The sequence below is a fragment of the Balaenoptera acutorostrata genome, chromosome 8, assembly GCF_949987535.1.
Source record: "Balaenoptera acutorostrata chromosome 8, mBalAcu1.1, whole genome shotgun sequence".
NCBI lineage: Eukaryota > Metazoa > Chordata > Mammalia > Artiodactyla > Balaenopteridae > Balaenoptera > Balaenoptera acutorostrata.
The window spans coordinates 32,028,934-32,085,787 of NC_080071.1; the positions used below are offsets into that span (position 1 = coordinate 32,028,934).

General features: G+C 40.5%; 1 protein-coding gene across 1 annotated transcript; it reads left to right on the forward strand.

Moving 5' to 3' along the window:
* The first annotated feature begins 19,248 nt into the window (after nt 1-19,248).
* Nucleotides 19,249-48,964, forward strand: GORASP2 (golgi reassembly stacking protein 2). Its single transcript, XM_057551309.1, has 10 exons — nt 19,249-19,441; nt 32,204-32,284; nt 33,865-34,068; nt 34,770-34,856; nt 35,638-35,768; nt 39,037-39,169; nt 40,868-40,991; nt 45,089-45,175; nt 46,190-46,300; nt 47,913-48,964. The coding sequence occupies exons 1-10, from the start codon at nt 19,379-19,381 to the stop codon at nt 48,251-48,253; spliced, it is 1,362 nt and encodes a 453-aa protein (XP_057407292.1). The 5' UTR covers nt 19,249-19,378; the 3' UTR covers nt 48,254-48,964.
* The last annotated feature ends 7,890 nt before the right edge of the window (nt 48,965-56,854 follow it).

Consider the following 56,854-nt stretch of genomic DNA (forward strand, 5'->3'; position numbering starts at 1 on the left):
GCCAAAATAAATAAATACACAACAGAAATATTGTTACATATATAACTATTTGGTTTTTGTTTCTTCAAAAAGATTTGATTTTCAGCATTCAGGAGACTAGGGGTATTTCATTTGAAATTGTTAGAACACATAATCAGAACACTAAAGGGCATAGGATCTGAATGGATGGAAATGGACTCCTCTGAATGATACATTGTTTTTATAGAACCATGTGATTAGACAGGACCTGGAGATGACATGCCTTAAATGGTTTCCTTGGAGCGGGAAGAAGTGATATTACCTTATTCCCAGCCAACTCACCAGAGGGGAATATGCTTTCACAAAAGACAAACTTATCAAGAGTTTGTGCTGGGTAGTGATGGAAATAGTACTAACAGTGGTAATGGAACATCTATCCGTTTTTACAGTGATGTGTGTTATAACTTTTTAATGTGAAAATCTCCAGACTGCTGACATGAGAGAAATGGAAACTTCCGGATGTTCCCTGTGGCAGTTGTCTAGTAATTCACTACGGCTGACTCAGATTTCAAAATCAGTAGAGTTCAGCCCCTCTTCCTTGCCTGCCCCCAAATATCTGGCACAATCCAAAATCAATAATTCAGTTATGTGGATTATCTCAAAGGTATGAAGTAGTACAATAAGTAAGTCCCTCATTTTGTGTGTCTCTGTATTTGTAAGGCAAGTTTCACATTTCACTCCGGGCATATCACTTGCCTGGCCAGATTTTCCTTTCTGTGTGTTTTGTTCCATAGGACCAGCGGCTAAATACCACAGCTTGCAGGAGGTGGGTGGAGGTGGGAAGCAGATTTTTCAGTATCTGTAGCAATCTTCCAAATAAATAATAGCCATTCAGGAACATAGACCTTTGTTTCATCAGTTCAGGAGAATTCATTCTCAGTGGAGAAAACTCATTTGCTGGTGGCAGTGATTCAAGCTGCTAACTTCACAGAGAATATTGCAGGAGCCAAATTCTTTCTCAGTTATGGAGGTCAGAGGTGAGGCAACCGTGCTTACAGGGCAAAGCTCTTTTATGGATTCCCTTAAAAGAAGCTTTCTGCTTTCTTCTTTACAGCTGATTAACACCCAATGGCCATTTCCTTAAAAAAGAAAAATTCAATTCCTCAGTTTAATTAACTTTCCTAATGCAGTATTCACCACAGCCGGCCAGAATTCAGATGATAACTTGAGAGACTTCATAATACTTGATTTCAGTTCAAGGTTGTTGCTGTAGTTCACTAAATTCCAAATATTGTCTCAGGGCTGTGTGGTCAAGATCAGGCCTGGACTTAACTTGTGGCTGGCCCATGTGAGGACTCCTGCGTAGTGCATCCATTGTAGGTGATTTTTGGAGAGCCTGAAACTTTTTGTTTTGGTCTGACATTTTGCCTTGACTTCATGGTCAAAGCTTTTTTTTCTTTAATATTTATTTATTTGTTTGTTTGTTTGGTGGGTCTTAGTTGCAGCACATGGGATCTTCGTTGCCATGTGCAGGATCTTTAGTTGCAGCATGTGGGGTCTTAGTTGCGGCATGTGGGATCTAGTTCCCTGACCAGGGATTGAACCCGGGCCCCCTGCATTGGGAGCTCAGAGCCTTAACCACTGGACCACCAGGGAAGTCCCCAAAGCTTTAAGATCAGTCTTCCAACCCTCTCAAACGCATTCGCTGCCAGCATGGGTTTTGTTATTGTTCATTTTAAAACACTCATTCTTTGAACTATCAATAAACAAATGTTTATTGAGAATCCAGGGAGCATGGTTTACTTTGTACATTTACTGAGTAGCTGTGTATTTAGACAATCATATGCATTTTTATTCTTTTATTATAGCTCTTCAGTATTATATGGTAGAGGCAATAAAGTATAATGGCTAGGTGCATGAATGCTAAGTCAAATTGCCTGCGTTCAAATGTAGCTCTGACATTTCACAGGTATGTGATCCTGGGCAAGTTAATTGATGGCTCTGTGCCTCAGTTTCCTCATATGTAAAATAGGGATAATAACAGGATCTACCTTGGTGTTGTTAAGTAGTAAATTAGTTGATAAATATAAAGCAGTTAGAACAGTGCTCTGACTTATAGTATGTCTTCATAATGCTCACTCATAGTGAGCATTTATTAAAGAATATCACTACTGAAAGATTATTTCATTGAGAAGGGAAATTGTAAATTGTCTACAACTAATTGTCCTGTCAACTATCATTCGTCTATTACCTGTTTTGTGCAAGGCATGAAGCCACAGAGGTGAATCCTGCATAAATTCTACCCTCAAGTTGGCTGGGAATCTTGCATGTACATCACAATTGTGTAATGAGTTGCTGCGTGAAGAAGTCGCTCCATCGCACCAGCTGGGCTATGACTGAGTCAGGACCCTGTACATCACACGATAATATGAAGTGTCACAGGGCTGTGATATCTAACTCATTATTTCCTTTAAGGCTTTCTAAATTACCTTACCTTTGTTGGTGATCTCTGCTCTTGCGGAAAAAAAGCCTGGGGCACAAGAAGAGAAACAATTCCTAGTAACCTTTAAAAAGGTGTTATTGTATGTCACTGATTCTAAGGCACACATTTTTTTCACCTTTTTCACCTCTGAAATTGGATGCAGCTAGAAAGCTTTGCCATTGCCTTCTCATGATCAACCGTGATCAAAGGAGCTCAGCTGTCACTTCAGTTCAGTTAGGTACATTGTCAGTGCCATAAGACTTGAAATTTATCGTCGTTAAAATGTCTTCAAAAAGATTACACTATGATTTAGATCAAAAGTTACTGTACAGGGACTTCCCTGGTGGTCTAGTGGTTAAGAATCCGCCTTCCAATGCAGCGGATGAGGGTTCGATCCCTGGTCAGGGAACTAAGATGCCACGGGGCAACTAAGCCCACGCTCGGCAACTACTGAGCCTGCGCTCTAGAGCCCACATGCCACAACTAGAGAGCCCACATGCCGCAACAAAGATGCAATGCAGCCAGATAAATAAATAAGTAAATAAATATTTTTTAAAAGTTACTGTACAAATGGGAAGGCACAGAAACAGAGTACTGCGGTATATGATACAAAAAAATTGTACCTAGTGCGAATGAAAGAGAGCTTTCATTGAATACAAAACAAAATTCTAAGTGCTAAGAAAGCATGGGCCATAGTTCAGTTAGCAGCATTCTCTGTTTCTTCATGGTATATTATATAATGGTTCATTGTACAATTAGAAGCTTCTTAGATTTGATGAAATGTAGTACATTTCAAAGCCCTAGAAATAATTAGAAGCTCCTAAAATAGTTACCTTGAAATTTTCCCCAACATTCCAAATTTTCAATTTGGGACAGAACCAAAATTCCACCTATATTACTATTTAATTAATTTTTAAACTCATCTCATTTTTTAAACCTGAATACATTATTTTGAAAAAAAATATTATTCTTATAAATATGAAATGAAGGTTTTGATGTGCTAGTCAAATGGTTTAAATATGAATTACAATAAATGCATAAACATTAAAATGAAAATGACACATTTGACTTTTTACCACCTAAAATCATCTTAAAATAGAATGCAGGATCCCTTGGGGGAAACCCCACATTTAGATGAGATTCCACCTGCTCAGATTCGTCACTTCCTCCCAGCCACTGAGCCATTTCCAGACTTCATTTGCATTGGCTTCCAAGAACTCCACACTGAAAAATCATGCCCAATCTGAACTCACAGAGAGAGGCTGCCAATTTAGTGTTTGTCTCCTCAGTACCCATAATTCCCATGTTTATTTTTGTTACCAAGGGACAGAAAGTCGATGCCCTACTTTGGGCCATCAACTGTAATGACCGACTCTCTAAGGTTGCCTGAGACTTTGCCATGAATTGTTACCAACGTTTTGACACATTAATTTTGCTACTTTGGGGGAGGGGTCTGATTTTAGCCTAGGGATATCATTCTCAAGATTGGTACTTGTTCTTCAATTTACTTCCAATTTGTAAACCCAGTCATACATCTTCTTTGACTCAATAGAGCATCACTTTCACATATGGGCAGGATTCTTGTATCTACAGGATGAGGAAATTCTATTTATCAGCAAGTGACACTTTCCCCACTTCACACTTCCTACTAATTATGGCTGTTAAGTTTTCAGCATCCTATCACAAAGAGCAGCTCATTAACTTTAATTATGTTTGAAATCCGTTGGCTCCAGTACAGTGAAGCTGGCAGGTGCCAGAGGGTTAGAGTTGCAGAAATTAATTAACAAAGAATGAAAGCTCTTATTAGCTGATGTTTTTTGCTATCTTCCTTTTTCTCATTTAACCAGTTTAGAGTGGATCTAAGACCCTTCAATCTGGAGGTAGAGAAAAGTTAAGAACTGAATGTTCAAGACCCAAGAAACCCAAGTCTCAGGCCTCGGCCAGGAACAGAGTAGAGTACTTGGCTTGTCTTTTACCATTTTCCAACTAGTGTATCACTATCAGGTCTGGATTTAGAAAATCCACAGGTCAGTTGGGTTCCAAATCACCTCTAGCTAGTGTCAATGTTTAGTTGATTCCAGATAGAAGTTAACCCTTGAAAGCATGACTGGAATCCCTCTGCATGGCAACCTGTTAAAACTAGATTTCAATGGCCCATGGAAGTCCTCTTCTCTGTGAAGATGTGGCACTTTGCTGTTATTCTTTAAACAGCAAACTAGTTAGAATCGATTGTGGTAAATTCCACTATTAAGTTCATGTCTGTTCTAATTTCTCATTTTAAAAGTAATTTCCTGATGTGGCAAAGTAGTACTCTCCAACACTGCTAGAGGCAGTGTAAATTGGTACGATCTTCTTTCTTCCTTTTTGTACAATCTTTCTTGAAAGCAAGATAGCCAAAGGCATAAGATGCCATCAAATGCAAATGCAACTTGATCAAGCTTCCGACAAGTATTTTGTCCAAGGAAATAATAAGAAATGTGAGCAAAGACTTATCAACAAGGAAGTTCATCGCAACATTAATTATAGAGTGAAATATTAGAAAAACCTAAACATCCCAGCCACCTGAATATTATACAGCCTGCAGAAGTGATGTCATAGAATATATGACACAGGAAAATGTTTACCTTACGTTGTGAAGTGAAAGAACTATGTCACAGAACTACATAGTGTTATTCTAATTTTAAAGATTTCTATACATTTGTAGCACTTATGAGGGGTAGAGTTACCATATATTTAAATTTTCATCTCCATATGTTTCTATATTTTTCAAACTTTCTACATTGAACAACTACCACTCTTGTAATCAGAAAAGAAACATTAAAGGCTTTAAAGAAGAAATAAAAGAAAGCAAGCACCTCCTCGAGGCAGAGCACAATTGTTGTAATTCAAAGTTTATCAAAGTCAAGTCCTTATTCTTCCTGAAAGTTCAGGAGGGAGGAAACTATGATTGGCCATGTTCTTGGCACTGTGCTAGGACATTTTGCCTATTATCCCACTTAATCATCACGATAGTCTTGAAATGTAGACACTGTTATCTTTATCCTTATGGGTGAGGATGCAAAGTCTGAGAGAACTTAAGTAGCTTAACTTACCTCAGTTGGCTCTCAGTTGGTTGAGAGCCAATAGCACAAAGGCACCATATTGTTTACATTTTAAAAACTTTGTATAGATAGTGTCATCCTATACATTTCCTTGCTTTTTTTTTTTTAATTTTTATTTATTTATGGCTGTGTTGGGTCTTCGTTTCTGTGCGAGGGCTTTCTCTAGTTGTGGCAAGTGGGGGCCACTCTTCATCGCAGTGCGCGGGCCTCTCACTATCGCGGCCTCTCTTGTTGCGGAGCATGGGCTCCAGACGCGCAGGCTCAGCAATTGTGGCGCACGGGCTCAGCTACTCCATGGCATGTGGAATCTTCCCAGACCAGGGCCCGAACCCGTGTCCCCTGCATTGGCAGGCAGATTCTTAACCACTGCGCCACCAGGGAAGCCCTTCCTTGCTTTTTTGTTTAACTTTATACTTTTGAGATCTGACAGTCAGAATTCAGAGTCAGGTCTCATTCATTTTCATTCATTGATTTATTCATATATATGTCTGTGTGTGTATATATACACACACAGACATATATATAAACACACATATGTAATTATGAGGATGGCTAAAATAGTTCTGGCATATGAAAAAATAGAGAATCATATAACAAACATAGAGAATAATTTAAAATATCCATATATTCACTTCCCAGCTTACGAAGTTAAATATTTTAGATACAGAAGATGATGCTTATGTACTTATCCCTAACTCCATTCTGTTCTTTTCTATCCAGAGGGAGCCGTTATCTTGAACATGGAGTTTATCATTCCCATGCAAGTTATTGTTCCTTTGCTACATATGTGATTATCCATAAACTATACTGAATCAGTCACTGTCCAGTCAGGAAAACAGAAACTATGTAGTAGACACAAGGGAGATTTAATACTGAGAATTGGTTATAGAAGTATAGAAAGGGCTGGAGATGTAAACGGGATGAGGAGGCTATGATCAGTTTCATCCACTTGCCCCTCCAGGTCAATTCTGCACCTTTCTTTGAACTCAGAAAGCTGAGCTGTACACACTGCCCCACTGGACTCTTGACCTGATTTCCGGTCAGTTTTGGACAGTGGAAAGTGCTGGCCAGAAGTAGAGGGGAAGAGAAAAATGAGATCAGAGTATCTACTTACCTGCATTCTTCCCTGTTGGGGTGCTACAGGTTGGCACTGCCACTGCTAAAATAGCCACCGATACTAATGAAATGCTCACTTTCAGTCACCTCCTACTATTGCTGCTGCCACGTGTGCTGGAAGCACTGCCAGGAATGGAAAGGAAAATGGCATCTCCCTTTCTTTGGTTTTGCCTGGCACTGGCAAAACCTAACTAGAAGCCAGGTGACAAGGGAACCTGCAACATGTAGTTCACAGGTTTCCAGCCCTTTGCAATACAGAATGGTGCACAGAAAGGGCTGGAGTGGGGTTGAGAGCCAACAGCACAAGTGCACAATATTGTTTACATTTTAAAAACTTTATATAGAGAGTGTTATGCTATTCATATTCTTGCTTTTTTGTTTAACCTTATACTTTTGAGATCTATCCATGTTGATATATGTGGCTCTAGTTTATTCATTTCAACTGCAATATTGCATTCAATAATGGTATTTCTGCAAGGGAACAAGTGACGATAGAAACATGGCATTGGAAGAAAAGAGGTATAAAGATAATAAATGGCTAACTACCAATACTAGGTAAAATTAGATGAAAGGAAAATGTTTCCCAAAGCTGTGATTCCTTCATTCAACACAGATTCATTGAGCTTCTGCCATGTCCTAGGCATTGTGCTTGACACAAAGAACAGAAAATTGAATATGACCTGGTCCCTGCTCTCCACTTGCTGATGCATACACAATTAGATATACAATTTTCATCATGGTAATAAGTACTATGTAGAGGCATGACTAGTGTGCTATAGAGGCACAGCTTGATAAGTAGAGAAAAGAAAACTACAGAGCAATTTCAGTTATAGGTATAGATTTTAAATTTCTAAATAAATAAAATACAGTATTACCAATGGAATGCAGCAGCATAGTGAAAAAATAATACCGTATCCAAAAAAGACTTATTTCAAGAATGTAAAATGCTTCAACATTTTAAAAAACCTATAAACATAACAAGTTAAATGAGAAAAATCATGGATTAAGTGGAATTACATCCAAAGGCATTTGACATAAGCTGAAATTCAGCAGCTTTTCCTAATAAAAACTTGAAATAAAGTAGGCTTAGCAGGATTCCATCTTAACATGATAAAGATTAGTTAGCAAAAACTGAGAGCAAACATCATATTAAATAATAAATTGTTAAATACATTTCCATTTAAACCAGGAGTAAGATACCATTAGTAATCACTTCCTTTTGGAAGTCTTAAATAATACAGCAAGTTTTTTGGGGGTTTTTTAATCATTTTTTATTGAAGTATAGTTAATTTGCAATGTTGTGTTAGTTTCAGGTATACAGCAAAGTGGCTCAGTTATATATATACATATATATACATACACACACATATGTATATTCTTTTTCAGATTCTTGTCCATTATAGGTTATTACAAGATACTGAATATAGTTCCCTGTGCTATACAATAGGTCCTTGTTTATCTATTTTATAAATAGTAGTGTGTATCTGTTAATCCCAAACTTCTAATTTATCTCCCCCACTGTAATTTATTTCCCCTTTGGTAACCATAAATTTCTTTTCTATGTCTGTGAATCTATTTCTGTTTTGTAAATAAGTTCATTTGTATCATTTTTTAGATTCCACATAGAAGTGATAACACATGATGTTTGTTTGATTTACTTCACTTAGTATGATAATCTCTAGGTCCATCCATGTTGCTGCAAATGGCATTATTTTATTCTTTTTTATGGCTGAGTAGTATTCCATTGTGTGTATATATACCACATCTTCTTCATCCATTCATCTGTTGATGGCCATTTAGTTTGCTTCCATGTCTTGGCTGTTGTAAATAGCGCTGCTATGAACATTGGGGTGCATAGATCTTTTCTTTTTTTTTTTTTTGCTTATTTATTTATTTATTTACGGCTGCGTTGGGTCTTCACTGCTGTGCGCGGGCTTTCTCTAGTTGATGAGAGCGGGGGCTACTTGTCATTGTGGTGCGCGTGCTTCTCACTATGGTGGCTTCTTTTGTTGTGGAGCACGGGCCCTAGAGCACGCGGGCTTCAGTAGTTGTGGCACGTGGGCTCAGTAGTTGTGGCATGCGGGCTCTAGAGCACAGGCTCAGTAATTGTGGCTCACGGGCTTAATTGCTCCGTGGCATGTGGGATCTTCCTGGACCAGGGCTCGAACCCATGTCCCCTGCACTGGCAGGCGGATTCTTCACCACTGCACCACCAGGGAAGCCCCCCACCACCACTGACTCTTAAATGACCACAGCTGGCTTATTCTTTAAAGAGCTTGGTTGGCATAGGCATCACTGAATGGTCAAAGTCTCCATACCCGTCGTACGGAGAGATCCTTTGAAGACACATGAGCGGGCAGGACGGGCTCGGCATCCTCACGCAAACGCACCACGCCTTCCTTCACACCATTCCCATTCCAGGCCTGCTCAGGACGGCGGGAGACTCAGTCCGACTGGGACGTGTCGCTGAAGCCGCTGCCGCCACCACCTCCAGCCGCCACAGCCCCGCCCAGATCTTTTCAAATTAGAGTTTTCTCCAGATATATGCCCAGGAGTGTGATTGCTGGATCATATGGCAACTCTATTTTTAGTTTTTTAAGGAACATCCATACTGTTCTCCATAGTGGTTGTACCAACTTACATTCCCACAAACAGTGTAGGAAGGTCCCCTTTTCTCCATACCCTCTCTAGCATTTATTATTTGTAGACTTTTTAATGATGGCCATTCTGACCGGTGTGAGGTGATACCTCACTGTAGTTTTGATTTGCATTTCTCTAATAATTAGTGATATTGAGCATCTTTCCATGAGCCTATTGGCCATCTGTATGTCTTCTTTGGAGAAATGTCTACTTAGGTCTTCTGCCCATTTTTTTGACTGGGTTGTTTGTTTTTTTGTTATTGAGGTGTATGAGCTGTTTGTATATTTTGGAAATTAAGCCCTTGTTGGTCACATCGTTTGCAAATATTTTCTCCCAGTCCATAGGTTGTCTTTTCATTTTGTTTATGGTTTCCTTTACTGTGCAAAAGCTTTTAAGTTTAATTAGGTTTCATATGTTTATTTTTGTTTTTACTTCCATTATTCTAGGAGACAGATCCAAAAAAAATGTTGCTGTGATTTATGTCAAAGAGTGTTCTGCCTATGTCTTCCTCTAGGAGTTTTATAGAAAATAAAAATTAGACATTGTCACAAACATCTAATTGGGAACTATGATATTGCTATTAAAATAGAAGTATGTTCATCACATATTAAATGAAAGGAAGAGGGAAAGCAAACTGAAAAATCTGGTGTATAGTGTAACCCTTTTGTGTGTGAGAGAGAAGAAAAGAACAACGCATGTGTATTACATAGGTTTGTATCAGTTTGTATTTGTCTAGAGAAAGAAATGGCACTATACATACCCAAATCTTAACACTGGTTATCTCAGAGGGGTAGAGTTAGAGTATGAGAGTTAGTGGACTTTTTATTACTTTAATTATACACCTTTGTAGTATTTTAAATGAGCATGTATCACTTTTATCATCTGGTAAAGTAAACAAAACTTTTCATCAGATGGGAGGTAGTCAAAGGGAGGCTTCCTATAGTGAGGCTTTGAGCTCAGTTTAAAAGATGAGCTGTAGTTCACTGAAGATAGAAATAGTAAGAAGGGCTTTCTCAGCAGGAAACAGCAAAAGCAAAGGCAAAGAATATATTAGCATGAGAACTCATTGATTTTCTCTACCTGGACTGAACTTTCTCATTGAAAGAAATTTTCCTCCAGGATAGGGCTGGAGAAGCACTTTCTGGTTGACCAGCAGAGGCATATCCCCAAAGAGAGAGTCTAGGCCAATGGTGGGGGTGGCCTAAGGAACATGGCATCCTTGGCTCATGCTGGAGGGGGTTGACTGAGGACATAAGCTCTCTGGGGGCAAACTCTTCATGGGCCCTTCCCTAGTCCCAAGGGTAAGTACCAATTCGTCTAAATCAAGCCTGGTATTTCTATTCTCTTTGTCAGAGTCTGGTTCAGGCGTGATACAACCTTGGCTGATAAAACATGTGTTCTGGGTGGCTTCTAAGAAAGTGTTCCTTGGTCTTAAAAAAGATACAAAGCCAAAATATGTTCTCTTTTCATATGCTGTCACATGATAATGTAACGTGTGGAGCTGCCACCACCGTCTTGTTTTCACGTATGAGAAACTAAGAGAAGCAGAGAGAAGCTCACCTTCCCTGTGCCCTGACATCATTGAGACCATGAGTTAACCAACTCTGGAATTTCTCTGTCTCCAAACTTCTTATTATATGAAATAATAAAATTTCCTCAACTTATAAGCCACTTTTAGTTGGCTTATGTTACTTGCAACTGAAAGCATTCCAACACAGCCCACATTGAGGGCAACACAAAGGAGAAATACTTTACTGGAAACATTGTAAGAAACACGAGGACAGGATTAAGAAAAGCAAGAAAAATGAAACAGAGATGAACAGTGATAAAGAGGATTCAAGAGAAAATTATATATATAGAAAATAGCCAAGGAATAGCTAAACACATAGACATTTAATGTTCTAATAATGAGAACTAAAATATTAAATCTGAATGTATATTTGAATATATAGGAAAAAATTAAATATTACTGAAGGATACCAAATGAGCATTAACCAAATAGTCATTTCCCATTCTATGATAGAAAGACTCAACATCATAAAGGTATAGATTAATTCTCTCTAACTGATCTATACATTTAACAAGATCCCAGTAAAAATACTAAGATTTTTTTTTAACTAGGCAAATGAGTTTGTCTACTTCAGGGGCCAGCAAACTATAGCCTATGGGCCAAGTCTAATGCATCCTGGTTTCGTAAATAAAGTTTTGTTGGAACACAGGCACATCCACTGACTTACTTATTGCTGATTGCTGCTTTCACTATACAATGGCAGAGAAGACTAATTGCTATAGAGATGTAGTGGCTGCAAAGCCTAAAATATTTGCTCTCTGGCCTTCTATGGAAAAAGTTTGCCACTCCTTGATCTGGTACATGTGGAAAAATAAGCAAGCAAGGATAGAAGGAAAATTCTGAAAAGAAAGAATAATAAAGTGACCACTCTACCAGCTATTGAAATATATTGGAAAACTATAGTAATTTATGCAATGTGACACTGGTTCATGAATAGACGATGGGACAAAATAGAAAGATTATATATAAAATAGAATGAAATATATATTGGAATTTAGTATTTGGTAAAGGTTATATTTCAAGTTATATTTCTTCTGGGAAAATGTGAAAAATGCACTAAATAGTTTTAGAACAACTGAGTAAGTATTTGGGAAAAAATTAGGTTGGATCTGTTACTACTCTCATCATAATAAATTACATCGAGTGATTCCAACAGGATACGCATTGGTTGCCTCCAGGGAAAGGAACCTCCTGGGTGACTTGGCCACAGTTGTCAAAGGGAGACTTAGTTTTCACTGTTCATTCTTTTTATCTGTTGAATCTTGTTAAAAATGAGTGTATTACCTATTCAAAAATTAATAAGTAAAAGTTATTTTTTTAAAGTAATAAGATCTAAAAATATCACAAATGACACAGGGAAGTTGGAAAGCCCAAAGCCCTCACAATTTTGTATGTATTTCTAAAAGAATAATTATTAACATACCTAAAATATTTACAATACTTCTTTAATATTATCGAATATCTAATCAGTGTTCAAATTTCCCAGGTTGTCTTATAAATGTCTTTACAGTTAGTTTGTTCAAATCAGGAGCCAAACAAGAGCCATACATTGTGTTTTGTTTATATACCTCTTAAGTCTTTTTTTTTTTAATCTATAGGTTTTCCCTCCCCTATCTTTTTTTTTTTCCTTGCATTTTATTCGCTGAAGAAACCAGGTTGTTGTCCTGTAGTTGCCCACAGTCTGGAGTTTGCTTGCTTAACATGTTCCTCAGTGTGCTGTATTTACTGAATATGTGTGGTTAGTTTCCAGAAGCTTGATCAGAGTGGAGGGTTTTTTTCTCACAATATCTTAGAAACATCAATGTAGCAATATTGCCATTAACATGTTCTGACTAAAACCTAAATGTAGTCTCTGAACTTTTCTAAAATGTATTCTATGGGAATTCCCTGGCTGTCCAGTGGTTAGGACTCCATGCTTTCACTGCCGAGGGCCCGGGTTCAATCCCTGGTCAGGGAACTAAGATCCCCACTAGCCACGTGGCCAAAAAAATAAAATAAAATGTATTCTTCAATAACAGGGCTTCTCCAGCTAGCTCTGAGATTTTTAAAATGTTAATAGTGAGGTCCCTAGTTTAACTTCCCTATTCTTCTCCACACAGGACTATGAAATAGGACAAACCCTCCAGCTACCTTCAGTGTTCTCCTATGTAGCCCTGGGCTGAATTCTCCCTCCTCCAGCTTGGAAAGAGAGGTAAGCGTGTAAACTCAGCTACAACCCTTTAGTTCCACTTCCATTCCAGGGAGAGGCAGCATGGTGTAGCTAAAGGGCATGAACTTTGAAACCGATACATCTGGATTTGAAGTCTGATTTACAATTTACTAGCTGTGGAATCTTGGGCAAATCACTTAACTTCTCTGCATCCCAGTTTCTAAAAAAATGAAGTTACCACCTTTCATTAACAAAGTTATTTTGATGATTAAAGATAATGCTTATAAACTGTTAAGGGTGTAAGACATATACGGCTGTCATTCAATAAATGAGGGCTACTATTAGTGCTCTAATTGTTAGTGCTCTAATTATTAGTGCAATGGAAGGATTTCTGAACATATGGTCAAAGACTTTGGTACCACATCTGGTTCTGACACACCAGCTGCTTCAATTTAGGCAAGTTACTTAACTTCTCTCTTCCTCCACCTGTATCCAGCCCAACTCATTCCCTCCATAAACAAATGAGTTTGTGGCCCCTGGTTACATCAGTAATATGTTACTGTTCCTAAAGTATCAATATTTGCAAATGACATTTTATATGCACTAAAGCAAGATCAAAGTTTTCCTGGAATAATATTACTCCCAGCCACTTAGATTTCAATACACTTTTTAAAAAAAGGACTTGAGAGGTGTGGCCAAGATGAAAGAGTAGGAAGACCCTGGGCTCACCTCCTCCCACAGGCACACCAAGATTACAACTGTTTACAGAGCGGCGATCTATGAGAATCACTTGAAGACCAGCAGGAAAGATTTTCTACCACTAAAGATATAAAGAAGAAACCATAATGAGACAGATAGGAGGGGCAGAGACACAGTATAGGCGAGACCCACACCCCCAGGTAGGCAACCCACAAACGGGAGGATAATCACAATTGCTGAGTTTCTACACAAAGAGCAAGGGGTCCAAGCCCCACATCAGACTACCCAGCCTGGGGGTCCTGCATTGGGAAGAGAAGCCCCCAGAATGTCTTGCTTTGAAGACCAGTGGGGCTTGAGTATGGGAGAGCCAGAGGGCTGTAGGAAACAGACTCCACTCTTAAAGGGCACATGCAAAACCTCACACACACCAACACCGAGCACAGAGGTGTTAATTTGAAAGGTGCCTGGGTCAGAACCTTCTACTGATCTTGGAGGTCCTCCAGAGAGGCAGGAGGCAACTGAGGCTCCCCTGGGAACAGAGATGCTGGTGGCAGCCATTTGGGGAACTCATTCTACCATGAGGACACTGGTGCTGCAAGGCTATCATTCAGATTTGAGGAGAGATAAAGAGCTTTACAGACAAGCAAAAGCTGAAAGAGTTCACTACTAAACCAGATTTACAAGAAATGTTAAAGGGACCTCTATAAGTGGAAAAGAAAAGGGTACTACTAGAAATATGAACATTACAAAAGCAAAAGTCTCATTGGTAAAGGCAAACATACAGTAAAGGCAGTAGATCAACCAACTATAAAGCAAGTAGGAAGGTTAAAGGCAAAAGAAGTAAATCATCTATATCCACAATAAGTAGTTAAAGAATACACAAAACAAAAAGATGTAAAATGTGATCTCAAAAAACATTAAACATGGGGGGGAAGTGTAAAAATGTACAGCTATTAGAATATATACAGATAACATTTTATCCAAAAGCAACAGAATACACATTCCTTTCAAGTCAACATGCAACATTCTGCTAGGTAGATCATGTGCTAGGCCACAAAACAAGGCTCAATAAATTTAAGGAGAATAAAGTTATATCAAGCATTTTTTCCAACCACAATGTTAGGGGACTAGAAATCAACTACAAGAGAAAAACAGCAGAAGAAACAAACACATGGAGGCTAAACAATATGCTACTAAACAACCAATGGGTCACTGAAGAAATCAAAGAGACAAATGAAAATGGAAACACAACAATCCAAAATCTATGGGACTCAGCAAAAACAGTTCTAAGAGGGAAGCTTATAGGGATAAAAGACTGTCTCAAGAAACAAGGAAAATCTCAAAATAACAATCTAACCTTACACCTAAGGGAACTAGAGAAAGAAGAACAAACAAACTCAAAGTTAGTAAAAGGAAAGAAATAATAAAGATCAGAGCAGAAATAAATGAAATAGAGACTAAAAAAAATAGGAAAGATCAGTGAAACTAAGAGCTGGTTCTCTGAAAAGATAAATAAAATTGATAAACCAGACTCATAAAAAAAAAGACCCAAATAAATAAAATCAAAAATGAAAGAGAAGTTACAACCAACCCCACAGAAATAAAAAGACTCATAAAAGATTACTATGAATAATTATATGCCAATAAAATAGACTACCTAAAAGAAATGGATAAATTCTTAGAAACATACAATCTCCCAAGACTGAATCAGGAAGAAATAGAAAATATGAACAGGCCGATTACCACTTATGAAATTGAATTGGTAATTTTAAAAACTCCCAAAAAACAAAAGTCAAGGATCAGATGGCTTCACGGGTGAATTCTACAAAACATTTAAAGAAGAGTTAACATCTATCCTTCTCAAACTATTACAAAAAATTAAAAAGGAAGAAATGCTTTCAAACTCATTCTGTGAGGCCAGCATCAGCCTGATACCAAAACGAGACAAAGACTCCACAAATAAAGAAAATCAAAGGCCAGTATCACTGATAAACATAGATGAAAAAATTCTCAACAAAATATTAGCAAACCGAATTTAACAGTAAATTAAAAGGCTCCTATACCATAATCAAGTGGGATTTATCCCAGGGATGCAAGAATGGTTCAGTAACCACAAATTAATCAACATGATAACACCACATTAACAAATTCAAGAATAAATATCGTATGATCATCTCAATAGATGCAGAAAAAGCTTTTGATAAAATTCAACATCCATTTATGATAAAAACTCTCCACAAAGTGGGTTTTGAGGGAATATACTTCAACATAATAAAGGCCATATATGACAGACCTACAGCCAATATACCCAGCAGTGAAAAGCTGAAAGCATTTCCTCTAAGGTCAGGAACAAGACCAGGATGCCCATTCTTGCCACTTTTATTCACATAGTATTGGAAGTCCTAGCCACAGCAATCAGACAAAAAAATAAAAGGAATCTGAATTGAAAAGAAGTAAAACTGTCACTGTTTGCAGATGACATGACACTATATATAGAAAATCCTAAAGACACCACCAAAAAAGTGTTAGAACTAATAAGTGAAATCAGTAAAATTGCATGATACAAAATTAAACACAGAAATCTGTTGCATTTCTATACACCAACAATAAACTATCAGAAAGAGAACTTAAGAAACCAATCCCATTTACAATTGAATCAAAAAAAAAATACCTAGGAATAAATCTAACCAAGGTGAAAGACCTGTACTTGGAAAACTGTAAGACATTGATGAAAGAAACTGAAGATGACACAAACAAATGGAAAAATACACTGTGCTCATGGATTGGAAAAATTAATATTGTTAAAACAAGCATACTACCCTAAGCAATCTGCAGATTTAATGCAATCCCTATCAAAATACCAAAGGCATTTTTCACAGGATTGGAATAAATAATTCAAAAATTTGTATAGAAACACAAAAGACCCTGCATAGCCAAAAGAATCTGGAGGATTAATGAAACCCAGAATAGACACACAAAATTGCGTATCAGATGCTTCTCCTTCCAGAAAAATAGATTTCATCTCGTTTGACTTTTTTTAGTCTGTAGATATTTGCTTTTGCTGGGCTTCGTTTTTCTGCTGCCTGTGATGTTTCAAAATACCAACTTGCCTGCAGCAGATTCCAACTTCAATTGAGACTGACTTGGACAATAATTTCGCATGTGTTCCCCTCCATCATGTTATATTAATTTATATTAGCTCTGGCAACATCGTTGGTTGTTCTTTTATTTATTTTATTCTCTTCCCTCTGAGCATATTTCCCAAGTAAAAGAGGGAAATGAGTGGCACCAGGAAAAACAGGAGCAATGGTTATCACATAGTCTCAATCCCAGATCAGGTGAGCCTTGCACCTCACCCTCTACCAATTGCCGATAAAGAAGTAACACAGGTTTTGATGAGGCACAAATAGGAACAGCAGAGGTAACTTATTAACTGATCCTGAAAAAGGAAAGGTTTGGAAACTCTTCAATCACACACATTCAATTCAAATCAACAAATAATAATACTACCATGTTCCCAACTCTCAACGAGGAACTGGGAATCTAAAGGTGAAAAATATGGTCCCCACCCTGAATGAATGGACTGTAAATGGTGGAAGACAGGCCTGTGATGATGATGATGCTACCAGAAATGAAAGAACTAACTATTCCAGGAATTCAGGGTAAAAAGTAAATGGCTGAGATACATTACAGCTATAAGGAAGGGCTGGAGTTGCTCATGGGCTACTTCAGGTCCACAGCCAGGGTTCTGCAAACCATGGCTAGTGTTAGACGTCTGGGAAACAAAAATTTTGACCACTCAACATAGCAACATCTTATGACCCCACCATGAAGAGGATTATAATTGCCAAGCAGAACAAGAATATTATCATCAAACCTAGCTCTTACACTTATTCCTTTGTGTCAAATGCATTAATTCATTAATTTGCATCAAATTCATTAAATTAGCTGCCAGGCACTCTGCTGAGTATTAGAAACACAGAGCTGACTCCACTGCATTCTCTGTCCTTGACGAGCCTAATAACTGGAGAATTCATTTATGTATGTACTAGGTCTCCTAAAAACCTTGTGTTGGTTTATGGACAGCAAAGAAAGAAAAATGATTTTTTATTTTTAAATACTCTTTTATTGTTACAAAAGCAGTCCATGAGCATTTTAGAATGTAGAACCAGCAAAAACAAAAAATAAAACATCTCTGTCACCACCCAGGGATCACCACTGTAACCCTAAGCTGGCATCCTACCACATCTTCAATACATACTATGTATTAACACATATTTTATTTACAAAAATGTTTTCATATTGTTTACAGACATATCCTGTCTTATAACCTGTTTTTTTTTCAGCCAATAATTTCCACTTCTCCATGACAGTAAATGCTTTTCTTCAAACACACAGTATTCACATTTTCCCAATTGAGCCCAAAATGTCCTTTACAGCTAATTTCTCCAAATCAGCCACCAATTCAAGACATTTCATTTCATCTCCTGGTTATGTCCTTCATATCTCTTTTAACCCAGTACAGACCCTTTCTTATTATTCTGACTTGATGAAAAGAACTGGCCAGCTGTTCTAAAGATCAGCCCATTTCTTTTATTTTTGCCTGGTTGTTTCCTTATGAAGTCATTTTACTTGTTCTTCTCTCCTTTGTATTCCTGTAAACTGGAAGATCTAAATAAAGGTGTGAGAGGAGCAAGGTAAACATTTTGGTCTGGAATACTTCATGGGTGATAATAGTTACTTCACGTTGCTTCACATCAGAATACACATGTTCTGATATCTGGTTGATCCACCGTTAGTGAGGGTCAAATTGACCCCTGGGCAATAACTGGGGATTTTGGAGGGAAGGGACAAAAGGAGCAACCGAGTAGGAAAAGTGTGAATACATCTTGGCTACCTAAAGGAAGTGGAATGGGGAACCCAGCATCAGGCGGTGCAACGCCAAGGTCATCCAACTGTGTTTCCCACTCTGGCATCGCTCAGGTTGTGATAGACTGATCTTGTTCTCACAATTAGGGAAGACAAAAAACAAAAAGAAAAAGAGAACTTTGGTGGGTCCTCCATAACTCTTTAGGACACTTTCCTTTATAAAACTGAGCTAAGCTGAGCGGACACGGTACTCCGCCCACGGAGAGCCACTACCACGATCCTCTGTGCAACCTGGGGACAAGACCTAGATGTTCAGAAACCTAGAAATTAGGGAGCTCGCTGTGTTTACATCCGCCCCTATTCTTTTCAGCAGGAGCCCCTTCCCGGCCTCTGGGCACCAGGGGGAGCTACAGTCAAGCGACCGTTCTTTCGGGAGCGCGGGAACGCGTCTAGATGAATCTTGTCAAGCCCAGGGACCCGTAGTAAGGTGTAGAGACGATGAACCGTATTTCTGCTCTCTCGCGAGCACGAATAGGCCTCTCCCCGCCCTCCACTCCAGCCCTGCCTCCCGGGCTCAGACCCCTCCCGGTGGCACGCGGCAGGTGGCGCTGTCTGCGGCGTCGCAGCGGCCCTGGCTGCCGCGGCGACGATCTCCCAGCGGGCATTGCGGCCCGGCTCTCCTGAGGCTGCGAGTGCCACGTCCCAAGTGCTACGCGGAGGAGCGGAGAGGGCGGTGCGCGAGGGGGCGGGGAGCAGCGCGGAGCCCGGCCTGGCCACACTGATCGCCTGCCGCCATGGGCTCCTCGCAGAGCGTCGAGATCCCAGGCGGGGGCACGGAAGGCTACCACGTCCTGCGGGTAAGGGCTTCGACGGCGGCCCGGGGGCGGCGGGCTGGAGGCGGGGCCCGGCCGCGGGGAGGCGGAGGCCCCGACGGGCTTCTTCCCGGGGCAGCCAGGCCCGACCCCGCGAAGGAGAGGCGACCGCGGGCGCTGCGTTGGCCGAGGCCGGCTCAGGAGGCCGCTCACATCCCGCCTCCCCGTAGCGCCCCGGGCTCGGGTCCGCCGCTCCGGGAGGACGGGCTGGGACCAGAGGAGGCAGCCGGCGACTTGGCCAGGAGCGGCCCGGCGAGAGGGCAACCTTGACTCCTTTCCTCTTCACGGCCTTCTCTGCCCCCACCCCTTCATACTTAGCTCCCAAAGTTAGGGAAGGCTTGGGTGCAGTCTGCAAAAGAGGTGATGGTGAAGGTAGCATTTGAGTTTTCCGAGAAAAGGAAGCTTGGAACCCGCAGACTAGAGGCGGTGGATGCGACGGCAGGTGTTGATTCTCCTCCGCGCTGTCCGTGTGTCCGAAAAGGCCAATTAAGCAAACAAAACGAAATGGCCTAGAAGTAGGTTTGACGGACTTAAATCTACTTGATTTTGACTGTAGTTTTTTCTCTCCTGTGTCGCTCCTGACCTTACCAACCCTCCTCTTTCACATTTCCTGGCGGTGGGAACTTCCGTTCTCTTTTTTCTAAAGCTGCTCAGGGTGTGGTGGAGATTAAGGTTTAGATCCACAGTGTAAAAGAGGTAATGGAGAGGAACGTTTTTTAAAAAAAAAAATCTAGGTAAATAAAGGAAAGCAACTTCGGTCACCAGGATGCAGAGAAACATAGTATCTCGAAAGGCGTTAGCTAAGCCCCAGTTATGAACAGCCTGGGTTGTACGGAGCGTGTGGTCCTTTCCTCAAGGAACTGGGAGTCTTTAAAAGTGGCAGTGTTGGTTGTGTGCTGTGACACCTGCGTTGAGTGATAACATGATGGACTGTCAACAAAGTGGCCCCAATCTGTAGCACCATTTCAGGACATAATATAGTGTAAATAGATAGCTCCTCACAGGCAAGAGCATTTTCACTGAAAGTGGGAAAGTGCACTTCCTGGTGCTAGTCATCTTCTTCCTTAGGTCCCATGTTTTAGGTGAGACAACATTCTTAAACTAAATTACCAGACATCTGCTTGATAGGGCCGTTATCAGTCACCTTTCTGATCGTCAGGATTATCACGTCTAGTTGTCTCTCCACTCTGCTAAAAATCCCTCTTGAAGCCATACGCTTGGTGGGAAAGGATGATTTTTCCCAGAAAATAAAGGGAATCTATAAATAAACCATAATACTTTCCTGTTCTCTTTAGCCAAACCAACCCCCAAGTGCCACACTGATAGGGGAAATGGAAGGAGAATTGTCAGATCCCAGATGTGAAGTGAAAGTTAGTGGCAGTACTTTCTCTATTCTCTGGTTTGATTCTGAGTTCTCTGCGGTATGTTATCCAGTATTACTAGCTGATTCTCACAGTTGCTGATTGTGGCCATGAATCATTGGGGATTCGTGATATTTTTATAATAACGTGCTAGGTAAAGCACAGTATTAATGAGTGTTGAAAGTCTGTAAGAAAGTTGTACACATCAAAAGGATTCCAGTTCAGTGACTTCTGTTGACTTTTGTTAATGACTACCTTCGACGGTAAACAAGTTGAAGTGTATTTCTTTACATAGGTGCACCTCCGAAAATCAGCACTCATACATATTCAGTAGTGCAGATGCTGTTATTCTATAAATATGATTTTTAGAAGCACTAGGGACAACCTTAGTTTCCAGTCTGCATCTGGAGCATAAATGTTGCAAAAGATGAAATAATTTTTTTTCATTTGAATTTTATTAGAGGGAGCTTTAAAATAGTAATGATCATCTAGTTTAGGAGAATTTTTTAAAATGTTTCTGAGTTCCTAACCCACTCTGCCCTGATTCTGTAATTGGTTTCTTTATCTTTGTTTTTAGAGGGGAAAAGTACTCTGTTAAATCTCAACATATAAAAATTTTCTTTTCATTTGTTATTGCCTAAATTATGGTTGTATATTTCATCCCTGGGTTACTGAGATTGTAAACCAGAGTAAATATGGCAGGATAATCATGGAATAAAATCACCCTTGTTTACCAAGTTCTAGAATGATTTAATTAGAAGTTAGTTTTCTTTAATAATTCTCTGGCCATTTCCTTGCTAGTGATAAAAACTTGTATGATTGTGTTTTGAAATACCAATTTATAGTGACACCCATATACACTGCTATTTTATTACTGTTATTTTTAAATTGTATTCCTACAATTCAGAGATTGACCTTTATGTTTTCTCTGTTATTTTTTCATATCCATTGTTAGATTCTGCTTTAAAAAATATTTAAGGGACAACCTTGAAATGTTTCCAGATTTTCTGCTATGAACAGTATACTTACCTTTTTATCTATTATGTATTAATGCACATTTTCATTTTGTGATCATATTATATACCCAACTCCCCATACTCACCCTGGAAGTAACCAACATAGTTTATGTATCCTTTCAAAAATGTTTTATGCGTGTAAAAGAATCCACCCCCCCAACCTTTCACTGTTTCTTTTTGTTTCCTTTTGTAACTGTTAGAATAACATGCTACATACCATTAAACACACCGGTTGTCTTTTTTGGCAGTGTCTTGTCTATCTTTCCATAGCAGCGCACAGAGATTTGCCTCTTGCCTTCACCTAGCTCCATAGTAAGTCTGTTATACCATAGTTTGGTTAAGCACCACCATTTAGTTTTTAGACATTTAGTTTTTCTAGTCTTTTGCTGTTACAAATACATATCTACAACCTTAAATCCTACCTTTCGTTTTCACTGAAAATGTATTTTTCCATATTATTGAATTGTAATGTCTTTATATAAACATTGGTCTTCATTTTAGTAAATTACTACATTGTTTTCTGATTATCGGCACGTGTTCATTAGAGAGCATTTGGATAAGTTCAGAAAGTATAACAAAAAACCTAAATTACCTGTAATCCTACCATCTAAAGGTAAATACTGCTGAAGTATTTTTCCTCGTCTTTTTTTTCCCTGTGCTTACCATTGCCCTTCAGCCATGTTTCACAAAGATTTTGAGTAATATGATATAATCAAGTACAATATGGCCAAAAGTTATCATAGGATGTTGGCTTTACAACCTAAATATCCAACAAATGAGTAACTGTTAAATAAATCAAGGCCTAACTACAGATTGGAATTCTGTGCATTCAGTGAAAATTATGTTTCAAAACACTCTGTGGTCATAGGTGTGCCTCCGTGTGTGTGCATGTACATTTGAGTGCCTAGGGAAATAAAATGGAAAGGTAATAAACCAGGATATTAAAAGGATTATTGGTGGATGGTGACATTTTTATTCCTTTTAAATTTTAATATATTACCCCAAATTTTCAGTCACTATGAAATATTTGTATATTTACAAAAAATATAGTTATAAAAATTATTTTTTGAAAGTGGACTCCTAGTGAAAGATTTTAAAATTTGTTCAGAAGCTTTCTTTTGAAAATAACATTATAGGGAATTCCCTGGCCGTCCAGTCGTTGGGATTCCTTGCTTCCTCTGCAGGGGGCACAGGTTGGATCCCTGGTTGGGGAACTAGGATTCCACAAGCTTCAGGGCATGGCCAAAAAAAAAAAAGAAAAAGAAAAAGAACATTGTATTTCTGATTCCTTTATGCATTGGGTCCCGTTCCGCGTTCACCATGCATACCACTTTTATTCCCATTCTCTTATCCTAACAAGGCAGGAGAAATGTTAGCCAGGACTTCTCAGTTTTGTTATAAGTTACTACAGTTGCAGTATGTTGAATGCAGAATTCTTGTCTAGATTTTCTATTAATTATCAAGTAAACCCAACAAGACCGTTTTCAAAATTACGTTTTTGGAGTTGCCACATGGATGCCCATTATAAGATGTTTCTAAATTAAAATATTCAAATTAATTCCACTCTACACTTAATATTCTTTGAAACGGAGGGTATCTGAGGACATTCTGGAACCAGTGTTCACACCAGTATGGGGATATGGAAAATGTCATGTTCACTGTTCCTTATAATTTCCTCTGAGAGAGATTTTGAGATGATGGATGTTTTGAAGGAAAGGCCATTGAGATGAATTGTGTCTACAGTGTAATAACAGGCCTTTATCTTGTGAGCCATTTGCTGCAGGCTGGGCAGCATTAGGTACTCTCCTTAGAGGAGAAAGTGTGAGTAAGTGGAATTATTTCTATAGAAGACAGAATACCTAGACCGTATCTGCTATTATATAGATGTGCTCTTTTTCTTTTTTTTTAAGAATTGCCTATACTTTTTAAAAAAATTAATTGATTAATTAGTTAATTAATTTTATTTTTGGCTGTGTTTGGGTGTTCGCTGCTGCGCACAGGCTTTCTCTAGTTGCGGTGAGTGGGGACTACTCTTCGTTGCGGTGCACGGGCTTCTCCTTGCGGTGCTTCTCTTGTGGAGCACGGGCTCTAGGCCTGCGGGCTTCAGTAGTTGTGGCACGTGGGCTCAGTAGTTGTGGCTCACGGGCTCTAGAGCGCAGACTCAGTAGTTGTGGCGCACGGGCTTAGTTGCTCTGCGGCATGTGGGATCTTCCCAGACCAGGGCTCAAACCCATGTCCCCTGCATTGGCAGGGGGATTCTTAACCACTGCGCCACCAGGGAAGTCCCTAGATGTGCTCTTTTTTAATGGAACCTAAGTAATCTACATGAAATCCTGCAAGATTTCAACTTGGTACTTGTTCTGAGAAAGTGAAATCCCATTATTTGATAGTCATAATTTTTTTAAATTCTAACCCAGTGTTTCTCTAACTTTTTGAACTCATGCCTCCATTTGAAAAACATAAAAATCTCACTATTATCCCTTCTCTTCTCACTCATTCTGAAACAGTGGGTATAAAAAGAAAACAGTTGGGTTATTTGATGTTTTCCAAATATAAAGTTATAATTGAAAAAGCTTTATAAACACCATTTGAAGATTCTAACCTGCTCCCAAAATTGATCTCTTCTAATAAAAGGCTGTGAAATTGTTTAATACACATTCTTTGATATTGCTTTCAAATGTAGGAATCAGAATACTTCATTTTATTATGAATGAATGTTTTATTAATGCCATGAAATACAATGTTTGTGAACCTTAGGACACTTTTAGGAATTGTCAGTATCATTAGACATAAACTTTTCCTGATATTAATAAGCCTCGAACAAATTAATAGTGTCATGTTGTTTGTATACCCTTATATATTTTTGTGATGAAGTGTGTTTTAATGTATGGATCTTCAGGATCCTCATTTGGGGCGACCTGCTCTTGGTGGGTAATTATGGTTTCTGTCTCTGGTCAGTAAGTAGTAGAGTGCACAGAACTGGCTTCAGTGCCTTTCTGGGTCAGATACTGACAGGGCTTTTTAATAATTCCCCTGAAATTTTCAGAAGAATTGAACTTAGAATAACCACTAATATCAGTACATTCATTTTGCTGGCTTTAATATTCTACCAAAAGGATTATATTGATTGATTACTAACAAAAAAGCAGTTAACAATCTAAACTAGAAAATATCCATGAAGATTTGATATGTGCCTTAGAATCTGACTATAGATTGCCTTGGGAGTTGTGATTATCAAGTAAGATGACTTTTCCAAACAACATATGCAAAAACAAAATAGTTACTTTGAGAGACTGTATAGGTCCTCTTGGCATCGCATATCAATTTACTACAGCATGAAGAGAATAATGCTGGGGTTTTTTGGTTTTTGCTTGTGTGTTTGTTTTTTTAAGCATCAGTGAGAGACCATGTAAGCACATTATCAGCAGTAAGGAACCTTGTCATCTTGTGGACATGGATACATTGAGAGACTCTCATAGTAGACCACTGGAGACCACCCTTGTGAATCACTAGATTCTAGTGTCACTCCATCACTTCATTGTCTTCCCTTGGGCAAACCTTTGAACTTCTTTGAGCTTCATTCTTTTTATCTGAAAAGTGGAGGTAAGAGTAGTGCCTCCTCCACCTCTTTTTTTTTTTTTACTGAAAACCACATTAGATAGTGTACATGAAAATATTTTGAAAAAAAATTGAGCACATTAAATTTCTTTATTAAAAAAATGCTGTCTACTTCATTGGTTATTCTGAGGATTAAATGGCATATTCCATGTAAAGCACTTAACATAGCATCTGGAATATGATAAAAGCTCAATAAATGTTAGCTGTTGCCTTTATTATTAGCATTTACGTTATTGTGTCACCTATTGAGAACAACTATTATAGTGCCAATACTGCTTAACATATACTTGTTGTAAACATTTTAATTAGTATTTCCATTTAATTAGTCATTCAGCAGCTACTTTTTGTTCATGTACCTAACCCTGTATGTCACTGCTGTTTAAGTTTTGGATCAAATCTGACCCATTAATTTTATAAATGTCCCTGTTAATTTTTAAAGATCCTCATTTTTGAGGAAATTTTACATCTGTATTTTAAAAGATAGGTGAGTGCCAGTGTCCTTTTCATTGCTTTGCCACAGTGCTACTAAACACCTGAACTAAAATGACCTACAGTCTGTATAATTAAAAATGATCTTGTTGGGTTTGATCTACACTGTAAAATCTATAGATAGCTTAACAACAGACTTCTTTCATGGTGAGTCATTCAATCTTAGAGACTATCTAGTCAGCCTCCTCACTTTACAGCTAAGGAAAAGGAGCACAGAAAGATTATTGCCTGAGATCACACAGCAAGTTTTCTTTCCCTAAGAAACAAATACCCGAGTTGGTATTTAAAGAGTATAAAATGAGATGGCATGTTGTCAGAGCTTTAGTTTCTTTTGGAGCAGACCAGTTTCTTTCAGCATCGTTTTTCTAACATGCAGATCTTTTCTAGGAAGCTATGATGTAGTGATGGGTTTTTATTTCATTTAATTAGCATTAGAATTTTATTTCAAATTTCTTCATATGTCACAAGTTACATCATTGGGTCAGAATCAGGAGAACATGCTCTTTGAGTTATTTTGATAAAACATGTGAAGAGAATGTTTTAGCAGGTGAGCCTTGAACTCCTCCAGTCTAGCTTGGGGCTGTTACAAATAGTGCTGCTGTGAATGTTACATTGTGTATGCCTTTGGAGAACATATGTATTCCCATTCCTACTGGGTATACTAAAGAGTGGAATATTTGGCAAAGGTGTGTGTATTTTAGTATAGATATTGCCAAATAGCTTACTAACGTACATTCCCACTAGCAGCAATTAAGGTTTCTGATTGTTCCGTATCCTCATAACACTTAGTATTTTCCGTCTTTTTCATCTTGGCCATTCTGATAGGTGTGTAGTGGTATCCCATTGTGGTTTTAATTTGCATTTCCTGATGACTGTTGAAGTCGACCACATTTTCATATTTATTGACCACTTCAGCATCCTCTTTTGTTTAGTGTCTGCTAAAATCTTTTCTCCATTTCTTTAAGTTGTCTGTCTTCTTTTTTAAACAGCTTTATTGAAATATAATTTACATACCATTAAATTCAGTCTTTTAAAGTTTACAGTTCAGTGGTTGTTTAGTATATTCACCGAGTTGTGCAGCCATCATCAGTATCTAATTCCAGCACCTTTTTATCACCCTAGAAACAAACTCCCTACCTGTTAGCAGCTGCTCCCTTTTCCTCCTACTCCCAGCCCCTGGTCACCACTAATCTACTTTCTATGGATTTGCCTATTCTGGACATTGCATATAAATGGAATCATACAATATATGGTCTTTGTGACTGGCTTCTTTCACTTAGCGTAATGTTTTCAAGGTTCACTCATGTTGTAGCATATATCAATACTTAATTCCTTTTTATTGCCAAATAATATTGCATTCTATAAGTGTACCACATTTTGTTTATCCATTCATCAGTTGAAGGACATTTGGGTTGTTTCCACTTTCCAGCAGCTATGAAATTTGTGTATAAGTTTTTACATGGACATGTTTTCATTTCTTCTGGTTATATACCTAGGAGTGGAATTGCTAGGTCATACAATAACTGTTTGACATTTTGAGGATCTGCAAAACTGTTTTCCACAGAGGCTGCACCATTTTACATTCCCACCATCAAAGTATGAGGGTTCCAGTTTCTCCACATCCTTGCCAATCCTTGTTGTTGTCTTTTTTACTTTAGCAGGTTTTGTGAATGTGAAGTGGTATCTCATTGTGGTTTCACTCTCCTTCTTAATGATTTGCAGTAATTCTGAATTTGTTCTGAATACAGTTCCTTTGTTGGATATTATGTTGTATCATTTCACTCTCTTAATTGTGTGTTTTGATGAACAGAAGTTCATAGTTTTAGTAAAGTTTATCAGTTTTTAAAAAATTTATGGTTAGCTTTTTGTGTTCAGTTTAAGAAGTCTTGGGACTTCCTGGTGTCCAGTGGTTAAGACTCTTCCAGTGCACGGGGCACAGATTTCATCCCTCGTCAGGGAACTAAGATCCTGCATGCCGTGCAGCGTGGCCAATAAAAAGAAAAGTGTTCATACTTGATGATCTCAAAGATATTCTATGTTTTTCTCTAAAAGTTTTATTGTTTTACATTTGACCTTTAGATCTGACATCCATATAGAATTGATTTTTGAGAGACAACATTTTTAAAAATGATTTATCTCCTCTTCCTAGCTGACTAACGTTCTATGTCTTTTTCTCTTTTTTTTTTTAAGAGGTGAGAGATAATTAATACATGGTTAGAAAAATAATGTAGTGTCCAGGAATTAATTGGTTATAAAGATTTGCCCTCAGGTTGTGATTGTGGAGTTAGGGAGAGGAGCTTAAGATTTGTAGAACTCCTATCATATGTCAGAGACTTCGCTAGGCATTTCATGAACTTAAATTCATTCAATCTCTACAATATTCTTGTAAAGTAGATGGCATTTTCTCTTCTTTGCAGATGAGAAAATTGAGGCCCAGGAAGATAAACTTTCCCAAGCTCAAAAAGCTAATAATTAGGCAAACCATGACTCAAAATCAAGTCAGTTTGGCTCTAAAATTCTATTATCTTTTCACTGTACATTTTTTCAAAATCATGTAAAATCTTAATTATTAAACTTTCAAATTTAATCTATTCATCTTAAATTGCTGTGATATTTGGCCCAATAATAAATTAAATAGCCCATGGAGCTGGGTATATATATTTTTTCTTTTCTTTTTTTCTTTTTTTAAATTAAGATGGTTTGAAGGAAGCAGACGAATCAACAATCATGAGATCTCATAGGGGACAAAGTATTGAAGTGGTAATCTGATGCTTGAGAGATTAGGTGCCTAAGAGATTCTTGTCAGTGGGTAATACTGCCAGAGGAACTTACCTTTGTGGATGTTTAATTTGTGGTTTAGTAGAATTTATTTTCCATGCTGTGAAATGTAGGACATTTTCTTTAAATGAATTAGGGTCAAAGAGAGCATTTTCTAGGGCTCCCTCTGCTGGCTTCCTAGTAGTAATTAAGATACCTAGATGCCAGAATTGTGCTGGTACTAATGATGTAAATAAATTTAGGAAAGAAATTAATTTCAGGGTCCATTAGAAACAGAGATATCGATGTTTCTAGCAAATGAAAATAGAAAATAGAGAAAGGATTATTTACATTTATTTATTTATTTTAGAATCCAAATTTAGCTATTAAATCTTTTTAGAGTTATGGGGAAGAACAATTCTAATGGTATTGGAAACTTTCCATTTCAAACAAATTGTGGTAAAACTTGATACTTGGAGGGTGGCATGATAAGAATCAGTGTGTGGGATCACCTTTCTTGGTTGGTGATGATATTACAAAAGTATTCCCTTTAGCCCTTTTTTTTTTTTTTTTTTTTTTTTTTAAATGGAGCTTTTTTTTTTAATTTTTTTTTTTTTTAATTTTATTTATTTATTTATTTATTTATTTTTGGCTGTGCTGGGTCTTCGGTTCGTGCGAGGGCTTTCTCTAGTTGCGGCAAGTGGGGGCCACTCTTCATCGCGGTGCGGGGACCGCTCTTCATCGCGGTGCGCGGGCCTTTCACTATCGCGGCCCCTCCCGTTGCGGGGCACAGGCTCCAGACGCGCAGGCTCAGCAGCTGTGGCTCACGGGCCCAGCTGCTCCGTGGCATGTGGGATCTTCCCAGACCAGGGCTCGAACCCGTGTCTCCTGCATTAGCAGGCAGATTCTCAACCACTGCGCCACCAGGGAAGCCCTAGCCCTTTTTAACTAAAAGGTAAAGTGTTGGCAGCCTCAGTGGAGAAGTCTGAAATTGATCAATGGACTAGTTGGTTTCTAGATAAAATGGTCATTTGGAAACATTTCCAGTCAGAGAATTAGATGATTAGATGTGGACCCAGTTAAATGAGAAATTCCCTTCTGAGGGGGCTCCTAGGGTCTGTGCTAATTATCCTCTTTTCACACCTCAGGCATTTCAAACCTAATTGATAGGAACCTAATAGACAGGCATCTTACACCTAGAGTATTATGACTTTTTTTGCCAGCTAGCTGTGACTTGACGTCTCTTTTCTTGTCATAATAGCTCCAGGCAGCCACCATTTTCCTTTCAGAGTTGCCATTTGAGGAGAAATCTATCTGCCATTTTGGAATATAAAATAGCTCCCATTTAAGAAAACTGAGTATAAAGAAAACAAACAGTATGTGCTGATTATTTTTATTAGAGAGCCAACACCTTTAAATAGTAAGTCCCTTTGATATTTAACTCGTTTAATTTACAAAAATGATTTAACCCCACATTTGCAGGAAATTTTACATAAAACAAGGTCAAACAGTTTTAGCAAGTTAAACATTGAGCCATCTTTATAATGGACAACTAACTATTCCTTACTGTGACAAATGAAGAAAATCTAGTTTTACTTCTTCAGAGGCAATGATAGTATAATTTGGCTTTAAATGAATAAAAGGTAACATTAATCCAAATAGTAATGAATGTATCATTAATCCAAGATCAAGTCTCATTAATCCAAGAAGTCTGGTATAAGAGGGACATATTCTGGGAACAATTTGGGTTCCATTTTGAAAGCATTAAAATGATTTGTTACTGTGTGAATAGCTACAGATTGATGTATGGATGGATGTGGATCTATTATTTGCATTAGCCTCAGAATTGACTATTAGAACTGTTTAGACTATTATATAAGTCCAGTCTACAAATATCAATGCAAACTCTTTTCATAGGATAGTTTTGACAGTATTTAGTAACATCAAGCAGGATAAAAATTCTTTAAAACATTATGAAAATATTTTAGAGGAAATGCAAAATGTTCTGTATTAACTTTTTGCTCTTTTGTCATATTACTACCATTACTAGCTACTAATATTTATATTACTGCAAATTTAGGAAATTTAATAGTTTATTTTAATCCATTTCAGATTGGGGATGCTAAACATTTGAGTTGTTGAGAAACTAGGTAATCTTAATCTTCCATGTAAAATCCTCTATAAGTCTAGCTCCATTCTTTCCTTCCAGCCTTCTTACTGGGCTAATAGTTATATACTTTTGAGTTTCACCTCTACCACTACCCAGCTGTAAGATCATAGGCAAGTCATAAGATGGTTTCTTCACCTGTAAAATAAAAGAATTGCACAAAATCCATGATTTTAACACTTTATTTGGGTTGAGGAGAAACCCTTTGCGAATCTGATGAAAGCCATGGATCTTTACACCCTGAAAACTGCTGATTCATACAAAATGTTGCATATAATTTATTTCTATCCCATACCACCCTGTTGTCTCTAGGTATACTATATTATGATCCTCATTTTTCAGACTCCCTCTGGGTTTTTTTTAAAAGATTGATTGATTGATTGATTGCTATGTTGGGTCTTAGTTTCTGTTCTAGGGCTTTCTCTAGTTGCGGCAAGCGGGGGCCACTCTTCATCGCGGTGCGCGGGCCTCTCACCATCGTGGCCTCTCTTGTTGCGGAGCACAGGCTCCAGACGCGCAGGCTCAGTAGTTGTGGCTCACGGGCCCAGTCGCTCCGCGGCATGTGGGATCCTCCCAGACCAGGGCACGAACCCGTGTCCCCTGCATTAGCTCCCAACCACTGCGCCACCAGGGAAGCCCTCCCTCTGGCTTTTTACTCATATTATGTCTTCAACTTTCAAATGTTTTTTCTCATCCCCTTATCCATCTGCACCTTTGAAAGTTCTACCCCCTTTTAAAGCACAATTCAAATGTCATTTTTTTTTCTGTGAAACTTCTTCAGTCAGATTTAATCTTCCCCTTAGAACTTTGTACCTCCATTATAACCATTAACATCTTTGGTCTTGTATTACAGCTGTTAGAGGTCTGTGTCCTCCATCTCCCCTTCTTGCCTGTTCCTCAACAGATTATAAATGTCTTGATAACAGCGGCTGTGTTCCTACATTCGTTTTGTAATTGAATAGTGCCTTGCTAGTAGTAGTCATGGAATAAGTAGAATAAATTAATTTGAATTTGCCGCTCAGTTGTAATGATTAACTGTCTGCTATGTCATGTGCTAAATGCTGGGAGGATTGTCCCCCACCCCCCAAAAAAGCAGAAAGTGGTGTGAAATAGAACGATAGAGGAAAAACCTCATGTACGAGATGAATTTAAAGATTGAGTAGAATTTAGGGAGCTGCAGGGGCATTATCTGGGAGATGAAGAGAAATAAGAGAACTAGTGGGTACCTGTATCAATGAAATTAATCTATTTTTACTGAAAAGTGATGGGTATTAAAATTTAGCTTTTGATTCATAATTAAGCTTTGCATTTTTCATTTTTGGCATTTTTGTTTTTACAGGTACAAGAAAATTCCCCAGGACATAGAGCTGGACTGGAGCCATTCTTTGACTTTATTGTTTCTATTAATGGTTCGAGATTAGTAAGTTCAGCTTTTTGTAGTTACGCCTATGGTATTTTGTAATCTTTTGAAAATGGAATTTTTCAGATTATCTGGGATGGATGTTTATTCATTGGTTACAAACATTATTTAGAGTATGATACCAATAAAATAACCCTGTGTTAGTAAACATGAGAATGTCAAATATAGAATACTATACCTCACACTCCAGTGATTATCTTAGGAAAAGAAAATCAGAGACTTTTACTTTATATGTTAAATATTTAATTTTAACTTTTACTTTATATGTTAAATATTTAATTTTTTTAAGCAGAAAGACGTGGTTTTGTTGCTTTTTCAAAGATGTCAGACTTTTGTAGGTTATTGACAAATGGATTAGTAAAGACTCATTCTCAAGTAACTTGTCAGTTTTCTTGTTGCTCAATTCCCTGATATATCAATAGAAATAATGTTACAAAACTATACAGAGATGTGTTCCAGAAGTGCACAATTAAAACCACCTTTTTATAAGTTGCTTTCAGTTTACATGTAGTAAAGTCCAATAGGAAGGAAACTATAATTTCAGTAAAGGAAATTCTTATAACAATGGCTGCTTGGTTGGTTTATTTTTTCACAACAGTCTTAAGTTTTTGTTCATTACTACCAACATCACCTACGTAATGGCCTTTATTCATTTATGTAATGAAATATTTAACATACTGTTTCCGTTTTCTTTTCCTGCCAGTTTGTAATAAATAAAGTGTATACGTAGGAGTAGAGTCCAAAATTAAACTTCAACTCTAGCAAATGTTTTAGATTTTTAAAATCAAAGTCATACCAACTCTGTTAGTAATATGTCTTCTTGTGGAGTATTTTGGTTTTTTATCATTGAAGCCCTGGATCATTTCAAATAATGTTGACTTGCAAATTCTGTAATTCCATAGTCAGCTATGGAGTTGTTGCTAATGTTACTTGAACACAAGTTCATGTGCCTGACGCACAGTGGGGCCAGACAGTACCAAGATGTCAGAGTCTGGAGCAGAGAAAGGTTTATTGCAGGGCCAAGCATGGAGAATGGGTGGCTCATGTTCAGAAAAACCCAAACTCCTCGAAGGGTTTCAACAAAGCATTTTTAAAGGCAAGATGAGGGGAGGGGTGTCCCAGGGTATGTGATCAGCTCATGCACAATTCTCTGGTTAATGGTGATCAATCCTTAGGCGCCAGTAGGTCTGGAGGCTACCTGCTCATGATCTTCAGGTAGTTAATTTCTTCCTTTTGGTGGTGGTTTTTAGCCTTTGAAAAACTCAGGAAATATGCATGAGATACTATTATCTGGGTACTTCAGAGAGGTACTACAGCAGAGGATAGGGGGAAATGCCTGTCCCAGGAAGGCCCCATAGGGTCCTGCTCTGTTACACTAACATAAGTTCTTAATTTCTTGACATTCTTTTATTTTGAGGAGTGTTTGAATGTTAATGAAACCTCCACCTATTGAATGTTTTATTTATGTTAATAATATTATTCCAATAGGGCCATGGGATGCTTAAGGTTTGATAATTAACATTAGATTTTTACTGTTAAGTAAATGTTTTTTATTAAGAAAAATTTCTATGTGTTTACAGAATAAAGACAATGATACTCTTAAGGATCTACTGAAAGCAAATGTTGAAAAGCCTGTAAAAATGCTTATCTACAGTAGTAAAACACTGGAGCTGCGAGAGACCTCAGTCACACCAAGTAACATGTGGGGTGGCCAGGGCTTGTTGGGAGTGAGCATTCGTTTCTGCAGCTTTGATGGGGCAAATGAAAACGTTTGGCATGTGTTGGTAGGTATCAACTGTGAACTGTTACTTGCAGTTTAAGAAACAGTGTAGAAAGGTGTTTTAATAGTGGTTGTTTCCAATTTGGTGAGATTGTAGGAGTATTATTAGGCTATTTTTAGTTTCTGAAAATCAGAATTGATTGCTTTTAAAATATGGATTAATAAAAAAGAAAAAGAACTTGAGGAAGAGAAGCAAATATGATGCCTAAGAACTATTTTTCTAATGATTTATGCATTAGAAGAAGGTATTTTAAAGCAAATAGCTACAGGAACTTCCCTGGTGGTCCAGTGGTTAAGACTCTGCACTCCCAATGCGGGGGGGGGGGGGGGGGGGGCCCAGGTTCGATCCCTGGTCAGGGAGCTAGATCCCACGTGCTGCAACTAAAGATCCCGCATGCCGCAACAAAAATCCCAAGTGCTGCAACTAAGACCTGGCGCAGCCAAATAAATAAATAAATATTTAAAAATAAAATAAAGCAAATAGCTACAGAAATGTTTTAAATATTTATTAAATATTGTGGGTTGTTTAATGCTTGGGAGATTAAATATATATATATATATATCCTATAGTTTCTGATCTGACATCTCTAACAAGAAAAATATAGGGGGGGTTAAATTACTATAATTAAGGACTGAACTATACAATTTGGAAGATTATTTTATATGCAATAATTTGATGGGGGGGTTGTTTTTCTGTCATCCTAGGAAGTGGAATCAAATTCTCCTGCAGCACTGGCAGGTCTTAGACCTCACAGTGATTATATCATTGGAGCAGATATGGTCATGAATGAGGTAATTCGTTTGTTTATTAATACTAACAATTATTTAACATTTTCTCATTAATGGTTAAGTTCAGAAGTATATTTGCACACTTTACATTTAAAGTTGAAATTTAGGTCTTTGTTGATCAAGATAGCTTACGCTCCAGGGTGTTAAACAGAAATCTGGGAGGTGTCTTACTAGGTACAGCTGTGAGGAAAAACATACACTCTGTGGCAATTGCACAGATTTTGTGTATGGTATATGTCAGAAATCTCTTGTACCTCAAGATTAAATCGAATCCTCATCTTGATTATTGATTTCCTTTTCTCTTTTCCTTTCTAAGGTAACAAAATTGGCTTAGCTGTATTAGTTGGATCCTTTTCCTTGTCTGTTAGCTAGTGGAAGTATATATTGCTAAATCACAAATGAGAGAAAAAATAAGGTGCCCAGAGAACCAGGTCTTAATAATGGATAGTAAGCAGAATATGTAGAATTTGGGTATAGAAGACTTATACTAAAATTGCTGACTAGGTCTTACAGAACTGGACATGAGGCCTTGCGTTGTGTAGATAGGTAAAATATTGAATTAAACCTCGTTTGGAGTATTGGTTTTAAGAAGTGATTTTTATGTCTAGCAGCAGGGCCCAGAATCTGGTTCTTGTGTGTGTAGTTTTTTTCGTTCTTGTTGTTTTAGGTGTGTTTTTTGTTTGTTTGTTTTAGGTTTTTGTTGTTTTAGATATTAGTCAGGTTCGAGACCTACTATTCTAAAGTTCAGTAACAAAAACATTTTTCTCCTGTAATGCTTTTGCAGTCTGAAGATCTGTTCAGCCTTATTGAAACACATGAAGCAAAACCATTGAAACTTTATGTGTATAATACAGACACTGATAACTGTCGAGAAGTGATTATTACACCAAATTCTGCATGGGGTGGAGAAGGCAGGTAAGGTCATTTTTTAGACTAAGTTATGACTACTTAAATTTACCAGTCAGATATGTTGTAAACATTGTTTTTATTTTGAAACAAGTTATTGGTTTATTGTAAGACTTCTCTTGAGAAAAGGAAAGAGCTGACCTAGAATATTGAATCCAATAATTCATTTTTTTAAAGCACATATTTAGTGAGCATGGTACACATACCCAGTCCTTTTTTTTCTGATCTAAGAACTAACAAACTTTTTTGTTTTGTTATTTTAGTAAAATAGTTCTCAGTTTTATTTTATTTTCCCAAAATTCCCTCCTCAGCAGTGGGACAATACAGTATAACTTTCTCTAGCTGCTGGGGAAATTTCTTAGCACTTTGTGGAAACTGTTACCTTTTAGAAATGGACAGGCTGATTTTAACCAAAAGTTAGACAAAATTGCAACAACAATAAAAAGCAATTTAGAAAGAGGATCAAGCCAAGCAGAAAAGCAAACTTTATAAAATCAGTTTTCTGGGACTGTTCATCAAGTCAGTTCCCTAATTTCAAAAGGCCAGACCAAAGCAAAGCATGATGACTTAACATGGTATCTTTAGGTCTTCTGTCTACTATTTAAATTGAAATTTTTCATTATTTTGAAAGTTCTAAGAACCTTTTTTAATTTGAGGAATTGTTGAGTGTAAACCAGAATTATAGGAAAGCCTGGAGTTTGGAAACTTCTACCAGTGTTTTCTAAAAGTTCCAGCACTTGCTGGGAAAAGGATGACTTAGTTGATGCAGACGGAGAAAGCCTGTTTGCTCACAGTACCTTTACCCACACTACCTGAGGTTCTACAGCTAAATGTATATTGTCACCAGAATGCTAACTTGTTGCAATTTGAGAAAATGAGATAGAAAATGTGGCCTGTCTGGGGGCCATACTTGACCAAGTTATCACTGTCCTTTGTCCAGGTTTGTAAACACACAGAAAGATGATCTTCTTAAGGTATTCAAAGTTGATTTCATTTCAGAGGGACTGCCTCATATAAACTAAATTTGCAAAGAAGCTTCTGTCTTCATTAGAGTGGCAAATTTTCAGTTTACAACAGAAAAATACCCCCTCTCCAGTTAGAATAATACTTAGATCCTATTACTACCACAAGATTGCTTGGTGAGCATGAAATGAAAGTCTAAGGAAGAGATTCTAGATGGGGAAGTTCAACAGCAAAGAACATTACTAGTTCATTAATTTTTAATTCTGTTGACTAAACACTGCTACATTCTTGTTCTTGGAGCCCTTCTTTTCTAGACTTTAGCAGTTATTCTTTTTCTATGGAAGACATTTTTCCTATTGACATGGTTTAGTACCACTGATCAGCCATTGCTTTAGACAGGCCCATACAGACCACTTTCCTGAGTCCGCCCCCATTTGGCATATATGTGCCTCTGGTTTTCATTCCTTCCTCAGAGGCTGACCACATTGCTTTCATTACAGCACATTTTTCTTAGCTTCATTCTTGGGCTGTCTTTAAATTTTAAACTCTTGCCTCAAGTGCCTTCTCTACCACCACTTAGTCCTTTTGATTGATAAGCACCTTGTTTTTAAATGTAGCTACCTCTGAAAGGCTTGTATTGATCAGTATAAATTATTTAATCTTTCTTTCTTCCTCTAAATCTATCTGAGATCCAGTTCAGTAAAATTTGCAGCTTGATGGTATAAGGGAGGAAAAGTGAGAGAAGAGGGAACAAGTAATTTTTTAATATGAAGCATTCTTATGAAATCAGATTTGGATAAGGAAAAGCCGAAGTTGGCCACTGCCTGCTCTCCCAGCTTTTGGTGGTAGTAGTACCCATGGAAATAACAGATGCCCTGGCAGGAGAGAGACTCAGTGATACCTGTGCATGTCCTACTCAGAAAGTGCAAGTAGTTTGGAAAATAAAAGCAGTTGTGATGGAAACATAACTTGGAACCTGATTGTGAAAAGCCTTAAATACCGTGGTCTGGAATTTGGATATACTTCGGGTAGTGTTAGTTCTATAATATTGTAACAGTGAGGGTTCTTTGGTTCCAAATAGTAGAAACCAGCTGCAGCAGACATGAATTTATAGCTACGGAGTCACTCATATAATCAAAGACTCAGAATGGGAAAGGACAGGACTCAGACACCTTTAGGGATTTAGAAAGGAAGAACTAATTGGCAATTTCATCACTTTCTACTGAAGGGATAAAGCCATTTTGGTTTTTTCTGTCACTTCCAAGATTTGCAACCCTGGGCAAGAGAGGTAAATTGGCCTGGCTCTGGTCATGAGCCACTCCTTGTTTTGGGCAGGACAGGCCCCCTGCTTGACAGTCCCACCCGCGCTCCACAGAACAGCAGAGGAGTAGTTCTCCAAAGGGAAGAAGGAAAAGGAAATGTTGGGAAGACAACAGACTCTGGAAAGAAGACAACAGACTATGGGAAGATCACTCTGGAAAGTGATTGTATCTTATTAGAAAGATATCTCTGGTGGCATTGGGAGGATGCATTAGAAGGAACCTGGATTAATTTGGATTGATATGTGTCAGGTTCTGAAATAGACCTATAGGTTGTGTAAATGACATCAACATACAAAAGTGGCTTGGAGGGGCTTCCCTGGTGGCGCAGTGGTTAAGAGTCCGCCTGCCAATGCAGGGGACACGGGTTCGAGCCCTGGTCTGGGAAGATCCCACATGCCGCGGAGCGGCTAGGCCCGTGAGCCACAACTGCTGAGCCTGCGCGTCTGGAGCCTGTGCTCTGCAATGGGAGAGGCCGCGACAGTGAGAGGCCCGCGCACTGCGATGAAGAGTGGCCCCCGCTTGCCGCAACAGGAGAAAGCCCTCGCACAGAAACGAAGACCCACCACAGCCTAAATAAATAAATAAATTTAAAAAAAAAAAAAAAGTGGCTTGGAGCTCTTCAGTGGAAAGGCTATATGTCATTCATTGAGCAAATAATTACTTAGTGTCTGCCATGTGCCAGGAACTGTTAAGGCAGTAAACATAACAAGGTCTCTGCCTTCAAGGACCTTACCATTTTATTGGGAGAGACAAAATAAACAAATAAATATGCAATGTGTTGGATGGTGATAAATACTTGAAGAAAAATAAAGGAGAGTACGGTTAGTGTCTGTGGTGGCGAGAAGGGTGCTATTTAATAAAGGGTTATCAGAGGAGACTTTTGATAAGATGACAGTATTTAAAAGAATGGAGATTTGATTTTCTGTTTCAAAACCTCAAAAATGCAAGCTGTGATTGATAACAAAAACTTTAAGAAAAAAATATCTTCATAGCCTAGGATGTGGCATTGGATATGGTTATTTGCATCGAATACCTACACGCCCATTTGAAGAAGGAAAGAAAATTTCTCTTCCAGGACAGATGACTGGTACACCTATTACTCCTCTTAAAGATGGATTTATGGAGGTAAGATAACTTTACTGCCTGATTATAACATAACTTTCCACCCAAATGAGTAGATGTGTGGGGTGGTAGCACTTATTTGAGACTGGGCAGATGATGAGTTAAATATTTAAGTGCTGGATTTGAAGTTCCTGTAGGATATCCAAATGGATATTTTCTGGTTCTAGATTTCAGGAAAGAGGGCAAGGCTAGAGATACAGATTTGGGAATCAGCAGAGAGAGGGTAATTTAATCCAATGAACATTGATAAAAATCATCAAGGGACTGGGCCTTGGTGGGTCAGAGGACCGAGGCCAGAATCTTGAACATCCCTAGTGTTTAAATGGATGGGCAGAGAACGGGGATTCAACAAAGGAAGCTCAGGAGAAGGCCAAAGGGAGAGAACAGAGCTTCAGGAAAGGGGACATAGGCAGCTATGTGAGGTACTGCAGAGAAGTCAGGTGAGAGAAGGAGTGAAAAAACATGTCCCGGGCTAGAGCAACTTAAGGCTTGATGGGATGCAGATACCAACTTACAGGAGATAGAGGGTGAGTGGTGAGTGATAAGGTGATGATAGCTGCTGCTTCCTATTTCAAGAAACTTGACTGGGAAAGCAAAGAGAGCTAGGGGTGTGGGAAGTATTACAGGATCAAAGCGAGGCTTTTTAAAGAATAAGAGGTATTTGTGCAGGCTTATAGGCTTTTAAAATGTTTCCTGTGCAGGCCTTACAGGACAGTTAACTCTTCTGCATGACTAAATAAAAACCAAACATTCAAAAAGAAAATGCTACAGTTGTAAAGAAAGGGCTGCTGCCACTGTCATTTTATGGTGCATGGTTGGGCCATCCGCAGTTCTAGAGGAAGTGAAGGGGAGCTATGGGGAAGTGTAACCTCTGCTCACCCCCATCCACCATTGGCTTATGACCAGAACCAGTGTTGTTGTATGTTTAGACTCCTGCTACCATATCTGCTGCCCCAATCAGTGCTCTCTGCCCCAGATGAGGCGCTATGGGCAGTCTGAGAAGACCAGAGGGTGAAATGGCAGCTAGGGAGAAGGGCCAGAATACAAGTTATGTTGGAATGTGCCAGAGGGTGCTGGAGCTGGCATAAGTTGGAGGATTCAGAGGTGAAATCACCCATCCACCCATCTGGAGTGTCCATATAGATTCATTCCCACCCCCACCCCATGCTCCCAGAAGGTAGAGATCTGGCTGCGACATTCATTCATTGATGAGAAAAGGTAAGGAGGACTCATGAGGTTAGACATCTTAAGAAATTTTTAAGGAATCTATCATGGTGTTAAGACTTCAGCTGACTTCTTCCATGAGCAGTGAAAATTGAAAACACAAAACTGGCTGAGAATTCAAAGAAGAAGAAAGCAGTGGTGCTTTAAGGGTTGAGTATAATCTTTTTTGGCTGGCTAGGAAGGAGGAGAGAGAATCTCCTCCTGGTGTCAAAGTGGCTAGAACAGTGTGTATGATGGGCTAGATGCCATGTGTTAAAAGACTGGAAGTGACAGGAGGGGGAGATGTTTACAGTGCGTGGTCCTTGGCACGTATCAAAATTAGGAAGGAGTGTCTGAAAGCCAAAGTGCCAGGTGAAAGCTTTTGACAGTTAGTACATGATCGAAAAAGGTATCTGTAGGACTGGTGAGAGCCAATATTTATATTTTCTTTTAAGTAAATTTGAGTAATTTTCCTTTTTTCTTTCTTTTTTTTGGAAGGTCCAGCTGTCCTCAGTTAATCCCCCGTCTTTGTCATCACCAGGAACTACAGAAATTGAACAGAGTCTGTCTGGACTTTCTGTTAGCTCAACTCCACCAGCTGTCAGTAATGTTCTCAGTACAGGTGTGCAGAAAAATAGATTCTGTTTTCAGTCTACTTTGTTTTACATGATATTGTTTTCTGTCCCAAGCTGTAGAATTTTAAAAGTTGTTGCCAGTGTACTTTGAAAACTGTAAACGTGCTCTGCATTGACAGGCCCTGTCTGAAAGCTGGTACTAAATCATCACAGGCATTTGAACCTCTTCTCAGACAATTTTAGACCTTGGGCTTGTCTTGTTGTAGAGTCAGGATTCTACCTTTAATTTCTGTTTAATAGCTCTATTTACTCAACAAATGTTTGCATATCCCCTAAGTAGTAGACACTGGGGATACAAAAGTGAGCAGTTTACCATTCCTTTCCTAGGGACTCAGTCTTGCTCAGGGGACATACGCCTATCTCCTCTTTTTCTGTACTCCTTGTTCTACCTAATATACTCCTTTTTTGTTTGTTTGTTTTGGTTTTTTTCAACAGCTTTCTGGAGATGTAGTTCACATAGCATTCAATTTACCCATTTACAGTATACAATTTAGTGGGTTTTGCAACCATCACCTCAATCAATTTAGAACATTTCATTACCCCCAAAAAACACCCTGTACCCGGTCACTCCCTGTTTTCCCCCAATCCCACAGGCCTAAGCAATTACTAATCTACTTCTCTTTCTAATCTAGACATTTCATATAATATGTGTGGTCTTCTGTGACCTTCCTCTCTGGCTTCTTTTCCTTAGAATAGTGTTATCCAGGTTCATTCATGTCATAGCATATATTAATAATTCATCTTTTTTTATGGCTAAATAATGTTCCATTGCATGGATATGACACATTTTGTTTATCCATTCATCAGTTGAGGGACATTTGGATTGTTTCTACTTTTTGGCTATTATGAATAATGCTGCTGTGAACATTTGTGTACAAGTTTTTGCATGGACATATGTTTTCATTTTTCTTGGTTATATACCCAGAAATTAGAATTGCTTGGTCACATGATACAGTTCTTAACTTGGTATGTTGATAGAGTTTATTTTTCCCTTTCCTTTATTTATTTATTTTTAACATCTTTATTGGAGTATAATTGCTTTACAATGGTGTGTTAGTTTCTGTTTTATAACAAAGTGAATCAGCTATACATATACATACATCCCCATATCTCCCCCATCTTGCGTCTCCCTCCCACCCTCCCTATCCCACCCCTCTAGGTGGTCACAAAGCACCGAGCTGATCTCCCTGTGCTATGCGGCTGCTTCCCACTAGCTATCTGTTTTACATTTGGTAGTGTGTATATGTCCATGCCACTCTCTCACTTTGTTCCAGCTTATCCTTCCCCCTCCCCATGTCCTCAAGTCCTTCTCTATGTCTGCATCTTTATTCCTGTCCTGCCCCCAGGTTCTTCAGAACCATTTTTTTTTTTTTTTAGATTCCATATATATGTGTTAGCATACGGTATTTGTTTTTCTCTTTCTGACTTATTTCACTGTGTATGACAGACTCTAGGTCCATCCACCTCACTACAAATAACTCAATTTCGTTTCTTTTTATGGCTGAGTAATATTCCATTGTATATATTTGCCACATCTTCTTTATCCATTCATCTGTTGATGGACACTTAGGTTGCTTCCATGTCCTGGCTATTGTAAATAGAGCTGCAATGAACATTGTGGTACATGACTCTTTTTGAATTATCCTTTCCTTTTTTTAAATCTCCTGTTTTCTGGTTTTCTTTCTTTATACCAAGAGTATATTATATACTCAATTAATGTTGACTAAGTGGATGAAATACTGTGTCATTGTTTAGTTTTATTTCATTAATAGCCTTTTATTCTTGAGCTCTTTTTTTAATACTTATATTCCAAATTTGATCATATTCCACTTTGTTCTCGAATGGATTTAAAACAGCCCATCAAGATGCAGTTAAGGTCAACAGTATGATCCCTGGAGTTTGTCCCCTAGGTTCAAATCTCAGACCTTTTCAGAGTCTTTGTTTTATTTCCCAAAGATATGTATGAAATTTAAATTTTTTATTTTTTATAATTAAAAACTTGAAACATATTCAAAAGTAGATGACTATTAATAAAGATTCATTTGCGTAACAAGTAGTACAACCAGCCCCCACCGCCCAGCGTCACCAGTTATCAGTACGGTAACCTACCTCCCTACCCCCTGCTCTTTGCTGGGTTTTTTTCCCAGCTTTATTGAGGTATAATTTGCATACCATAAAATTAACTCACTGCAAGTATAGAATTCAATGATTTTTAGTAAATTTATGGAGTTGTGCAATCATCACCACAGTCCAGTTTTAGAATATTTCCTAGATGACATTAAATGTTAATGTCATCAGTATCAAGTCATGGATACATTTGGAAGAGATTTTAAAGTTTATTTCATTCAAGCAGTGTTTGAGTTCTTTTTATGATATTAAGATTTTTTTCTTACATCGCATCAGATGTAAGAAATGGTTTTTTAGTTTATTCCTGAATAGACTTTCCAAGACAGCAATCCAATCTGTGTCTGATAACTCTCACCAGGCTTTACAGTAAGTGTTCCAGTGCAAAGTGTTCTGGCTTTAGGAGATAGCTGACATCTCTCTTCAAGTTCCAGTTTCTTTTGAGAGGCATTTTAAATCTTCCCTAATTACATTACAGTTATATTGTCATGTAAGCGCATGCACTGAGATCCCTGGTCTTATTACACTGTAGAGAAATGGTTTCTTGAATATTAAAAGATAGAGACGTAAATAAAGCAGAAATTGCTCAAAGGAGACTGAAAGAAATCAGCATTTTCACTTTGAGTAAATAAATTTAAAAACACTCAAATGTTCTAGCATTATAACACGTGAGAAACCACTTTTTGTTAAGCATTTATTTTTCTGTCTTTGCTTTAATTACATTGCTGCAAAGTAGCCCAAACAGTAACTGTAGAAACATTAAAGTATGTGGTTTAAAAAAAAACCTCTGTAGATTTGAAAATTTTGGATTAAGAAATTTTCAGAAAATGAATATATCATTTTGAAATGACATTAATCGATGTGACCCTCTCACACTTCCTGTCTCCCTTTCTTTTTCTGCCCCTTATCAGAATGTAAATTTCCAGAAGGTAGTGATTTCTATTTTCTTTATCCTGTAAAGTTCCTCAGTGCCTAGAACAATGTCTGACATATAGTAGGTGCCCCCCACCCAAACTTTAAAGACTGAACACACCAACCAACCATCCAACCCATTTGAGAATCTGATAAAACAAAGAACCCTCTTCTATTTTTGCATGGCTCCAATTTCTGCAAAAAAGTAAATACATTACTAAATAAATTTTAAAAGCTATCTGAAAATGGTTGCTTCAGACTTTTAGGCACAATTCATTCTTGCTACCATATTTAAGCAGATCTCTGTAAGACAAAATCTAGAATCCATGTGCAGTATTACTGTTGTTTGGACATCAGCAAAACCTCCCACATGAGTAGGTGGTAAACATTAATAGGTAATCTTTATTAGGTGGTATCGTAAGAGTTACTTGAATGTAAAGAACATGACCTCCTCAAACTAACAGCAGTAAAAGTGGGAATGTACTAGACTTCAAAGGAGTGTCCCAGAATCTAAGGTCAAAAGGAAATGAAGATTCAGGAAGCCAGGTCATTCTCCCCATCTCTGGAGGTCCACATGCTCTTTTGTCTCTTTCAGGCCATGTACATCATTCTCTTTCACAGACCAGAATTCACTGTTTCATGGGGCACATAGCCCCCCAGCAGCCCCAGGTGTACGTGGGCTTTTAGGTCAGGAGCCAAATAGAGACTGAGTAGGATCCTTGTGTCCCATTTCCAAATTTCCAAAACAGTTTTCTAATCCAGCCCTGCTTAGGTCAGGAGTAAAACTCTTTCCCGGTTTTACTTAGCTGCAGAGGGCTTGCAGAGCCCCCTGCCCTCTTGGCTCATGGTCTGCTAACAGCCATTGCGAAGGGCCAAGGGCAGAGCAAGTGGATGAGCTGTGGCAGGGATGCAGCCAGAGACCAACTGACTAAAGTCACACTGAGTGAAGACCTGACCACGGCGGGAGGGAAGGGACTGAAGACTGTGTGAGATAGTCTGCTCATTCCTTATCAACTGAAATTTTTAAAAGGTTGTGCTTTTATTTTAGGTGTACCAACAGTACCATTATTGCCACCACAAGTAAACCAGTCCCTCACTTCTGTGCCGCCAATGAACCCAGCTACTACATTACCAGGTAAGCAGCTGGAGACATATATGTAATAACAATAGCTTTACTGATATTTTGCATCTTAGAAAACAGTGAAAAAAATTTATACCTTTGCGGTGACTATTTATGTCTTTTACTCTCATTCTATCTCTGCTGTAACTTTGTGATAAGTGAGACCAAGTGGCAATGAACTGCTGTCACCAGCTAGTCAGCTGCTGAGCCTTGGGCTCCTTAACCCCAGCCAACCATCCTCCCTGCCCCCAGTGCAACCTGAGGCAGGAATAAGGAGTATATAGACTGTCCGTCCTTCAGCACAGGGCTTCCTGGTCGTTGTTTAGTGAATAAGACATTGTGTCGTGGAGGAGAGCAGTCCTTACTTGAGTCTTCAGTAGCTCTAATGTTAGGTTAGATTTTTGTTTATTTCACTTACTGTGAAGACCAAGTCCCTTTATCCAGCAGATAACGATCAGATATTATTTCAGTGATCAAATATACTTGCATTGTGAGAGCCTTTAATTGTATGGCTAAAGATGTCATTACACAGACATATTAAGCCATTAACCAAATGTGTGCACACACAGAATGATAAAGGAAGTGTGGTAAAATGTTAACATTTGAGAAGTTTGAGTGGAAGATATACATGGGGATTCCTCATATAAATTAGCAACTGTAAGTCTGAAATTAAAAAGGAAAAAGAAAAAAAAAAAAGCTGAGAGACTGTAAACCTCAACCATCAAAGAAAATCAGTTCCATATTTGCTGAGATAAATCAGCCCCTTCTCCAAGACACAGGCCAGCATCATTCTTGCTTTCGGGTTCAGAAGTGTGTGTTTGTTTTAACCCTTACCCACTTAGCCATCTAATCACTTAGGTATAGAAGGATGCTTCACTTGGGAGAGATTTTGTTATTGTTACTGTTGTTACGATACAAAACTGCCACACGGTAAGTGGACTTCTGGTATTCTCACTTTGAAGTGGGTAGTATTTTCTTCAATATGCAAGGATTGGATGGTTTATCTTTTGTCCTCTGCCTTCTCTTCAGGTCTGATGCCTTTACCAGCAGGACTGCCAAACCTCCCTGCCCTCCCCAATCTCAACCTCCCTGCCCCGCACGTTGTGCCAGGTGTCAGCTTACCAGAGCTCATGAACCCGGGTATGTTGTCCATCTTGCCTTCCTAGGACTCTGTCTAATAAAAAGCTTTATCCAGGAAAGGCAGTCCTCTATTTCAGTCTTTTTCTGGCAAGGGCAGATCAGTTTAACAAATTTCAGCTGCTTCAAATAAAAATCAATCTTTTTTATTTAAAAAGCTTGAAAAAGAAGAGGAGGAGGAGTGTCTTTGTGATGCTCCTCTGCCTGGCTGCCTTCCCCCCCCCGCCCCCCCCCTCCCGCTTTCTCCTCTCCTGCGCCTGACAGCTCAAGCACCACAAAGGCCAGCTGCAGAAATCAGGAGCAGTGGCGTGGCCTTGCTGGGCTGAGTTGGATGGGAGGTGTGTGCAGTTCACTCAGTGGGGGCAGATGAACTCCCTGTGATTCTCCTCATGTTTTGGGCAGCTGCCACCCAGGGAGTAGTGATACCTGTTTTGCGTGGCTGAGGCTAGCTGGGCCTGCTGCTTGATAAATATTCTTCATTATTAACAAATTTTTTATAACAAAAACTGTGAGAGATTTTAGCTACAAATAGTTAAGTTCACAGATATTCAGAGTGTTTACACTCAGATTTTATGCACTGATGAAAATGAAGCAGCAGAATGTCCCCAAAAGTCTGCTCTTCTGGTTAATGATTGCCCAGATTATCTTTAGCTTTGAGATGGCCACAAGTCAGGTCTGACTTTTAATTGCTAATCTCAGGAATTTGGCCTATCAGTGATGTCAACGAGTGATCTTATTACACCGTGGTGTACATTGCCACGTTTCTAACGGCCCCTGTTGTAACACTCATCATCTACACGTATTCGTTACCCATCCTCATTAACCCATTTGCTTTTCAGCGCAATGGGTTAAAAAACAAATGAAGTCAGTAAGTTCAAACTAATGTTTACTGTCTCAGTGCTCCCTTTGTCTTTTCTTTTGTGCCCTGTATTCTTGGCTTCTGGCTCTGCCCTTTCCCCAGATTGACAGACTCTAAGAGCATTAAGGGTTTCACCAGGCCCCAGGTTGCCGCAAACCTGTTTTACAACCTGCTTTTCCTTTGTTTCTTAAAGAGGTAATACTCTTTCCCTTCATCTGCATTTAAAAATCATTACAATAAACCCGCCAAGTGTACTATGAATAGTTATACTATAAATAGTTATAAAGGCTGAGTACTTCTGGTGAGGCTAATGCCAGGGGCTACACAGCAGGCCCCTCCCTTGTGAAATGTTCACAGGAGGCCTGGCCCCTGTGTCTCCTCTTCCTCTTGTCTGTCCAGAGGGCAGCTTAAATCCACCTGCAGCTTGCCCGGGAGAGTGGAGTCCTCCTGCTGGGCACTCCGTGTAGCTGCATCGCAGGCTGGGTGGGCTCCTGTCCATCCTGGCTGGGAGAGTCATTTCCTCCCTGAGCTCTGGGCTGAGTCACACGAGGGAACCTTTCCTCCTGGCCAGCTGGTCCTGCAGTGAATATTTAACTCTGTCCTGGCCTCCAACTGAGGATAATCAGAAGTTGTGATTTGTATTGTCTCTCCTCAGCTTCAGTTTCCTTAACGAAATGCAAATTAATAGTCGTGTGATGCTGACTGCTGCTCTTCTAGTGCTGGGAGGATGTGTGATCTATGCCGTTTTTGTCCTAGGTTTGCCACCTCTTCCTTCCCTGCCTCCCCAAAACTTACCTGGCCTTGCATCTCTCCCCATGCCATCCGAGTTCCTCCCGTCATTCCCTTTGGTTCCAGAGGTCTCTTCCGCAGCAGCCTCCACAGAGCTGCTGTCCTCTCTCCCACCCACCGGCAGCCCACCCTCCGACCCTGTCCCGACCACTGCAAGGGCAGATGCCGCGTCCGCACTCACCGTGGGTGTGACGCCCCCCACTCCCAAGGCCCCGGCCACTGTTGAGGACAGAGTCGGCGAATCCATCCCAGCCAGCAAGAAGCCTGTCTCTGCGGTCACGGATGCAAACGCCTCTGAGTCACCTTAGCTTTGGACCGGCCTTCGGAATTGGCGTGGTGTGCTTATTTCACCACAGGAGTGTGTCTGGAAATGCAAACTATCGTTAATTTCATACTAGTTTGTACCGTATCTGTAAGCATCCTGTAAATAATTCTAAGGGGAAGACTAAGCAAGAGGACGTGGGTTTGTATCCTGCCAAGTGGGGGTGGGGCTCATGGGCCGGGGAGGGAAACGTCAGGTAGTGCTTGTATTTTAAAACAACCAAAAAGAATTGTAAGGGTGGCTTGCTGCCAGGTTTCCACTGCCATTCTTGGGGGCGTCCGTCCTTGGGAAAGGTGGTGACAGGGTGTCTGCTAGGCCCCCTGTCCTCCTGCTGCTCCTTCTGTAAGAAAATGAAATACTTTATGCCTAATACCCACACGCAACATTTCTTGTATTTTGTAAATCATTTGCGAGAATGCAGACCACCTCAGTAAACCGTGAAAGGAAAAGATATTTTACTTTTTGGTCTCTGAGAGTCATATCTCTATTAAGGTTTACATGAAAATTCCAATGAAAGATGTTGTTAAAGTTACACTATGTGCACTATTAATTGAACATCTTTTTATTCAGCCTATACACAGATCTTTGTTTTGAGCTCTCAAAAGTACTCAGACAACATTTTGTAACTGCTGCCGTTGTTATACGTCCACCAAAAAATGGCATTTAAAAAGAAATAAAGATGTTGCACAGTTTTAAACCAGAAGGTGGCACTTTGTAGCTACTTATAATATTATAGCTATACTGGGAAGCATAGATACAGCAATAAATTACAGTAGTTTTGCTTTTCTTCTTGTGGTACATTTAAATTACAACTCCTGACTGCCATGGTGCATTCGTTCCTCTCCAGTGCATCACACTGCGTTCATGTAATTTTTCACGTCTGACGTTTGCTGTCTCCTGAATTTTCTAAGAGATGGTAAGTTATGTGGAATGGATTTATTGAATGAAATTAAATGCATATTATATCTCTGTTTTTTAAATAAGATGAAAGATTGATCGGTTATTGACCTGGCACTAGCATGAATGTTGCTGGGGGAGCAGCGCGCGGAACTGGTCTGTGATCACTAGCTGGGAACTAGAGTTATCAGCGCCCACCCAGTGCCAGCCAGTTTCTAGGATAGGTCCATTTCTGGAGCCGGGTTTATACTTAAAGCTAAGTGATAAAAGAAGGCTCCACCTCTAATCATAGCTCCTTCTGTTTGCATTATAAATATTTCTGGAATATTTCTCTCAGTTAACAATCCTGTTTTTTGAAATGGAGCTTATAACAGGTAGGGAAAATATTCACAAGCATAACTTAAATGTTACAACTTTTTACTTTCCAGGATAGGAAAAGTTGAGTTGTTATTACTTTCTAAAAGATGTTCATATTTTTTAAAAATGTTAAGGAGATACTTAATGGAAAGCAAGTAAGTAATTTTTAAGCTTTAAAGACAGTTTCTTTAATAGTAGTTTTTCCAGTGCAGTGATTCTTAACTCTTGTGAGGTCACAGTTCTCATCTGAGGATGACAGCAGCCCTGATGACATCTTCCCAGAAGAATGTCTATATAAGCATATAAAAAATACTAAGCTCTGGGGAGAGAGAGGGATTCTTAGTACTCACTTGGAAGATGGGCACAGACTTGGCCCAGATTGGCTCATTGGATCTTCCTGAGGTGGAAAACACTTACTTTAGATATTCTCTGCTTCCTTCAGAAAAACCAGTTTCGGTGTTTATAGACAGTAGCATACCCTGTACCAGGGGCCAGAAACACGGATGTAAAAGATAGTGCCCCTACCAGTAGACCAGTCACTGTGGCCTTGTAGAGGGACAGCATGGGTGGTCAGTGCTCAGGGCACTCGAGGATAGCGCTCTAACCATGGAGGTGTGCCCCGCAGTGAGGATGGCAGTCAGAATTAGCTTCGAACCCCTGGGTCACTCAGTGTGCCTGCGTTCACGTGAGAGGCACGAGGCAGTGACAGGGAGGGCGCTGGTTTGAACAGGCCCGGTTATCAGAACAGTTCTCAATATAACAGTGGTTTAAACAAGCAAGTTTATTTTCTCTCCCATGTTCAGAGTTGGAGGCAGTCTGGCTGGAGGCAGGACCAGCCCTTGGCAATGTCAGAGACCGCAGCTCCTGTCTTGTAGTTCTGCCTGGTGTGGTTTCCGTTTCCAAGGTCGTCACATGGGCCCAGATGGCAGCCAGAGCCCCCGCCATGCCCGCCTCGTTCCAGCCAGGAGAGAAGGGCCAGCCCCACTCTTTGGGGGACATTTCAGAGAAGTTTCACGCAGCACCTTGGCCTACATTCTTCTGGCCAGTGTGGAGTTATATGGCCACTTCTAGCTGAACGGGAGGCTGAGGAATGAAGCCTATGCTGTCATGTACTGAGGAGGAAGAAGAGTGACTAGTGAGGCCCCGTGAGCAGCCCCCGCCGAGCCCTCACGTGGCCCCCGCACAGCACCTCCGTTTGCCCAAGATTCGATGGAGCCAGAGGAGGCAGTTTGGCCAGGGTGCTGGGGCGGGAGCAGGAAGATTTCTGAAAGATGACATTTGACATGAAGAATTATTTAGGCAAAGGAGGGGCAGAGACCATTTGAGGTTAGAAGAATGAATGGTGAGGAGTAGAGCGCACGGGGCCAGATCCTGAGTGCCGGGCTGGGGAGTTGGGACTTTGTCTTAAAAACAGGAGTCAGGGCTTCCCTGGTGGCGCAGTGGCTGAGAATCTGCCTGCCAATGCAGGGGACACGGGTTCGAGCCCTGGTCTGGGAAGATCCCACATGCCGCGGAGCAACAAGGCCCGTGAGCCACAATTACTGAGCCTGCGTGTCTGGAGCCTGTGCTCCACAACAAGAGAGGCCACGATAGTGAGAGGCCCGCGCACCGCGATGAAGAGTGGCCCCCACTTGCCGCAACAAGAGAAAGCCCTCGCACAGAAACAAAAGACCCAATGCAGCCATAAATAAATAAATAAAAACAAAAATTTAAAAAAAAAAAAACAGGAGTCACTGGAGGATTTCCGTGCGGACAAGCTCATCTGCACTTGAGGAAGCCTGTCTAGCAGGGGAAGCTGGAGGGACAGTCAGCCCTGAAATGAGCGGAAAGGAGGGAGGAGGAGCTTCAGAGCAGACGGAGGAGACTCGGGAGGCTGCTGTCACCTGAAGGCCACTTTGGTAACTGAATAGTCTGTGAGGATAACTTCATCTTTACACTTTGTGTTCCTGTTTTATGCTTAGTCCCATACTAAACACGCTTACCTTAGAGCAGCTGGCTTTAGCTCAATTACTGAAAATTGAAGAAGAAAGTGAATTGAAAAAGACTTTCCCCATTTGTGAGGCAGCAACTAATGTTCAAGAATGGCTCGACCGGGGCCTGTGGGTGACGGCCTCCCCTTTAATTATCTGACCACCGAGCAAGGGGGGTCAAATTGGAACCACTTCTATGAGAATATGGATTCCTGGGTTCCTGAGTTCTGGAAAGCTTTTCAGGGAATGAGAGACACTAAACCCATTTGTCTCCTTCATTATACCTGCCCCTCCCCAGGTCCAGTTAGCAGAGGCCTGCACCGCCTCCTGGGTGATAATTGAGACAGGCTGGTCTATAACTTGAAGTAATAAGGCAACAGAAAGTCCATTGTCTACTGACACTTCCACCACTTAGCAAAGTGCACACGTTAGAGAAGGGATCCTTTTATCAATGATACTGTTTGTAGTAGATCTAGGAAGAACAGTTTCTGGTCTTGCTTACCAACACGTTCCTTTGTCAGCTTCTTACACGTGAGCCAGTTTGATTAACTACAAGAATGGGGAAATAACGCCAGAACCACAGGCCAGCGGAAGGGCAGGTGAAACCACTCCCAGGCTGGCATCACTCTGGGAGCTGGAGAGGGACAGAGACAGAGAGAATGCACTGTTCACAGGGATGCGGCCAGTGGCAGAGGCACCCACAAGCTCCAGGGCTGGGGACAGAGTTCGCTGTCAAAGAGCAGCTGAGGACTGACCAGTGCAGGAAAAGCAGCCTCTCCAGGGAGTTACACGAGCACCGTGCCCTCTGGTCACTCTTCGCCAGTTCAAACAATGAGAAAGCACACTGCATCTGCTGGTGGACGTGGGCTCAGGGACTTTGTTATTACAGTTAAGGTTGCACCATATTTCCTGGCACTAGATAGAAACAGGCCTCGGCTCTTGGGGTAAATACTGAAGTAAGGAGCTGAGCCAGCCCTGTGCAAAGCCCTCTGTAGGACAGTCTACACAGTGAACAAGAGGTAGCTTCCTCCAGACTGGTTCCTTTGAGCCACACTGTATATTTTTAAATGTGAATTAATTGCCAACATTTCAAAAATCAGAAAATTTCACATAAATCCAGATTTCTGGTTTCTCTTACCCCACATCTGGCAACACTAGTTCCTCAGCCCCACAAGGAAACAAATGCCCCCTTGAGCCTACACCCACCAGTTTGCCACCTGGCCCACTGGTTTCTGCCACCTGCCCGGTCCACGGGCATCTGAAGTTTTATCCTGGTAGGGATGAGTGGGAAGCCTGGGCTTCAAAAAGTTGGAGGGTCCAGAGCCTAGGGGATCCAGGATCAGAAAACAAGATCTTTCATGGACATTATTTTGGATCCATAATTCATGGTGAAATGGGCGCTAAGGTTGACAAAATTTGAAGCAGTCCCTTAAACTATAAACCTGGGGGAGACGTGGGTGTCTGGACAATGACAGGGACAGTGACAGGAATTTGGGTCTCCCCAGCCTCTTCTGGGACCAAAAACCCATTAGTTATTTACCTTAACAACCAAATCTCTTGAAATATATCATCAGTTCTCTTTTTTAGGGACCAAGGAGTAGGTAATGAGAGGTCCTGCCTGAATTCCCGAGTGGCTTCCTTGCCCTGCGCTCTATGGCCTCGAATCCTGGTGAGAGGGAAGCCGCTTACAATTGCCTGGCTCTGGCCAGGCTGGCCCAGTTTGAGACTGGAACTAGTAAGTCTGCCTGAGGTTGGGGGGTTGAGGAAAGCATCGCCGAGGAACACTCGCATTGGGGTGCCTGGGGTGGGGTTATGGGAACTTCTCATACACTTGTACATCAACAGAATTTTTAAAGACGCATTTGAATTACTTTTCAGTCAACAAAAACAATAGGGTTATTTTCACGTAGGAGAGAAATGGGAGACTTACAGAGCCAGGACTGCCTAGCCTGGAGGGGAGGTGCTGGCCTTCAGCAGCAGCATTTAAAAGCTCGCCACTAAGAAATCCCTAGCACTGGCCCTAGATTAGAATTATCAGTGACATTTGCCTTAATAGACCTGCACTGTAATGATCTGTGATACTATGTTGTGTTTGTAAATCAGTTTGGCCGGAAATGCCCCTGTGTGGTTCAGATAGCTCTGCTGAGCACAGAGACATGATGGCAAGAGTTCACATTGTCTCTAGGAATTGTTCTGGCATTCAGGTCTCCGGAAATGATACCAGCTGTCAGGTATATGAAGTATTCGCAGTTCTAACACTGTTTCATTTGAGATCAACAGCTGAAAAACCTGTGTGCTTTGGGGCGGTGGGGAACATAAATGTGAGAGCAAACGCCATCTGTCTTGTTAGGGAGCTGAATAAAAGCAAGAAGAAGCAGGTTCCTATTGCCTGAGTCCGGGGGCTCAGAGCTCATTGTGATTTTAATAAAGCATTTACCCTCCGTCTCTGCCAAGTTTTTGTTTTTCTTTTTCTGGTATGACCAGAAATAAAAAGGGTATGAAACGTCAGAGACAGTGAAATCTATTTTTCCAAATTCAGATCTCTACTAGGCAAATGGTGTCAGGTGAGATGAGAACCCCACCCACTGGGGACTTCCAGGAGGAGACAGGTGAGGGGTGACTATGGCCATGGAAGGAGGCAGAAGAGAGAGAGAAAGAAGAGGGGCCCCTGGGCAGGCACAGGTTCTAGACTTGATCCCACGGACTGGTGTTGACCGTTGTCCATGGAGGAAATTTTTGTTTTCTAATTTTATTACCTATATATTTATTTTAACATATATTGAAAAAATAGAGCTGCTTCCTAAGATGAGGCTAAAGTAGCTTCCTTTATAAATAAACTTTAGTGAGAAAAAGGAATCAATTTAAAGAGAAGCACTGTGTTGACAACAGGTTCCAAGCGGCGAGTTGGGCACGTTTTTCTAATAATTCTCCCGGGCATCCCAGCAGGTGGTACTGCTCTCTCCATTTACCAGAGAAGAAACCTCCTCCAGTTCACACAGCGGGAAACTCTGGGGTAGGAGCTGACTCCTGGTAGGTCTGTCTGCTCCCAAGTCTCAGTTCTGTCCCCACACACCGGGTTGGTCGCAGGGCCCAACACTGACTTCTGCCCAGGGACTTTTGTTGTCTCCAAGGCCACGTGGAACGGGAGCCCGGCCCGCAGTGTGCGCGCCGCGGCCACCAGGTGGCGCCGCAAGCTCGGAAAAGCCGCGCCCAGTTGGAGGCCGCGGGGTCTCCGGGCCGGCCTCGCAGGGCCCCTGGGCGGGGCTGGGGCGTCGCGGGAGCGGCCCCAAGGGTGTGGGCGCTTTTTTGTTCTTTGGAAAAGGGCTCGGGGACTTAGTCCCGTACTTCCCTTCCACCGCAGATGAGTTCAGCTGGGTGGGGTTGCAGAAAAGCACGGGTGCATTCACCGAAAGGAGTCCTCTTTCAACATAATTTTAAAGTAAATAGATCAACCTGTGGATTGTTAAGATAAAAATGAAGAGCCCTACGGGTGTCTGTGAACCCCTGAGATACTTAAAGAAAAACGTCAGAAGTCTGAGGACCCGGTGGGGGAGGTGCGGGGTCTTGCTCCCCACCATTCCCAGCCCCCATCCTCCCTCACCCTCGGCCCCCGGCCCCAGGCTCCCCACTGAGGTTACGGCCTGTCTGTGGTGGGTGCACCTCCCACCGCCCACCAACCCTCCGAAGGCAGAAGGGCTCGAGGCCCCGCTCATCCTCCGCGCGGCTCCGCGGGGCACACACTCCCGCCTCACAGGCCCGGGCGCACCTAGTGGGGCAGCTGGGTTTGGGCCCAGGTGATCTGAATCCACAAGCTTCCCCCACGCTGCTGATAATGAGCAATTTAGTATCCGCTGTGCTAAGTATAAGGCACGAGGATCCCGGGAGCGGGATGATTTCCACGGGAGGAGGTCTGAGAAGGCTTCCGGGGGAGGTGACGTCAGGGCTTTGAAGGACGGAGAGAGGCTCTCCGGCGAAGTGGAACCGCATGGTCGGCAGAGGCAACAGCGTCCGTAGTGACACGAAGGTACGTGGCACACAGTGTGTTCTGGAACCGCACATTGCTCCGGGTGTCTGGAAGGCGAAGGGCGACGTCTGGAGTGGCAGCAGTTGCAGCTGGGGGTTGGAGGGGAGCCTTGGGTGCCAGGGAGCTCAGACTGTACCTTAATGGGGAGTTGATAAAAGCTTTTTTGTTTTGTTTTTGCAAGGGAGTAAAGACTTTGCCCTTTACAAAGATCAGAGGTTTGAAAATCTTCCCTTTTAGCAAGACTTTTTAAAATGAAGTAGGTGGAACATAGACTTAAAAACCAGAAATTAAGGTGGAACTGCCGGCAGCTTCCCTCTAAGCAGGAGGGGAAAGCGTGGGAGGCATCCCTGAGGAACTGGCCCCAGTCACCCCAGAGCTGCCCTGCGTGGGGAAGAGCTCATTCCCACCCCCAGCACCCTGCTCTCGGTGTGGCTGGGGAGCTCCCTCACTTTGTCCTGGTCTGTAGAGGTCTGGGAAGAGCCAGAAACCCAGTGGGGTGAGGCCTCTTCCTTTTCTGCAGCCCCTCTCTAGGCAAGGCAACCCTTTACACCTGGGTGCAGAAAAGCCACCGACGGACCCGTGCTTTCTCAGCCCTGCGTGCTTAAAAAAATTACCGATGTACATGGCTCAGGGAGAGAGCTTGGGAGGCCTTGGAGATCTTCTCCCTCGATTTCTCATGTTACAGATGAAGAGAGTGAAATCCAGAGAGGTAAAATGACTCTCCTTCGGGCTCACAACTACACGGCTGGTCGAGCTGGGGCTGGTACCCAGGTGGAAATAGGAACCATTCATTTGTTCTTTCAGCCTGGCTGCAACCTGTGCGGTGGGGGGAAGGGGTGGGTGGGCAGCTCCCAGCCTCGTGGGAAACACGCAGATACGGAGGCAGCGGGAGAGCTAGGGTAGAGGTAAGCTCGAGGTCCTGTGCCCGCACCTAGGGGATGGTCTTAGCGCACGCCAGAGCTAACAGTACCCTCATTTTTGTCAGAATTTAAAATGCCAGTGATTTTGTCAACAGTGAGACAGTGCAGTCATCAGGGTTCTTAGCTGAGATAAGAACCCCATTTGAAGCAGCCTAGTCAGTCGGTGGCCATTTAACCGCGGGCTCCTGGGGGAGCTTCAGCAGCCGGAGGGGAGCCACGCGTCTGGGCTGCCGCTCTCTCTGGGCACTGGCGTCTTTCTGCCCCTGCAGACTGGCGGACAAGTGCATGCGGAGGGGATGACTCAGGTTGGAAAGTGCTGCAATGTGACATTTGAGGAGGGGAGGCCGCCCCTAAGGTTGCACCATCTGTTGTCGCACGTTGGTGGCAGGGACTGTGTCCGGTTTAACCGTCTCTGCAAC

Coding starts and splice junctions, on each gene's coding strand:
- GORASP2 (XM_057551309.1), top strand. CDS start 19,379: ATGGGCTCCTCGCAGAGCGTCGAGATCCCAGGCGGGGGCACGGAAGGC. Junction 34,857..35,637: donor CAGATATGGTCATGAATGAG/GTAATTCGTTTG, acceptor ATGCTTTTGCAG/TCTGAAGATCTGTTCAGCCT. Junction 46,301..47,912: donor ACCAGAGCTCATGAACCCGG/GTATGTTGTCCA, acceptor TTTTTGTCCTAG/GTTTGCCACCTCTTCCTTCC.